General features: G+C 48.9%; 2 protein-coding genes across 2 annotated transcripts; both read left to right on the top strand.

Annotated features, from left to right (window-relative positions):
• The first annotated feature begins 19,763 nt into the window (after positions 1-19,763).
• LOC137541086 (glutamine-rich protein 2-like) lies at positions 19,764-20,756 on the top strand. Its single transcript, XM_068262225.1, has 2 exons — positions 19,764-20,262; positions 20,479-20,756. The coding sequence occupies exons 1-2, from the start codon at positions 19,764-19,766 to the stop codon at positions 20,754-20,756; spliced, it is 777 nt and encodes a 258-aa protein (XP_068118326.1).
• A 15,723-nt stretch (positions 20,757-36,479) lies between these two features.
• On the top strand, positions 36,480-69,051 carry LOC137540841 (urotensin-2 receptor-like). Its single transcript, XM_068262009.1, has 2 exons — positions 36,480-36,633; positions 67,128-69,051. The coding sequence occupies exon 2, from the start codon at positions 67,216-67,218 to the stop codon at positions 68,338-68,340; it is 1,125 nt and encodes a 374-aa protein (XP_068118110.1). The 5' UTR covers positions 36,480-36,633; positions 67,128-67,215; the 3' UTR covers positions 68,341-69,051.
• The last annotated feature ends 3,038 nt before the right edge of the window (positions 69,052-72,089 follow it).

Here is a 72,089-nt window from a genome sequence, read left to right as displayed (position 1 = left end):
TGCGGATAGCATGCTTTGTACCGCCATGCAGTCATAAATGTAATAAAGATAAGTGGTTCAATAAACAGGGACCACGCGGCAACGCTAACCCAGCAGCAGCAGACGTGATGGAACAGGAGCAGGCGCAGGAGGAGAAGGCCACGCTTTGTGAGACACAACAACCCAGGCCTTGCATGAGGGCAAGAAGCGTGCGGATAGCATGCTTTGTACCGCCATGCAGTCATAAATGTAATAAAGATAAGTGGTTCAATAAACAGGGACCACGCGGCAACGCTAACCCAGCAGCAGCAGACGTGATGGAACAGGAGCAGGCGCAGGAGGAGAAGGCCACGCTTTGTGAGACACAACAACCCAGGCCTTGCATGTGGACAAAAAGCGTGCGGATATAGCAGCAATGCTTTTTGCCGCCATGCAGTCATAAATGTAATACAGATGAGAGGTTCAATAAACAGGGCCCGGAAACGCAACACCATCCCAGATGTTCATTGGTCATGTTACTTGGTTGGGGTCCTGGAGTGTTGCGTAGTCATTTCCAATCCAGGATTGATTCATTTTAATTTGAGTCAGACGGTCTGCATTTTCTGTAGAGAGGCGGATACGCCGATCTGTGACGATGCCTCCGGCAGCACTGAAACAGCGTTCCGACATAACGCTGGCTGCCGGGCAAGCCAGCACCTCTATTGCGTACATTGCCAGTTCGTGCCAGGTGTCTAGCTTCGATACCCAATAGTTGAAGGGTGCAGATGGATGGTTCGACACAGCTACGCCATCTGACATGTAGTCCTTGACCATCTTCTCCAGGCGATCGGTGTTGGAGGTGGATCTGCACGCTTGCTGTTCAGTGGGCTGCGGCTGCATGGGTGTCAGAAAATTTTCCCACTCCAAGGACACTGCCGATACCATTCCCTTTTGGGTACTAGCTGCGGCTTGCGTTGTTTGCTGCCCTCCTGGTCGTCCTGGGTTTGCGGAAGTCAGTCTGTCTGCGTACAACTAGCTAGAGGAGGGGGAGGATGTCAATCTCCTCTCTAAAGTCTCCACAAGGGCCTGCTGGTATTCTTCCATTTTGACCTGTCTGACTCTTTCTTCAAGCAGTTTTGGAACATTGTGTTTGTACCGTGGATCCAGAAGGGTATAAACCCAGTAATTGGTGTTGTCCAGAATGCGCACAATGCGTGGGTCACGTTCAATGCAGTCTAGCATGAATTGAGCCATGTGTGCCAGAGTCCTACCAGAATCCTCATCATCCTCTTGTGAGCGTTGTGATAGTTGTTGTGATGCATCATAGTCGTCACCTTCCTCCTGGTCTGCTTCTGCTGACCATTCGCGTTGAATTGTGGAAGTCCAACGTGCACCGCTCTGGCCCTCGTCAGTGGTGGCATGAAATTCCTGCTCCAACTCCAGCTGTTCCTCCTCCTCTTCTTCGTCATAGCTGCTGGGGCCAGCGTTCCCTGAGGCGGATGGCCTGATGTTGGTACCATCACGCTGATCGTTTTCTCCTTCAGATTCCCCCAGTTGCATCATGACAGCTGTTTCCTTGATTTTTAACATCGACCTCTTCAGTAAACACAGCAGTGGTATGGTAATGCTGACTGAAGAGTTGTCACTGCTCACAAGCAACGTGGATTGCTCAAAATTTTGGAGGACTTGGCAGAGGTCCAACATGTTGGCCCAATCGGATCCACAGAAGCTTGGCAGCTGGCCGGATGCGCCTCGGTACTGCGCCGTCATGTACTGGACCACTGCACTCTTCTGCTCGCAAAAGCGGGCTAGCATGTGCAGCGTAGAATTCCAGCGCGTAGGGACATCACACAGCAAGCGATGGTGGGGGAGATTGAAGCGCTCCTGCATCTTGGCGAGTGCCCCCGAAGCAGTACTGGAATTTCTACAATGTTTGGACACTCGACGCACCTTCAACAGCAGATCGGGCACGCCTGGGTATGTCCTCAGGAACCGCTGAACTACTAGGTTCATCACGTGCGCCAGGCAAGGGATGTGTGTCAGCTTAGCCAACCTTAAAGCGCGAATGAGATTACTCCCATTATCACACACAACCATGCCCGGTTTCAGGTCCAGCGGTGCCAGCCACAAATCCGTCTGTTCCTTTATTCCCCTCCAAATTTCCTCCCCTGTGTGCTGCTTATCCCCAAGGCAGATTAGCTTCAGCAACGCTTGCTGACGCATGCCAACAGCTGTGCTGCACTGCTTCCACGATCCTACTGCTGCTGGGTTAGCGTTTCCGGATGAGGTACAGCTTTGAGATGCGTTGGAGGAGAAGGAGTCAGAGAGGTAGGTGCTGCTGTTATCCCTTTGGAGGGACGGCGGTGCAGCTGTTTGTGGCGTGGGCAACACCCGTGCCGTAGCAGGTGAGGAATCGCTGCCAGGCTCCACAAGGTTCACCCAGTGCGCGGTAAGGGAGATGTATCGACCCTGGCCGAACGCACTCGTCCAGGTGTCAGTGGTGAGGTGAACCTTGCAGGCAACGGCATTCTTCAAGCTTCGGGTTATTTTGCTGACCACGTGCTCATGCAACTCAGGCACTGCAGAGCGTGCAAAGTGGTAGCGGCTGGGAACCACGTAACGTGGGATGGCCACTGACATCATGCCCTTGAAGCTGTTTGTCTCCACCAATCGATATGGCAGCATTTCGCAGGCCAGAAGCTTGGCTATGCTGGCTGTTACTGCCACGGCCCGGGGGTCATTTGCTGGCAATTTCCTCTTGCGCTCAAACATCTCCGACACAGACAACTGAACCGTAGCGCTGCACACGGAAGGGCTGTTGGTTGTTGTGTTTGATGAACACTGGGAGACCTCAAGAGCACTACTCCGGAAAGTGACAGTGTCAGCGTCGTCTGATGTTTGTGAATGTTGTGAACCACGCAATGGCTGGGCTACTGCTGCTGCTGAGGCGGGTCTGGTGAACCCAAGGGAGGCAGTGTTGTTTCTGGTACCCTGTCCTGACGCGTTTGCCCAAAGAGTGGGATGTTTGGATAGCATGTGACGGCTCATGCTGGTGGTGGAGAGGTTGTTAATATTTTTCCCCCTGCTCAGGCGGGTCTTGCACACCTTGCAAATCGCCATGGTAACATCCTCAGTGCAGTCTTCAAAGAAAGCCCAGACTTTGGAGCACCTGCCTCCTTGCTGGCGATTTCTGTTTGCTCCTCTTTTGCCTCTCACTTGAACTTCCACGCTTGTGGTGCCTGAAATTGCGCGCCGCCTACCTTGTGGCACAAGGCGAACTCGTGCAGCAGTGTGTTCTTCAACAGACTCATCTGTGCTGCTGCTACGACGGCGATGTTCTCGTTCACAAACAAAATCTGGGTCTCTGTCCACATTGTCCATACCCTCCTCTTCCATCTCCTCAAACTCGTCATATGTCATTGTGGGCCACCGCCGTGGAGTAGAGCTCCCCACAACAACCTCTGCGCAGCACACTCCAACGTCGTCTTCCAGATCTTGTCGGCCGACCTCCTGCAATTGCAACCCCTCCTGCCCAAATTGCTCTGGGATTTGGGTTTCCGAGTCCTCTTCGGACTCGCCTTGTATTTCAGTGCGCGGTGCATTTCCCACAGTTAACGGTTGTGAATCCAGGCACAACATTTCTGGCTGTTCCTCCATTGACCTTTGAAAGGTGGAAGTTTGTTGGGCTGGGAATAGCTCCTGCGAATACCCCATTGTGTCCTGAGGTAATTCATCGGACTGGTTATCTGGCAGTTGTGTGCGTGGTGTCGCTGCCGGTTGTGTCAGCTTTGTGCCCACTGGCTCCTTGTAACTGGCTGAGGACTCGGACCTCGTGCGTGATGTGCTGGTGCTGCTTAACCCACTGCTGGACGCTTGAGAGGTCATCCAAGTAATTATCTGGTCCTGTTCTTTTGGATTTGTGAGGGTTGTTGTCCTGGACAACATGGGCGGTATTGAGTGGGTTTTCTTGGGTGCTCCCCTGTGGCCTGTACGTGAACCGTCAGGGGAAACACCTCTTCCCTTGCCCCTCCCTCTTTCACCGGATTTCTTCCTCATTTCACTTATCCTTACAGTACACGCTGACTGGCAGCAGTACAGTGGCAGTACAGAAATGCTATACAGTACCACTATTCCCAGCAGCGACACAGAGCACAATGCTATACAGTGACGGGTGAGCGGTGTACCACTATTCCCAGCAGACACAGAACAGTACACAGAATGCTATATAGTGTGGCTGAACGAGCGGTGTACCACTATTCCCAGCAGACACAGAACAGTACACAGAATGCTATATAGTGTGGCTGAACGAGCGGTGTACTACTGTTCCCAGCAGACACAGAACAGTACACAGAATGCTATATAGTGTGGCTGAACGAGCGGTGTACCACTGTTCCCAGCAGACACAGAACAGTACACAGAATGCTATATAGTGTGGCTGAACGAGCGGTGTACCACTATTCCCAGCAGACACAGAACAGTACACAGAATGCTATATAGTGTGGCTGAACGAGCGGTGTACTACTGTTCCCAGCAGACACAGAACAGTACACAGAATGCTATATAGTGTGGCTGAACGAGCGGTGTACTACTGTTCCCAGCAGACACAGAACAGTACACAGAATGCTATATAGTGTGGCTGAACGAGCGGTGTACTACTGTTCCCAGCAGACACAGAACAGTACACAGAATGCTATATAGTGTGGCTGAACGAGCGGTGTACTACTGTTCCCAGCAGACACAGAACAGTACACAGAATGCTATATAGTGTGGCTGAACGAGCGGTGTACCACTGTTCCCAGCAGACACAGAACAGTACACAGAATGCTATATAGTGTGGCTGAACGAGCGGTGTACTACTGTTCCCAGCAGACACAGAACAGTACACAGAATGCTATATAGTAGGGATGGGACGAATCCACAATTTCTTCGAATCCGAATCCGGATCCGAATCTAAAAAGGTTCTCGAATATCTCGAACCTTTCGAATCCCGAATCTAACGAATCCTGCACATACGACTTGTGCGATCCGTGGTATAGTTGCCCGCAGTATAGGTAGCGAGGTAAAGGTGCCTTCAGTATAGCTAGCTAGGTATGGGTGCCTTCAATATTGGTAGCTTTCAGTATAGGTAGCAAGGTATATGGGCCTTCAGTATAGGTAGAAAGGTATATGGGCCTTCAGTATAGGTAGCAGGGTATATAGGCCTTCAGTATAGGTAGCAGGGTATATGTGCCTTCAGTATAGGTAGCAGGGTATATGTGCCTTCAGTATAGGTAGCAGGGTATATGGGCCTTCAGTATAGGTAGCAGGGTATATGGGCCTTCAGTATAGGTAGCAGGGTATATGGGCCTTCAGTATAGGTAGCAGGGTATAGGGGCCTTCAGTATAGATAGCAGGGTATATGTGCCTTCAGTATAGGTAGCAGGGTATATAGGCCTTCAGTATAGGTAGCAAGGTATATGTGCCTTCAGTATAGGTAGCAGGGTATATGGGCCTTCAGTATAGGTAGCAGGGTATATGGGCCTTCAGTATAGGTAGCAGGGTATATGGGCCTTCAGTATAGGTAGCAGGGTATATGGGCCTTCAGTATAGGTAGCAGGGTATATAGGCCTTCAGTATAGGTAGCAGGGTATAGGGGCCTTCAGTATAGGTAGCAGGGTATATGGGCCTTCAGTATAGGTAGCAGGGTATATAGAGGCCTTAAGTATAGGTAGGTATGTAGGTAGGTATAGGGGCCTTTAGGTAGGTAAAGGGACCTTCAGTATAGGTAGCAGGGTATAGGGCCTTCAGTATAGGTAACAGGGTATATAGAGGCCTTAAGTATAGGTAGGTATGTAGGTAGGTATAGGGGCCTTTAGGTAGGTAAAGGGACCTTCAGTATAGGTAGCAGGGTATAGGGCCTTAAGTATAGGTAGGTATGTAGGTAGGTAGGTATAGGGGCCTTTAGGTAGGTAGGTATAGGGGCCTTTAGGTAGGTAGGTAGGTAGGTAAGTATAGGGGCCTTTAGGTAGGTAGGTAGGTATAGGGGCCTTTAGGTAGGTAGGTAGGTAGGTAGGTAGGTACGTATAGGGGGCCTTTAGGTAGGTATAGTGGCCTGTAGGTAGGTAGGTAGGTATAGTGGCCGGTAGGTAGGTAGGTATAGTGTCCTGTAGGTAGGTAGGTAGTTAAAGGGACCTTCAGTATAGGTAGCAGGGTATAAGGCCTTAAGTATAGGTAGGTATGTAGGTAGGTATAGGGGCCTTTAGGTAGGTAGGTACGTATAGGGGGCCTTTAGGTAGGTAGGTAGGTATAGAGGCCTTTAGGTAGGTATAGGGGCCTTTAGGTAGGTAGGTACATATAGGGGGCCTTTAGGTAGGTATAAGGGCCTGTAGGTAGGTAGGTATAGTGGTAGGTAGGTAGTATAGGGGGCCTTTAGGTAGGTATAGGGGCCTGTAGGTAGGTAGGTATAGTGCCCGGTAGGTAGGTAGGTACGTATAGGGGGCCTTTAGGTAGGTATAGTGGGAGGTAGGTAGGTAAAGTGGTAGGTAGGTAGGTGTCGCTCCCCCCGTGCCTCCTCCGCTCACCCCCATGGCCCCCTCCGTCCCCCGTGCCTCCTCGCTCACCCCTGCATAAGTATCAACTCACATGTCCAGTGGAGCGCAGAGCCGCAGACAGAGCGGCAGACCTCGTCCTTACTTCTCGGTTCCCTCTAGTGGCCGGACCGGCTTTTACTGATGACGTCATTGTAAAAGCCGTCACTAGAGGGAACCAGGAAGTCAGCGAGAGGTCTGCCGCTCTGTCTGCGCTCCACTGGACGGGTGAGTTGATACAAAGTATGCGGGCGGCCGGGCGGAGGAGGCGCGGGGCGGTCGGAGGAGGCGCGGGTCGGAGGAGGACGAGTGCGAGCGGCGGATGCGCGGCGATGCAGCGTCGGGATTCGGCGGATTCGTAAAGTGGAAAATGGCGTCGGGATTCGAATCCACGAATCTCGAATATTTCCCAATATTCGAGGGATTCGTGGATTCGCCGGATTCGTCGTCCCATCTCTACTATATAGTGTGGCTGAACGAGCGGTGTACCACTATTCCCAGCAGACACAGAACAGTACACAGAATGCTATATAGTGTGGCTGAACGAGCGGTGTACTACTGTTCCCAGCAGACACAGAACAGTACACAGAATGCTATATAGTGTGGCTGAACGAGCGGTGTACCACTATTCCCAGCAGACACAGAACAGTACACAGAATGCTATATAGTGTGGCTGAACGAGCGGTGTACCACTATTCCCAGCAGACACAGAACAGTACACAGAATGCTATATAGTGTGGCTGAACGAGCGGTGTACTACTGTTCCCAGCAGACACAGAACAGTACACAGAATGCTATATAGTGTGGCTGAACGAGCGGTGTACTACTGTTCCCAGCAGACACAGAACAGTACACAGAATGCTATATAGTGTGGCTGAACGAGCGGTGTACTACTGTTCCCAGCAGACACAGAACAGTACACAGAATGCTATATAGTGTGGCTGAACGAGCGGTGTACCACTGTTCCCAGCAGACACAGAACAGTACACAGAATGCTATATAGTGTGGCTGAACGAGCGGTGTACCACTGTTCCCAGCAGACACAGAACAGTACACAGAATGCTATATAGTGTGGCTGAACGAGCGGTGTACCACTATTCCCAGCAGACACAGAACAGTACACAGAATGCTATATAGTGTGGCTGAACGAGCGGTGTACTACTGTTCCCAGCAGACACAGAACAGTACACAGAATGCTATATAGTGTGGCTGAACGAGCGGTGTACCACTATTCCCAGCAGACACAGAACAGTACACAGAATGCTATATAGTGTGGCTGAACGAGCGGTGTACTACTGTTCCCAGCAGACACAGAACAGTACACAGAATGCTATATAGTGTGGCTGAACGAGCGGTGTACTACTGTTCCCAGCAGACACAGAACAGTACACAGAATGCTATATAGTGTGGCTGAACGAGCGGTGTACTACTGTTCCCAGCAGACACAGAACAGTACACAGAATGCTATATAGTGTGGCTGAACGAGCGGTGTACCACTGTTCCCAGCAGACACAGAACAGTACACAGAATGCTATATAGTGTGGCTGAACGAGCGGTGTACCACTATTCCCAGCAGACACAGAACAGTACACAGAATGCTATATAGTGTGGCTGAACGAGCGGTGTACTACTGTTCCCAGCAGACACAGAACAGTACACAGAATGCTATATAGTGTGGCTGAACGAGCGGTGTACTACTGTTCCCAGCAGACACAGAACAGTACACAGAATGCTATATAGTGTGGCTGAACGAGCGGTGTACTACTGTTCCCAGCAGACACAGAACAGTACACAGAATGCTATATAGTGTGGCTGAACGAGCGGTGTACTACTGTTCCCAGCAGACACAGAACAGTACACAGAATGCTATATAGTGTGGCTGAACGAGCGGTGTACTACTGTTCCCAGCAGACACAGAACAGTACACAGAATGCTATATAGTGTGGCTGAACGAGCGGTGTACTACTGTTCCCAGCAGACACAGAACAGTACACAGAATGCTATATAGTGTGGCTGAACGAGCGGTGTACCACTGTTCCCAGCAGACACAGAACAGTACACATAATGCTATATAGTGTGGCTGAACGAGCGGTGTACTACTGTTCCCAGCAGACACAGAACAGTACACAGAATGCTATATAGTGTGGCTGAACGAGCGGTGTACCACTATTCCCAGCAGACACAGAACAGTACACAGAATGCTATATAGTGTGGCTGAACGAGCGGTGTACTACTGTTCCCAGCAGACACAGAACAGTACACAGAATGCTATATAGTGTGGCTGAACGAGCGGTGTACTACTGTTCCCAGCAGACACAGAACAGTACACAGAATGCTATATAGTGTGGCTGAACGAGCGGTGTACTACTGTTCCCAGCAGACACAGAACAGTACACAGAATGCTATATAGTGTGGCTGAACGAGCGGTGTACCACTGTTCCCAGCAGACACAGAACAGTACACAGAATGCTATATAGTGTGGCTGAACGAGCGGTGTACCACTATTCCCAGCAGACACAGAACAGTACACAGAATGCTATATAGTGTGGCTGAACGAGCGGTGTACCACTGTTCCCAGCAGACACAGAACAGTACACAGAATGCTATATAGTGTGGCTGAACGAGCGGTGTACTACTGTTCCCAGCAGACACAGAACAGTACACAGAATGCTATATAGTGTGGCTGAACGAGCGGTGTACCACTGTTCCCAGCAGACACAGAACAGTACACAGAATGCTATATAGTGTGGCTGAACGAGCGGTGTACCACTATTCCCAGCAGACACAGAACAGTACACAGAATGCTATATAGTGTGGCTGAACGAGCGGTGTACTACTGTTCCCAGCAGACACAGAACAGTACACAGAATGCTATATAGTGTGGCTGAACGAGCGGTGTACCACTGTTCCCAGCAGACACAGAACAGTACACAGAATGCTATATAGTGTGGCTGAACGAGCGGTGTACCACTATTCCCAGCAGACACAGAACAGTACACAGAATGCTATATAGTGTGGCTGAACGAGCGGTGTACTACTGTTCCCAGCAGACACAGAACAGTACACAGAATGCTATATAGTGTGGCTGAACGAGCGGTGTACCACTGTTCCCAGCAGACACAGAAAAGTACACAGAATGCTATATAGTGTGGCTGAACGAGCGGTGTACCACTATTCCCAGCAGACACAGAACAGTACACAGAATGCTATATAGTGTGGCTGAACGAGCGGTGTACTACTGTTCCCAGCAGACACAGAACAGTACACAGAATGCTATATAGTGTGGCTGAACGAGCGGTGTACTACTGTTCCCAGCAGACACAGAACAGTACACAGAATGCTATATAGTGTGGCTGAACGAGCGGTGTACTACTGTTCCCAGCAGACACAGAACAGTACACAGAATGCTATATAGTGTGGCTGAACGAGCGGTGTACTACTGTTCCCAGCAGACACAGAACAGTACACAGAATGCTATATAGTGTGGCTGAACGAGCGGTGTACCACTGTTCCCAGCAGACACAGAACAGTACACAGAATGCTATATAGTGTGGCTGAACGAGCGGTGTACTACTGTTCCCAGCAGACACAGAACAGTACACAGAATGCTATATAGTGTGGCTGAACGAGCGGTGTACCACTATTCCCAGCAGACACAGAACAGTACACAGAATGCTATATAGTGTGGCTGAACGAGCGGTGTACTACTGTTCCCAGCAGACACAGAACAGTACACAGAATGCTATATAGTGTGGCTGAACGAGCGGTGTACCACTATTCCCAGCAGACACAGAACAGTACACAGAATGCTATATAGTGTGGCTGAACGAGCGGTGTACTACTGTTCCCAGCAGACACAGAACAGTACACAGAATGCTATATAGTGTGGCTGAACGAGCGGTGTACTACTGTTCCCAGCAGACACAGAACAGTACACAGAATGCTATATAGTGTGGCTGAACGAGCGGTGTACTACTGTTCCCAGCAGACACAGAACAGTACACAGAATGCTATATAGTGTGGCTGAACGAGCGGTGTACCACTATTCCCAGCAGACACAGAACAGTACACAGAATGCTATATAGTGTGGCTGAACGAGCGGTGTACTACTGTTCCCAGCAGACACAGAACAGTACACAGAATGCTATATAGTGTGGCTGAACGAGCGGTGTACCACTATTCCCAGCAGACACAGAACAGTACACAGAATGCTATATAGTGTGGCTGAACGAGCGGTGTACTACTGTTCCCAGCAGACACAGAACAGTACACAGAATGCTATATAGTGTGGCTGAACGAGCGGTGTACCACTATTCCCAGCAGACACAGAACAGTACACAGAATGCTATATAGTGTGGCTGAACGAGCGGTGTACTACTGTTCCCAGCAGACACAGAACAGTACACAGAATGCTATATAGTGTGGCTGAACGAGCGGTGTACTACTGTTCCCAGCAGACACAGAACAGTACACAGAATGCTATATAGTGTGGCTGAACGAGCGGTGTACCACTGTTCCCAGCAGACACAGAACAGTACACAGAATGCTATATAGTGTGGCTGAACGAGCGGTGTACCACTGTTCCCAGCAGACACAGAACAGTACACAGAATGCTATATAGTGTGGCTGAACGAGCGGTGTACTACTGTTCCCAGCAGACACAGAACAGTACACAGAATGCTATATAGTGTGGCTGAACGAGCGGTGTACTACTGTTCCCAGCAGACACAGAACAGTACACAGAATGCTATATAGTGTGGCTGAACGAGCGGTGTACTACTGTTCCCAGCAGACACAGAACAGTACACAGAATGCTATATAGTGTGGCTGAACGAGCGGTGTACTACTGTTCCCAGCAGACACAGAACAGTACACAGAATGCTATATAGTGTGGCTGAACGAGCGGTGTACTACTGTTCCCAGCAGACACAGAACAGTACACAGAATGCTATATAGTGTGGCTGAACGAGCGGTGTACTACTGTTCCCAGCAGACACAGAACAGTACACAGAATGCTATATAGTGTGGCTGAACGAGCGGTGTACTACTGTTCCCAGCAGACACAGAACAGTACACAGAATGCTATATAGTGTGGCTGAACGAGCGGTGTACTACTGTTCCCAGCAGACACAGAACAGTACACAGAATGCTATATAGTGTGGCTGAACGAGCGGTGTACTACTGTTCCCAGCAGACACAGAACAGTACACAGAATGCTATATAGTGTGGCTGAACGAGCGGTGTACTACTGTTCCCAGCAGACACAGAACAGTACACAGAATGCTATATAGTGTGGCTGAACGAGCGGTGTACTACTGTTCCCAGCAGCGACACACAATGACTGGGGGGGACCCTGGCTAGCGTGGCTGGAGCGCGAACTACCCTGCCTGCCTACCCAAAGCTAAACCCACAGACAAATGGCGGAGATATGACGTGGTTCGGGTATTTATTTACCCGAACCACGTGACAGTTCGGCCAATCAGAGCGCGTTCGGGTCCGAACCACGTGACCCGTTCGGCCAATCACAGCGCTAGCCGAACGTTCGGGGAACGTTCGGCCATGCGCTCTTAGTTCGGCCATATGGCCGAACGGTTTGGCCGAGCACCGTCAGGTGTTCGGCCGAACTCGAACATCACCCGAACAGGGTGATGTTCTGCAGAACCCGAACAGTGGCGAACACTGTTCGCCCAACACTACTTCTAGCCAATGACGCCACTCTTCAAAGGCCAATTTAATGGCTAGAAGTTCCCTGTTACCTATATCGTAGTTTTTCTCTGCTGGTGAAAACCTACGAGAGAAATAGGCGCACGGGTGCAATCTGCCCTGTAACCCAGAGCGCTGAGACAGCACAGCCCCTACTCAGAGCCGGATTAAGGCTAAATGGGGCCCTAAGCAAAGTAACTGATTTGGGCCCCCCCATCGTGTCGTAATAGAATCAGAAGATGCAGCTGCACAGCAACATGCCGCACACACCGGGGCAGCCGAGCTACTGGTTGCTATGGGCAACAACCTGCTTTCCTCTGTGGGTGCACAATGTAGGGAATAGCAGCGGCAAAATGCAGAGTGAGAGATGAATGGCTGGGACATTTGCACTCAGGGGCTGGGGCACCCCTATGAAAAGGGCGCCAGATATCACAGCAGCAGCACTTTCCCCCTGCATCTCCAGCCTGGCAATAGCAGAAAGCTCTGGACACCGCCAAACCGGAAGCCGTTCCCCAGACAGAATTACATAACCACCCCCACCACGGAACAACCAATTTCCTCCCAAACTAGACAGCCACCATGCAGCCTCCATCCCAGTGAATACGATAGTCCAGCAGAGAAGGCAGCCGCAGCGCGGGAGAATGACAGGGCCAGATGACTCACATTCACCTATTGCGATCCAAGCAATAGAGGTCCCGTCATCTGGAGCCCATCTGTCTCCTCTAGAGTGCTGCCGCTCTGTTACTACTGCTATTACTACTTACTACTTCCTGTCTGGGAAGGGAAGGGGGGGAGGAGTGGGCCGCGGCAGAGAGCACAGTAGCAGGAGGGGGACCTAGGAGGAGAGCCTGGCTCTGAAGACAATCAGCAGCGCACGGCATCATTTGACAAGACAAGACAAATAACATTTATATTGCGCTTTTCTCCAGGCGGACTCAAAGCACCAGAGCTGCAGCCACTATGACGCGCCCTATAGGCAGTAGCAGTGTTCGAGAGACTTGCCTAAGGTCTCCTACTGAATAGGTGCTGGCTTACTGAACAGGCAGAGCCGAGATTCGAACCCTGGTCTCCTGTGTCAGAGGCAGAGCCCTTAAAGGGACTCCGAGCATTGCCTGTGGGTATGCCTTTAAGCATACCCACAACTAATTAATTACATCCGTATCAGCATGATGTTTGTAATTGTATCCCCCTGGGTTCCTTATATTTCATTGCATTGTGCTGAATCGAGCTGCTGACTTTGGAGAAAAGTCGTCCTGTGTAATGTAACTATGGAAAGATGCATATCATTTTAACACTCTCTTTCTCCTCTTTCCAATGATAGATAAACTGCCACCCTACGCCTTTTAGTTTTTCGCTATTTTCGCGATCGAAATTGCCGTGGCCGCAAGTTCAATCGCGAAAATATTGAAAACTAAAAGACATAGGGCGGCGGTTTATATATCATTGGAAAGAGGAGAAAGAGAGCGTTAAAATGATATGCATCTTTCCATAGTTACTGCACTGTTCAGAGTCCCTTTAACCATTATACCATCCAGCCACCGCTGACAGGATGGCGAGGGCTGGTTTATGTGCTGATGGGGCCCCTTTGACTCTGGATGGGGCCCCAAGCGACTGCTTTTGTTGCCTGGTCGGTAATCCGGCCCTGCCAGAGCCGGATTAAGGCTAAATGGGGCCCTAAGCAAAGTAATTGATTTGGGCCCCCCATCATGTCGTAATAGAATCAGAAGATGCAGCTGCACAGCAACATGCCGCACACACCGGGGCAGCCAAGCTACTGGTTGCTACGGGCAACAGCCCGGTTTCCTCTGTGGGTGCACAATGCAGGGAATAGCAGCAGCAAAATGCAGAGTGAGAGATGAATGGCTGGGACATTTGCACTCAGGGGCTGGGGCACCCCTGTGAAGAGGGCGCCAGATATCACAGCAGCAGCACTTTCCCCCTGCATCTCCAGCCTGGCAATAGCAAAAAGCTCTGGACACCGCCAATCCGGAAGCCGTTCCCTAGACAGAAACATAACCACCCCCACCACGGAACAACCAATTTCCTCCCAAACTAGACAGCCACCATGCAGCCTCCATCCCAGTGAATACGATAGTCCAGCAGAGAAGGCAGCCGCAGCGGGGGAGAATGACAGCACCAGATGAATCACATTCACCTATTGCGATCCAAGCAATAGAGGTCTCGTCATCCGAAGCCCATCTGTCTCCTCTAGAGTGCTGCCGCTCTGTTACTACTACTATTACTACTTCCTACTTCCTGTCTGATCTGAGAACCAGGAAGTTCAGAGCGAGTGGCTGCACTGTAGAAGAGACAGATGGGTTTCAGATGACAGGATCTCTATCGCTTGGATCATGGATAGGTGAGTGAGCGTTTGCCATCTGCTGCTATCATTCTTGCTGCAGCTGTGGTTCTCTGTGGGAACGGAGGGAGGAGTGGGCAGCGGCAGAGCGCACAGTAGCAGGAGGGGGACCTAGGAGGAGAGCCTGGCTCTGAAGACAATCAGCAGCGCACGGCATCATTTGACAAGACAAGACAAGACAAATAACATTTATATCGCGCTTTTCTCCTGGCGGACCCAAAGCGCCAGAGCTGCAGCCACTAGGACGCGCCCTACAGGCAGTAGCAGTGTTAGAGAGACTTGCCTACGGTCTCCTACTGAATAGGTGCTGGCTTACTGAACAGGCAGAGCCGAGATTCAAACCCTGGTCTCCTGTGTCAGAGGCAGAGCCCTTAAAGGGACTCCGAGCATTGCCTGTGGGTATGCCTTTAAGCATACCCACAACTAATTAATTACATCCTCACACCTACCAGCATGATGTTTGTAATTATATCCCCCTGGGTTCCTTATATTTCATTGCATTGTGCTGAATCGAGCTGCCGAAAGTCATCCTGTGTAATACAATGTAACTATGGAAAGATGCATATCATTTTGAAGCTCTCTTTCTCCTCTTTCCAATGATAGATAAACTGCCACCCTGCGCCTTTTAGTTTTCGCTATTTTCGCGATCGAAATTGGGGTGGCCGTGATCGCGATCGTGAAAATAGTGGAAACTAAAAGGCATAGGGCGGTAGTTTATATATCATTGGAAAGAGGAGAAAGAGAGCTTTAAAATGATATGCATCTTTCCATAGTTACTGCACTGCTCAGAGTCCCTTTAACCATTATATCATCCAGCCACCGCTGACAGGATGGCGAGGGCTGGTTTATGTGCTGATGGGGCCCCTTTGACTCTGAATGGGGCCCCAAGCGACTGCTTTTGTTGCCTGGTCAGCGATCCGGCCCTGCCTCAGCCAGTAGGACTAAAATCTCTTCAGAGATTTTTAGGATTCGCCAATTACTATAGAAGGTTCATAAAAGGGTACTCCACAGTCATAGCACCCCTCACCAGTCTCACAAAGAAAGGGGCAGATACCAACCACTGGTCCCCCGAAGCCCTGGCTGCTTTCTCCACTTTGAAAGAATTGTTTTGCTCTGCACCCATTTTGAGACACCTTGACACCTCCTATCCCTTTATTGTGGAGGTGGACGCCTCGGAGGTCGGGGTAGGGGCTGTGCTGTCTCAGCGCTCTGGGTTGCAGGGAAGATTACACCCGTGTGCCTATTTCTCTCGTAGGTTTTCACCAGCAGAGAAAAACTACAATATAGGCAACAGGGAGCTCCTAGCCATTAAGCTGGCCTTTGAAGAATGGCGTCATTGGTTAGAAGGAGCAGAACATACGATTACAGTTTACACTGATCACAAAAATTTGGAATACATTGAGGGGGCTAAAAGATTAAGCCCCCGTCAGGCTCGGTGGTCATTGTTTTTCTCGAGATTTAGATTTATTATCACGTACACTCCATGTAGTAAATACATTAAAGCGGATGCCCTGTCCAGATGTTTTGAACCAGAGACAGCACAGTCCTCAGACCCAGAAACTATTATCCCACAGAAATTTGTGTTGGCAGCCACAGAGACTTGGAAAGACTGGACAAAGACTTTAGGTCCCTTCCAGCAGGATGTCCCTGAGGGAAAACCGGAAGGGGTTATGTTTGTACCACTGCCATTTCGTCTCCAAGTCTTACAGATGTTCCACTCACACAAAAATGCTGGACATCCGGGGGCCTCCAGAACATAGGACCTGGTTGCCAGATGTGCTTGGTGGCCTTCTCTGGCAACAGATTGCAAGGAATATGTTAGGGAGTGTGCAGTTTGTGCGAAAAGCATACCCTCCCGTCTGGCACCTGTGGGAGCGTTGCAGCCTTTGCCCACCCCGAATGAGCCGTGGACTCATTTGTCCATGGATTTTGTGGGTGAACTTCCCAGGTCTGAAGGCATGTCGGTCATTTGGGTGGTAGTCGACCGCTTCAGTAAAATGGCCCATTTTTTGCCCTTGAAAGGACTCCCCTTGGCCCAGGAGTTGGCCGATCTTTTTATCGTCCACGTTTTCCGACTTCATGGCATTCCGGAAAACATAGTGTCGGATCGGGGAGTCCAATTTGTTTCTAGATTCTGGAGGGCATTTTGTCATCAAATGGGCATGGAACTGTCATTCTCGTCGGGCTACCACCCACAGACCAATGGTCAGACTGAGAGAGTGAATCAGTCATTGGAACAGTTTTTGAGGTGTTATGTTGCAGATGCGCAAAATGATTAGGTCAAGTTCTTGCCATTCGCAGAATTTGCGCACAATAATTTGAAAAGCTCATCCTCTGGATTTTCACCGTTTCAGGTGGTAACTGGAAAGTTGCCTAAGTTCTCCCCACTGCCAGTAGCTTCCACTCCGTTTCCAGCTTTGGAGACGTGGCAAAAATCACTTAAGAACATTTGGGGGAGCGTGAAAAATAATTTGGAGAAGGCTTTTCAAAGTCAGAAAGGTCAAGCTGACAAGAGACGCTCCATAGAGTGGAAGTTCCGGCCAGGAGACTTGGTCTGGGTGTCCACGCGTCACTTGACTCTGAAACAGCCCTCGGCCAAGTTAGGACCCAGATTTGTGGGCCCTTTTCCAGTGACCAGGAAGATCAACAATGTTACTTATGCCATTGATCTCCCGGCTAGCATGCGTGGCGTAAGGTCGTTCCATGTATCCCTGCTTAAGCCAGCAGTTCATGTGGGTTCCACTCCTCCTCCTCCTGTGATGGTAGATGACCAACCTGAGTACGAAGTAGAAAAGATTTTAGACTCACGTGTTGTACAGAACTCAGTGCAGTATCTAGTTCACTGGAAAGGGTATGGTATTGAGGAGAGAACATGGGTACCTGAGTGTCGCATGCACGCGGATAAATTGAAGAAGGAGTGCCACGCCCTACATCCTGGGAAGCCGGGTTGGAGCTGTCCGGAGTCCACTCCTCAGGGGGGGGGAGGTACTGTGAGAAAACCCGGAAAAGCCGCCGTGAGTACTCAGAGCAAGGCGGCTGATTCCGCGTCCAACGCGGCAGGTTGCGCGAGTGGGTCTGCATCCACTGGCATGATGGAGTGCGAGGAAACCGCCGCATGCTTTGTGAACAGGGCGGCGGATTCCGCCTCAGACACGGATGTTGGCACGCATAGGCATAGTTCTGACAGTGCTGCTGAACGCGGAGGAACCGCCGCATGCTTGGACAGCGGTGCGGCTGGTTCCGCATCCAACACAGCAGAAACAGTACAACACATGCCTGGTGTGGCTGGGACTGATAGTCCACACAGGTTCAGGAGGACGCGCGCGCGGAGAGGCAGAGCTTTTATGACAGTCAGAAGGGCGTCAGCTGACCAAGTCGGTCAGCTGACAATTCCAGCAGTTTTCATTGGTCCAGCACTTAGGGGAGGCGCTGGAGAGCGCTGGGGTATATATACTGGGTGCTGGTCATTTCTCTGGTGTCTGGCGTTGCGATCACTACGTGGTAGCACTCAGACCCTCTGTCAGTTTCTGTGTTAATATCTAGATCAGTTTCCAAGGTGTTGATGACCAAGGAGCTCACACCTTAGTCTAGGAATCCTGTTATTATCTGTGTTATTATCTGAGTTATTATCTAGACCAGTTTCCAAGGTGTTGATGACCAAGGAGCTCACATCTTAGTCTAGGAATCCGGTTACCATCTGTGTTATTATCTAGACCAGTTCCGGGGTGTTGATGATCCAGGAGCTCACACCCAAGTCTAGGCATTGTTGATTATTTGTTATGACCTTCTGCTTTCCTGACCACTCTTCTGATCTCTGATTAGGTACTTCGCTATATCTGATACTCTGTTGCCAAACTCTGCTAGTCTTTGGATTCCGCATCTGTCTCCTGTCTCTGTACTTTATCTGTCTGTGTGTTAACGACCTGGCCTGTCCGACCTCGAGAACTATTTCCCCTGTTGGGAGATAGTTCACAGGCCTGTCAGTGACACTCCACCATTGGTGTCACTCACACTCTGGTCCTTCCCACTCTCAGCCTGACTCCGCCCCTTGGGGAGCCTCAGGCCATTGGGAGGAATCTGTTCTTTAGGCAGTACCTCATACTGCCTTGCACCCTCTGTACGGGTGCTCTCCTCAAAGTATTACTGTTGCACCCAAAACCTCTCATCTCAGGTGTCCAGAGGTTAGAGATATATCTGATTATCGGTGATACTGCAGATCATCAATAATCGTGTATATATCTGTATTCTCGGTGATACTGCAGATCACCAATAATCAGACCCTCTCTGTGTTACACCGATCGTTACAATGTGTTATTCAAGTTTATGTGCTTGTCATTTAAATTTTTTGTTGCCATGCATTTGACTTTTGTGTATTACTTACACAGCACAGTTCTTTAGGGAACAGCGATGATAATAGATGCGTGATCATACGCCATACAGTATATATTTTACGTTTCTATGGAATCTATATTACATTTCTTCCATGTTAAATGATGATCCTAATATAAGACTAAACTAGCACAGAATAAAGCAAACAAATACTTTGTCATCGTAGGTAATTTATTATTGCATTTTCTAGAATGGAAACATTTGCGCTGTTTGTCAGTTTACGCGCATAAAATATGTTTCCCATTCTACGGATTTCCGTGGGTCCATCTACAATCACCCGCCCCACTCTTACGGTGCCCAACGCCATAGGCCATCCCACCCATCACAACTCCCCTCCCTAGCGACTTCATTACCCCCACTTGAGTCGTTACTCGCAGCGACAGCTCGTCATCCTTCACGTTCAATCATCGTTAGATTTAAATCTCGAGAGCTCATTAATGAACCACCATCGGCGTCACACCTGCCAAGTGGAGCGCTTTTGTTTCCTACCAAGTGAGAACCGCTCACCTTTTCCCCGCTAACCCGCAACCTGCGCTGACTTAATTAAGTGGAGTTAAAAGGTCACCCTGACGTGAAAGCACCTGGGTTTCGCTTGCTGTTTTCCATATGCAGAAGCCAATGCAAATTATTATTGTTATTATTACCGCCCGTCAGCCGCAAAACTGTCTTCAATTCTTAAATCGTTATTTATGACGTTTTATTTACAATCTGTGTATGCAGCAATAGCGAATTCCATGCAGCTCTGCCAGCTGGAGAAATGATGCAGCAAATGAACAGCCAGCAAAACAATGGAGGGAACAGTAGAGAGAAATGGCCTTGTCCACTATGGTCTTGTTGTCCACTATAGCCTAATCCACTATGGCATTGTCCACTATGGCCTTGTTGTCCACTATAGCCTAGTCCACTATGGCCTTGTCCACTATGGCCTTGTCCACTATGGCCTTGACCGCTATGGCCTTGACCGCTATGGCCTTGACCGCTATGGCCTTGTCCGCTATGGCCTTGTCCGCTATGGCCTTGTTGTCCACTATGGTCTTGTCCACTATAGCCTTGTCCTCTATGGCCTTGTCCGCTATGGCCTTGTTCGCTATGGCCTTGTTTTTCACTATAGCCTAGTCCACTATGGCCTTGTCCACTATAGCCTTGACCACTATGGCCTTGTTCGCTATGGCCTTGTCCGCTATGGCCTTGTCCGCTATGGCCTTGTCCACTATGGCCTTGTTGTCCACTATAGCCTAGTCCACTATGGTCTTGTCCACTATGGCCTTGTCCTCTATGGCCTTGTCCGCTATGGCCTTGTTGTCCACTATAGCCTAGTCCACTATGGCCTTGTCCACTATAGCCTAGTCCACTATGGTCTTGTCCACTATAGCCCTGACCGCTATGGCCTTGTTCGCTATGGCCTTGTTGTTCACTATAGCCTAGTCCACTATAGTCTTGTCCACTATGGTCTTGTTCACTATGGCCTTGACCGCTATGGCCTTGTCCTCCACTATAGCCTAGTCCACTATGGCCTTGTCCGCTATGGCCTTGTCCGCTATGGCCTTGTCCGCTATGGCCTTGTCCGCTATGGCCTTGTCCACTATGGTCTTGTCCGCTATGGCCTTGTCCGCTATGGCCTTGTCCGCTATGGCCTTGTCCACTATGGTCTTGTCCGCTATGGCCTTGTCCGCTATGGCCTTGTCCACTATGGTCTTGTCCGCTATGGCCTTGTCCGCTATGGCCTTGTCCGCTATGGCCTTGTCCGCTATGGTCTTGTCCACTATAGCCTTGCAATCTAAAGGGAAAAGCAACACAAGGAAAACAGCACACTGGGGTTGATTCACAAAGTTTATTTTTAGGGATGGTCGGATACACTCATTTCTGATTCTGACAATATTTCGATTTCCGTCGTTGCCAATTTTCGTTTCTCCTATATTCCGATTTCCAAGGAGTATTTTATTAGTCAATTTTTGTATCAGTGAATGCAAAAAAAAAATGAAAAAAAAAAATTGGAAAAACGGAAATTGTAATAACGCAAAATCAATCTTGTGATTGGTCTCAAATAACTGCAGTGATCCGGTTTTTGCAGAAAAATCCTGCACTCTCTGATTGGTCCAATGATTCCAAGTTCTGTGATTGGGCTAAAATTAAAGTGTTGCGGTAAAGCGGATTTCCGTGGAATTCCAATTTCTGGTCGGAAAAGCGGACATTTCAATTCCCCAGAATGTGAACGATCCTCCTTACTTATTTCCATGATGCTGTAATGTGGGCTGAATCTGCAGTGTTTCCCCACATATCAGAGAAACGCTGCCTATCTATCTAGCCGCTTGTAGTACAGATTGCGCTTGGGTGCGAATCCGGGCGGCACATTGCAGATTTATGCAGTGCGCAGCCCAACCCCTTAGTAGAGATGGGCCGAACTTCCGATTTTCAGTTCGCGAACCCCGTTCGCGAACTTCCGCGGAAGGTTCGGTTCGCGTAAAAGTTCGCGAACCGCAATAGACTTCAATGGGGAGGCAAACTTTGAAAAATAGAAAAAATTATGCTGGCCACAAAAGTGATAGAAAAGATGTTTCAAGGGGTCTAACACCTAGATGGGGGCATGGCGGAGTGGGATACACGCCAAAAGTCCCGGGGAAAAATCTGGATGTGACGCAAAGCAGCGTTTTAAGGGCAGAAATCACATTGAACGCAAAATTGCAGGCCTAAAGTGCTTTCAAACAACTTGCATGGGTATACATCAATCAGGGAGTGTAATTAGAGTTCTGCTTCACACTGACACACCAAACTCACTGTGTAACACACCGCAAACAGCTGTTTGCGTAGTGACGGCCGTGCTGGACTGGTGCGCACCGTGGCGAGAGTGCAGGCCGTGGCGGTTTTCAAGCCCATATGGTCGCCGGGCTGTGGTAGCTCAATGATAGAACAACAGTGACTGTCCAGCTGATCAAATTTGGTCTGTCCACAATGAAGCAACGACCTTATTATGTTCTTGTATGTAGGTAGGCATAGGTAGGAGTCCCAGTATAGGTAGGTAGGTGTCCCAGTATAGGTAGATAGGCATAGGTAGGAGTCCCAGTATAGGTAGGTAGGCATAGGTAGGTGTCCTAATATAGGTAGATAAGTAGGCATAGGTAGGTATTCCCGTATAGGTAAGTAGGTGCCCCAGTAGTTAGGTAGGCATAGGTAGGTGTCCCAGTATAGATAATTAGGCAGGGCCTGGCTGGCTCAGTAATAACAATTATCAAGGTCCAGCTGCAACAGATAGGGCTGTATAATGTCAGTGAGCAACACACACAAAAAAAACCACATCTGGAACATTAGCTCTCAAAAGAGCTGTTGAGGGGTGCTATTTTAGCAATAAGAATCAGCCAGGAGCAAGCCAAGAGCCTAACTAATCTTTCCCTAGGAGAACAAGTCTACAGCAGCTGTCCCTAGTCTGTCTCTAGCAGGCACATGAGTGATTGTAATGGCCAGCGACCCTGCCTTATATAAGGGGGGGTGGAGCTCCAGAGCTTAGTGTAGCCTGAATGGCTACAATGTGCCTGCTGACTGTGATGCAGAGGGTCAAAGTTGACCCTCATAGAGCATTATGGGGCGAATCGAACTTCCGCAAAAATTCATCTGGTGCAGCCGACCGCGAACCCCCGAAGTTCGCCTGGAACCGTTCGGCCCATCTCTACCCCTTAGTCAAGCATAGGCTCAGCGATTAAGGCTGCAGCTGCGCAGCTAACTGGGAGCCGAAAGCCCTAAGTGTAAGGAGAGTTAATGCATGAGATAAACAAATAACAAGAGATACATCATGAGCTAAGTCAAATAAGGAGAGATAAACCATGATTTAAAGAGTGGTTGACAGCCATAAAATCAAAGTCCATTTACCCACAGTTCTGCATTTATTATACAGTCTACAACCTGCCCCTGCATTGCAAGCATTCCAATATAATCATAAATATGTCTGCTGTAATAAGTCTTATCTCACTAAGCTGGCTTTTTTCTCGTACGTTGCCGGGGAGAAGGAAGCTGTAAAATAAAAGCCTTGCTATCTTCCTTTCTTCCACTCCCACATTCCTGCTTCTCGCTGATTGGCTGAGGGCAGTTCAGTGTGACAAGAGGCTGAGGAAGGAAGATACATCACCTCCAATATATGTCTGCTCACACGTGTTTACAAAAGCAAACTAGATATGACAGTGCAGTTCTGCATACACCATTTCAGGCAGAGAGGGGAAAAAAAGAGTAGGGGAGGAAATGACATTAGGATTGGCTTCAGTCAGAGTCAGTAAAGATGGGAAATTCCTGGAACAGTTTTCTGTCTATTTGCTATATAAAATTCCCTGAAATCAAAATGTGTACAGTACAACATACATGTTATGCAAGTAGAACAAGTATTTATTTACAAATATATGTGGTTTTGTTTCCTGGGATAGTTTGGCTGACCTGCTGCTTTAACCAGTTCACCACTGAGGGTTTTTTCCCCTTGTGGACCAGAGCAATTTTCACCTCTCAGCGCTCCTCCCTTTCATTGGCCAAAAACTTTATCACTACTAATCACAACGAAATGATCTATGTCTTGTTTTTTTCACCACCAATTAGGCTTTCTTTTGGTGGTACATATTGCTAAGAATGATTTTATGCTAAATGCACTTTAACAGGAATAATAGAAAAAAAATAGAAAATGTATATTTTTCAGTTTTTGGCCATTATAGTTTTAAAATAATATGTGCTGCCATAATTAAAACCCACATATTGTATTTGCCCATTTGTCCCGGTTATTACACCATTTAAATTATGTCTCTATCACAATGGATGGCGACAATATTGTATTTGGACATAAAGGTGTATTTTTTCAGTTTTACATCAGTCGCCAATTATAAGCCCATTTTTTTTTGCAAATCTAAAAGTAATATACCCTCATGACATACATATTTAAAAAGTTGAGTACCTAAAATAACTATATATATATATGTGTGTTTTTATTATTTTGGTAACTATTGGAGGGGAGGTAAGGTGTTAATCAATGGGAATTTTATTTCATGAGATGTGTATGGGATGTGTATGTAGGTGTAATTTTACAATTTGGCCACTTCATGTCCCCCCCAGTTTATTTTGATCATGTGTGTTTTACTGCATACACGTGCTACAGGAAGCAACACTTGTATGCTTTACCTTTCACTTCTAGTCAATGAAAACGACATCTCTTTGATGCCGGTTTCATTGATCATGGGCAGTCAGAGTAATTCACTGATCTCCGGGTTAACAAGCGGTGACGTAGGAGGGTGTGCAGGGCCAAGCGGTGACGTGGGAGGGTGTGCAGGGCCAAGCGGTGACGTGGGAGGGTGTGCAGGGCCAAGCGGTGACGTGGGAGGGTGTGCAGGGCCAAGCGGTGACGTAGGAGGGTGTGCAGGGCCAAGCGGTGACGTGGGAGGGTGTGCAGGGCCAAGCGGTGACGTGGGAGGGTGTGCAGGGCTGAGCGGCGACGTGGGAGGGTGTGCAGGGCCAAGCGGTTATGTGGGAGGGTGTGCAGGGCCAAGCGGTGACGTGGGAGGGTGTGCAGGGCCAAGCGGTGACGTGGGAGGGTGTGCAGGGCTGAGCGGCGACGTGGGAGGGTGTGCAGGGCCAAGCGGTTATGTGGGAGGGTGTGCAGGGCCAAGCGGTGACGTGGGAGGGTGTGCAGGGCCAAGCGGTGACGTGGGAGGGTGTGCAGGGCCAAGCGGTGACATGGGAGGGTGTGCAGGGCCAAGTGGCGATGTGGGAGGGTGTGCAGGGCCAAGTGGCGACGTGGGAGGGTGTGCAGGGCCAAGCGGTGACATGGGAGGGTGTGCAGGGCCAAGCGGCGACGTGGGAGGGTGTGCAGGGCCAAGCGGTGGCGTGGGAGGATGTGCAGGGCCAAGCAACGTTGTGGGAGGGTGTGCAGGGCCAAGCGGTGACGTGGGAGGGTGTGCAGGGCCAAGCGGTGACGTGGGAGGGTGTGCAGGGCCAAGCGGTGACGTGGGAGGGTGTGCAGGGCCAAGCGGTGACGTGGGAGGGTGTGCAGGGCCAAGCGGTGACGTGGGAGGGTGTGCAGGGCCAAGCGGTGACGTGGGAGGGTGTGCAGGGCCAAGCAGTGACGTGGGAGGGTGTGCAGGGCCAAGCGGTGATGTGGGAGGGTGTGCAGGGTCAAGCGGTGACGTGGGAGGGTGTGCAGGGCCAAGCAGTGACGTGGGAGGGTGTGTAGGGCCAAGCGGTGGCGTGGGAGGGTGTGCAGGGCCAAGCGGTGACGTGGGAGGGTGTGCAGGGCCGAGCGGCGACGTAGGAGGGCGTGCAGGGCCAAGCGGTGACGTAGGAGGGTGTGCAGGGCCAAGCGGTGATGTGGGAGGGTGTGCAGGGCCAAGTGGTGACGTGGGAGGGTGTGCAGGGCCAAGCGGTGACGTGGGAGGGTGTGCAGGGCCAAGTGGTGATGTGGGAGGGTGTGCAGGGCCAAGCGGCGACGTGGGAGGGTGTGCAGGGCCAAGTGGCATTGTGGGAGGGTGTGCAGGGCCAAGCGGCGACGTGGGAGGGTGTGCAGGGCCAAGAGGCGTTGTGGGAGGGTGTGCAGGGCCAAGCGGTGACGTGGGAGGGTGTGCAGGGCCAAGTGGCGATGTGGGAGGGTGTGTAGGGCCAAGCGGCGACGTGGGAGGGTGTGCAGGGCCAAGCGGTGACGTGGGAGGGTGTGCAGGGCCAAGCGGTGGCGTGGGAGGGTGTGCAGGGCCAAGCAGGAGTGCGCGCAGTCCCAGACGCGGCAGAGATACATATATCTACGCCCCTGGAGCTAAGATGAAGTCTCTGGGGGCGTTGATATACAGTAGTGTATAAAAAGCAGCAATTGGTCAGTTAAGGAGAGATAAATTGTGAGGGTTAAGGAAAGTGAGATAAATCAACAGAAAAGCTTTGTGAATCAGCCCCACTGAGACAGAATAAAAGTGGTGATACAAATCAATCGATTTTGCTATTAACAGAATAGACAATAACTATATACAATAGATTGTATATGATTTTTTTTTCTTTTGATCAAGAAAAAACTTGATTTTTCGAATGGGAAAATATTTTGCTGTACAGACACGTTACTCCACCTCAGCTGTACTGTTCAATAGAGAGGGGAGGAGGGACAATGAGCAGCAATTAAGCGAATGCCGACCGGTGGGGCAGAGAAGGCATTCATTCATCACAAGCAGTTTGGAAAATCAGCAGGATGGAGCACTGCGCCTGTGCTGAACGCCCCCAGGCATATGGAAGCATGACCGCGAGTGTCGGCAGCAATTACCACAGAGGATGATGGCGGAGCTGTGGCAAGGCACACAGAGGCCTCTAGGGGATGGAGGACGATACAAGTGCTTTTCAGCGCTGTTAGATTTGGGCGCAGCCGGCGCCACCATAGACTAGAATAGGAATTACTTCTATAGCGGCGCTCAGTGAGTAACGTCGGCGTCATCAGAAGATGGAGCTGAAGTTTCTTATAAAACGCAATAATTCGGCCACCGGCAATCGCTGGAAGCTGAATTATATCATTCCCCACCATGCCAGCCTGGAGGGGGAATAGTAATTAACACGGCCGGGACTTGTGCAGCAGCAGGGGGAGCCGTATATCGGCTGTATCCTGCACCCAAGTCTCCTGCACCGATTTCATATGTACGCCTGGAGGAAGCCCCAGGGAAGTAAATCAGCAATACATTTTTTCAACTCCTGTATCCTTTAAAGCCTGCTCCACACTTTCAATGATGATTGGTCAATCAGCGACCAATTGCACCACCTCCATGTTGTATGAGCCAGTTGATCCTCATTCTACATGGAGGCAGTAAAATTGATCAGTGATTGGCCAATCAGAATTGATAGTGTGTACTAGGCTTTAGATCATCAGCCCAGACAGTCCAGGCCAGAAGAATAGAGTAGACTTGTTCTCTCCATCTCCTGTACAAGGCTCCTTATTCCTGGGTAGAGAAGGGCATAACCTTATCTTTATCACACCAGTAGTGTCTGAAGATAGAGCTCTCACAGCTGTGGCACCTCTTCTGCTTCTAGCGGCCCCAGCAACTCATAGCCTACCACTAGGTGGCGGCGTATACTGCCTAAAAACAGGCCGTGGTAGTTAAAGTGTAACTGTCAGGCATAAAAACAAAAATCAATGATTTGTATCTGGTAAACACGTCATAAGGATGCTAACCAGGAAATCCAAAAGTTTTTCTTCTCCATAAAACATTCCCCAGTTTCTGTGGCTCTGATTTGGTACATTTGCGGCACAAAGGAAGCTGCAGAGCATGCTGGGTTCTCTTTTTTTCTTCCTTTCCTCCCCTTTTCCCCTCAGACATAACTAATGCAGCCTGATTGGCTGAAGCCTCTTTCCCTCCTGTTTTCCCCTCCCACACCTCTGTTCCTCTCTGATGATTTCTTATGTTGAGAAGCTGAGAAAATCGCTCAGAGCTGGGTGGGAGTGTCTGAAGACTGGGAGGAGGGCGGTTGTATTGGATTGTATACACAATCAGACAGAGGAGAGTGAGGGAGGAAATGACATCAGGATTGGCTTAAAAATAGCCACAGTTAAGATGAAGAATCCTAAGAAAGGTTTTCTCTTTTTTTTACTATAGAACAATCACTAAAATGAAAATGTGGACAGTGCAATACATGTGCTATGTAAATCGAGCAAGTATTTATCTACTTATATATGTGCCATTTTTCCTGAGATAGTATGGCTGACAGCTCCTCTTTAACCACCGCAATGTTAAACTCCTCTATTGACCAGGCCATTATTTGTTAAATGGGCCACTGCCGCTTTAAGGCCAAGCTGCAGGGCCGCACAACAGCACACAAGTGATCCGCCCCCTCTTTTCTCCCCACCAACAGAGCTCTCTGCTGGTGGGGTCTGATCACTCTCCCAATGTTTTTTTTTTTTTTAATAAATATTTCTTTTATTTTTAAATAAATTGCTGTGTTTTTTCTTTTATTTTTACAACCCTCCCTCCCCCTGCCAGGCCTCAGCCTATGACCGCCGATCACTTCCGCAGTAATGGAGGGGACAGCTGTGTCACACGGCTGTCCCCAGTACAGCGCTGCCTTACATCACAGCGCTGTGCATGTATATTAGAGCTGCGATCATTGCTGGGCGGAGTGTAGCTCCGCCTTCCAAGCAGGAGATGCGTGTGCAGCCTGCGCGCGATCTCCTGCTAGCCCCATAGAGAGCTGTTCTCGCCAATTGGCACGGAGCGGTCCTGGGGCAGCCGCCGCGTTCATGCCAATTGGCGTGGAGTGGTCAGCTAGTAGTTAAGGACTACAGGAAACAGAAACAGCTGTACTTCCAAAACCTCCAACAAAGATCTGGACCTGGCTTTTGAAACCCCTTGGCACTTTATTTGGCCTGAGGAAGTGGGCAGAGCCGCACGAAACGTGTTGTCTAGTGCTTCTTAAAAAATAATTATATTTATATATATGAATTTGTCATTGAGGCACATGTGAAAGAGAAGCTGGCAATAAAGAGAACCTCTCCTTACAGCAATGTGACCTACACTCCAGGGAGGTAACTGGACAATGTGCAGGCACAATACTCGACCTGAGGAAGCGGCTTATGTCGTGAAACGCGTTATCTAAATATAGTGCCCAATAAAAGTTTTTTTGCTCATCACGAACTACCTCTCAGCAGAAAACGACTTATTTATCCACTTCAGCCTTCAGTGTTTTTTAACTTTATGCATCCGAGCAATGTTCACCTCCTATTCATTCGCCAATAACTTTATCACTAATTATCACAATGAATTGATCTATATCTTGTTTTTTCCGCCACCAATTAAGCTTTCTTTCGGTGGTACATTTTACTAAGAATTATTTTTTTCTAAATGAATTTTAACGGAAATATTAAGAAACAAAAATGGAAAAAAATCATTATTTCTCAGTTTTCGGCCATTATAGCTTTAAAATAATACATGCTACCATAATTAAAACCCACACATTTTATTTGCCCATTTGTCCCGGTTATTACACCATTTAAATTATGTCCCTATCACAATGTATGGCGCCAATATTTTATTTGGAAATAAAGGTGCATTTTTTCAGTTGTGTGTCTATCACTATTTACAAGCTTATAATAATAAAAAAAAAATAATAGTAATATACCTTCTTGACATGCATATTAAAAAAGTTCAGACCCTTAGGTAACTATTTATGTTTAGTTTTTTGTTTTTTTAATTGTAATTTATTTTTATTTTTTTAATTAAACATTTTATTTGGGTATTTTTTGGATTGTAGGAGGTAAAATGTTAATTTTAAATGTAATTGATAGTGTGTTTATAAAAAAAAAAAAAAATGTATGTAGATGTAGTTTTACCATTAGGCCACAAGATGGCCTCAGTCATTTTTTTATTTCGTCCTGTAAGCGAGCAAACAGGGAGGACGTGAAACTTCTTTTTCTTTAGAAAGATCACAGCTTCTCATAGAAGCCGTCGGTCTATCTAACGGGGACTTAAATCAATGAACAGGAACTGCTTTCCCATTCATTGATCTCTGGGTTAACAGCGGCGGCACGGGAGCATGCACACGCGCGTGATCGGCCATGGGAACGCGCAGCAGCCTTTTAGATGTAGCAGCGATGTCCAAAAGGCTTAACTAGTTAAGGTAGGTGCAGCATACAATATTGTTTTTGTTACTTCCTAAACTCCATACCTGTTTTGATGCTCCCGGGCGCCTCCTACCTTACCTCTATATGTATAAAATGTGCATTTGTCCCAGAATAAAATGCACCACAAATTGTTTTTTTCCTATATTGCTGTCGCTAACAGTACACAGTAAAAATCACAAAGTAATCATCGGTAAAAATTAGCGACAAATTAAAAGAGTAATTTGTGGTGCATTTTACTCTGGAAAAAGAATACAGAATAAATATGAGTGTTCCTTTAAATCCATAGTAGAATGCATGAAGCAGGAGCGAGTACAGGATGTGTAGGAGACTCATGGGCCTCGATTCACAAAGCGGTGATAACCCAGTTATCACGCCTAAAAGACTTTAGGCGTGATGACCTTTTCACCACTGAGTTATCACCGATTTTTCCTGCTCTTCGCGCGAAGTTACCGCGCGTAAGCGCGTTCGCGCGTACGCGCGTAAGAGCGCGCGCAAAGTCCCATAGGGTTTAATGGGAGCTTCGCGCGAAGCGTTCTTCGCACGAGTTTCTTCTTATCATGCCTAAAGTGACTTTAGGCGTGATAAGGGCCTTTTCACCATGGTGCTAACACTTTGCACCGCTTTGTGAATCGAGCCCCATGGAGGGAGGAAGTGGTCAGCGAGTCAATGTGTAGCTTCAATGACAATCCAATATTAACCTCCCTGGCGGTAAGCCCGTGCTGAGCACGGGCTATGCCGCCGGGAGGCACCGCTCAGGCCCCGCTGGGCCGATTTGCATAATTTTTTTTTTGCTGCACGCAGCTAGCACTTTGCTAGCTGCGTGCAGTGCCCGATCGCCGCCGCTACCCGCCGATCCGCCGCTATACACGTCGCCGCAGCCGCCCCCCCCCTAGACCCCGTGCGCTGCCTTGCCAATCAGTGCCAGGCAGCGTCGTGGGGTGGATCGGAGTCCCCTTTGACGTCACGACGTCGATGACGTCGGTGACGTCATCCCGCCCCATCGCCATGGCGACGGGGGAAGCCCTCCAGGAGATCCTGTTCTTTGAACGGTTTCTCCTGATCTCCAATCGCCGGCGGCGATCGGAGGGGCTGGGGGGATGCCGCTGAGCAGCGGCTATCATGTAGCGAGACCTCGTCTCGCTACATGAAAAAAAAAAAACAATTAAAAAAAAACTTATTTGCTGCCCCCTGGCGGATTTTGCCAAACCGCCAGGAGGGTTAAGCCCTGTGCAGAATGAGGAACTTAAAGGGACCCCGAACAGCTCGTAAAAATGAAAATCTGCACTTACCTGGGGCTTCCTCCAGCCCCCATAGCCCGCGAGGTCCCTTGTCATCCTCTGGGTCCCTTCCATGGTCATCTGGCGGCTCTGTTAATCATAGTCATGAGCACGTCCTGTCTGCCCACCCAACACTATCGCTGTAACCCTGCTGCACATGCTCGGTTCAGTCTTTAGGGAACCTGTGCATACACAGCAGGCTTACAGCGACGGGTGCGGGATAGTGTTGGGTGGGCAGACAGGCCATGCTCATGACTTCAGCCAAAGTCGCTGAGTTAACAGAGCCGCCAGATGACCATGAAGGGGACCCAGAGGGTGACAAGGGACCTCGCGGGCTATGGGGGCTGGAGGAAGCCCCAGGTAAGTGCAGGTTTTCATTTTTACGAGCTGCTCAGGGACTCAGAGCTCATGCAAATAAAATGATTTATACATAGCCCGCTTCCTCCAGCCATATACGCTCTGATCGCTCCCGCGCCGCCGTCCTCAGTCTTCTGCAGTTCCGGTACCGGGTCCCAGCACTTCTGTCAGTCGGCTCTAGTCTATGCAGGAGAAGTGCGCTCTTTGTATATCTCTCCTGCAGCTGCTGGAGAGATATGCAGAGGGCGCACTTCTCTTACGCCAGACTAACTCCCACTGACAGAAGTGCGGGGACCCGGTACCGGAGCTGCAGAAGACTGAGGACAGCGGCGTGGGAGCGATCAGAGCGTATGGGGTGGGGGAAGCTCCAGGTATGTATAAATCTCTTTATTTGAACGAGCTCCGGTACACTTTAAGCATCGATTTTCACTGGCAGCTTTGATCACTTTGATCGAATCTGCCTAAAAATTATAACACAACAGACAATCATTAATTTGATCGATTTGCAGCAAAACTCGATCAAAATTAGGATTGGACCGGATGGAAAATTTTGGTTGGTGAGCAGATGTAGACCGACAGCCCACAGTAGGGATTCTCATTCCGATTGTGCAGAATTGAAATTTCCACATTTTACAATTGAAAATCGGAAAACGGATTTCTGAGTGAATACGGTATTACCGGAACTCTGTAATTTTACCCCAGAACTCGGAAGCATTGGACTGGAACATCAGAGAATGCAAACAATAACCCAAAAAACACTACTTGGAAATCTGAACTCGGAAATCGGTAACCAACCGTAAATCCGCAGATAGGTCATCGGTATTGGCGGAAATCACAATGTCTGCAGATTTGGAAATCTGCATTTCTGACCATCCGTAGCCCTAGCTGTACAGAACAGTGCAACACTGCAGATTGATAGATTTTCAATGGATTTCATGGTCAAATCTACTGAAAATCTGTGTGCAGTGTATGGGGGGGATTCGATCCTTGTCTGACCAGATTCATATCAGAGAGGCAATGATCTGAACGTGTATGGCCACCTTTAGATTATTAGGGTGTTATTGGCTTTGGTGATAATTTTAAGTCAATGAAAACCAACGTCTGATTAACGTTAACGAAACATGGAAGTGATTGATGACTGAAAAAGACAATGATAAACAATGGTTTTCGGTCCCTTTGGCTGATCTGCCCGATGTATCATTTGAGCTGACAACTTTCATAATCAGGAATCTGTACAGCAATCGGTAAATCATGAACGGCGCGTCTGCGAAGTGCGGCTGCGTGAAAATAATAAATGTTAAAAAAAAACACAAACTGTGATCGCTCATAAATCACTAAATTGACCACTAAAAAACATGCAAAAAGCACAAAACAATCCCTGTCACAAAATGCTAGCGTTTTGCGATCCCCAGTGTGAACCTGTGTGGGTCTCAGGCAGAGGTGGTGGAGAAATAATCAGCCCCGCATTGCTTAATCCATTGATGGAAGATCAAGTAATCGAGTTTATCAGCAACAGTGCAGTTGATGGAAAGTCGCTTGACTAGTGTCCCACACACTCCGAGCGAGATCCTGGCAATTCTCCTTCAACTGATCGAGCTGAGCAATGTTGTGCCTCCATGCTCTGACACCAAACTCCATTCTATGTGAGCTCTAGCTGATTACAATCGACCGAAATTTTCCATCCAGCTACATTGAGTAAATGAATCGATTTGACCAGTTGGCCAAATTGGCCAATTTCAATCGGGCGAACATAACAGAACATAATTGATTGTGCCTCAATCCGATACAATGAACTTATCAAATGGTCGATTGAGCTGGAAAACCAAGTAATGGTTGGGCACCTTTAAGGTGGCTATACATCTCTCGACTTGGCGACCGATCGACCATCCAATTCAATTATTATAATCGGATGGTAATCGGTGCCCCCTAGAGCATGCACGATCGACAATGCGACCAATTTCTGGCCGAGGTCAAATGTATCGATCGGACATGCTGCAAGATGTCGGGCCGTTGTGGTCGATCGGGTGCGCGGTGGTGGTAACTGTGAGCAATAGGGACGAGCACTGAAACCCCTGGTGCAGTTCCCCCTGGTGTATAACTGTGCACTCCATGTGTGCCCCCCATACATTGCCAGTCCTCTGTCGCCCACCGCATGGTGCCCGTCCATCTTCCACTTCTTCCTCTTCCATTTGTGCCTCACATGCTGCAGACATATAGCGTGTGACACATGTGTGATGTCACACGCGCCGCAAGCTGAACGCCAGTGTAATGAAAAATATTGCAACCTATAATATATTGCAACTTCAATGGACTGTGCTTTGCTGCACATGCCCCGCCTTTTTTCACATTTCCCAGCTGTCATTATTTGCAACTGTCGATGTTTAGTTCCCTCCAGGGGGGTTACTAGTTGTCCACCAAGGTGGGGGGGGGGTTACTTCCCTCTGGGGGGCGGGGGTTATTAGTTGCCCAACAGGGGGGTTATTTATTCCCTTCGGGGGGTTATTAGTTGCCCAGTAGAGGAGGGTTCTGTGTGAGAATAGGGTTAGGTTGGGTTGCATTTTCTGATAAAAACACATTGGCCTCGATTCACAAAGCGGTGATAACCCAGTTATCACGCCTAAAAGACTTTGGGCTCGATTCACCAAGCGGTGCAAAGTGTTAGCACCGTGGTGAAAAGGCCCTTATCACGCCTAAAGTCACTTTAGGCATGATAAGAAGAAACTCGCGCGAAGTTGCCGCGCGTACGCGCGTAAGTGCGCGCGCAATACCCGACGCTTCGCGCGAAGCTCCCATTAAGCCCTATGGGACTTTGCGTGCGCGCTCACGCGCGAACGCGCTTACGCGCGGTAACTTCGCGCGAAGAGCAGGAAAAATCGGTGATAACTCAGTGGTGAAAAGGTCATCACGCCTAAAGTCTTTTAGGCGTGATAACTGGGTTATCACCGCTTTGTGAATCGAGGCCTTTAGGCGTGATGACCTTTTCACCACTGAGTTATCACCGATTTTTCCTGCTCTTCGCGCGAAGTTACCGCGCGTAAGCGCGTTCGCGCGTGAGCGCGCACGCAAAGTCCCATAGGGCTTAATGGGAGCTTCGCGCGAAGCGTCGGGTATTGCGCGCGCGCGTACGCGCGTACGCGCGGCAACTTCGCGCGAGTTTCTTCTTATCATGCCTAAAGTGACTTTAGGCGTGATAAGGGCCTTTTCACCACGGTGCTAACACTTTGCACCGCTTGGTGAATCGAGCCCATTGAAATCAATGGTTAAGTTGCACTTTCTGATAGCTATAAGTATAAATTATTGCAACCAATTGCAAGATATTATAAAGTTGCAAACATTTTCACCACACCGGCAGTGTATATACCGCTAACGGAAGAGTGGGGGATCCTGAAGACAGATGGGCATTGCGCAGTGGGCAACACAGGACAGTTAATGTATAAATGTACACATGGGGGGCACATTATACACTGGGGGGGGCAGCGCCGCGCCGGCGGATGCGGCGGATACTGCCCATTCCCGAGAACTTTTATGCTGAAATCGATGGGTGTATGGGTCGGATCAGTGAATAATGGCGCACAGCGCCTATGCATAAAAATGGCGCCGCATTAAAAAGATACGCTTATCGCTATTTATCGTTAGTACTGCATAATAATGGCGCACAGGGAAAAAAGAAGAAAAATGGCACACACTAACGTTATTTATCAATAGCGCCGTTAATTTGCGAAACAGCAGACGTTATTGCCCACAGTAACGTTATTTATCAATAGCGCCCTACATAAGCCAAACTGCAGACGTTATTTAACTTCAAAACAGTGAATGGATTTAATGTAACACTGTCACGGTTAGGGTTAGGCACCACCAGGGGAGTGGTTAGGGTTAGGCACCACCAGAGGGGTGGTTAGGGTTAGGCACCACCAGGGGGTGGTTAGGGTTAGGCACCACCAGGGGAGTGGTTAGGGTTAGGCACCACCAGTGGGGTGGTTAGGGTTAGGCACCACCAGGGGTTGGTTAGGGTTAGGCACCACCAGGGAGTGGTTAGGGTTAGGCACCACCAGGGGGGTGGTTAGGGTTAGGCACCACCAGGGAAGTGGTTAGGGTTAGGCACCACCAGGGGGGTGGTTAGGGTTAGGCACCACCAGGGGGTGGTTAGGGTTAGGCACCACCAGGGGAGTGGTTAGGGTTAGGCACCACCAGGGGGTGGTTAGGGTTAGGCACCACCAGGGGAGTGGTTAGGGTTAGGCACCACCAGGGGGTGGTTAGGGTTAGGCACCACCAGGGGAGTGGTTAGGGTTAGGCACCACCAGGGGAGTGGTTAGGGTTAGGCACCACCAGGGGGTGGTTAGGGTTAGGCACCACCAGGGGGTGGTTAGGGTTAGGCACCACCAGGGGGTGGTTAGGGTTAGGCACCACCAGGAGAGTGGTTAGGGTTAGGCACCACCAGGGGGTGGTTAGGGTTAGGCACCACCAGGGGTGTGGTTAGGGTTAGGCACCACCAGGGGGTTGGTTAGGGTTAGGCACCACGAGGGGGGTGGTTAGGGTTAGGCACCACCGGGGGGGTTTAGGGGTTAGGGATAGGTACAGAGAGGGTTCTGTGTGTTTACGCTAAATAACAATAAGGTTTTAACGTTAAATAGCGATAAGCAGCAACGGATTAGCGGCAACACCGTGCGCCATTATTCGCAGGCGCCATGTTCAGATGGATCCGTATGGGTAGCCGTCAGATCCCTCTCTAATCAGATTGGATGAGAGAGAGATCTGTCTCTTGGTGGAATCTGCCCATCATCGCTAGACGTATGGCCAGTTGGCCAGCTTCCCTCATGGTAAGTTTACCTAGATAGATAGACAGAGATAAGAACTTGAATCTATTTATACTGGAGACAAATTCTAGGCATGATTGATTTGACCTGACAGGTGTTATTCCCATCCCCGGAACGCTGATCCCGCAATCACCGGGCTACAATGCAGCGAGAGCGGCAGCGGAATCGCCTCATCTGGGATCAACACAACACGGAAAATCCAGACAATACAATTGTCGTTGACAGAGGAGGGGGGGGGGGGGATTCTCAAGAAGCATTAACCCCTTGGTCCCCACTCAGTCTGTGCTTCTTAAATTAGAAGGGAAAGGAGGTGGAGGAGGAGGAGGAGAGAGGCAGGAATGGGAGGAGGGCTCTTAGAAGGTGTAATAATAAAAAGTACTGGGAGAGGATCTATCAGTTTATAACTGCCTGGCTGACAAGTGGCAGCCCGGACCAAGCTGGCCGGAGAGAGAGGCTGGCTGAGGAGGGATGAGACATTCCATCATCTCCACTGACATCACTGGGGTATCACAGAGCTCACAACACAACATGCTTCTTCCAGCAGCTGCCAGCCCAGAGGAGACCAGCAGGCTGAGGACAACTTCCTCCCACACTGGGACCTCTCAGGACTCAGGTGAGCTGGGGGGATTGGGGGCACATCTGTTGCACTGACAGTTGCTGAGGGTCTGACAGTTGCTGAGGGTCTGACAGTTGCTGAGAGTCTGACAGTTGCTGAGGGTCTTTACAGCTGTGAGGGTTAATCCTCCCTCCTCAAATCCCAAAGCTGCAGTGGAGTGATTATAGATCCCCATGGTCCTACGTTCATTCATGCTTTCTCAGTGCAGCTGTATCATGAGGCAGAGGGAGACTTGTCAGACTCTGGGGCAGCGGTTAAGTCATTCAGCGGAGCTTGGTGGAGGTCAGAGCCCCACGTTTAATTGGAGATAATTCAGAGAGGGTGAGGAGCATCAGTCGGGTTGGTGGGCAGTGAGGAGTAAGAGGTTCTGGAGGGCTACATGAGGTTTTTCTGTAGGGTGAAAGCAGTGAGAAGTGCCATCATCTGCTCTCAGGAGCTGTAGATGTTCGTAAATAGAAGCAGGTCGTCTGCAACCCCACTGTTCCCTGGGGTCATCTGCAGCCACACTATTCCCTGAGGTGATCTGTAACCTCACCATTCCCTGAAGTCATCTACAACCTAATCGTTCCCTGGAGTAAGCTGCAACACCATATAACACTGGGGTCATCTGCAAACTCACCATTCTGTGGGGTCACCTACAACCCCATCATTCCCTGGAGTCATCTACAACCTCATTGTTCCCTGGAGTCAGCTGCAACCACACTATAAATTGGGGTCATCTGCAACTCCACCATACACTGGGGTCATCTGCAATCCCACTGTTCCCTCGAGTCACCTGCAACATCACCATTCCCTGGGGTCATCTCCAACTTCACTATTCCCTGGACTCATCTGTAACCCCATTGTCCTCTGGGGTCATCTGTAACCCCATTGTTCCCTGGGGTCACCTGTAAACCCACTGTCCTCTGGGATCATCTGCAACCACATGCTCCTCTGGGGTCATCTGCAACCCCACTGTTCTTTGGGGTCATCTGCAACCGCACCATTCTTTGGAGTAATCTGAATCCTCATCATTGCCTGGGTTCACCTGAAACCTCACCATTCCCTGGGGTCTTCTGCAGACCCACCATTTCCTGTAACCAGAGGCGTATCTAGAGGGGTGCAGGCATGGCTTAAGCCATGGGCACCATAGCACCATGGGCGCCATACCTGCCCCAGTGCTGCAACGCCATGCCTGTCCCTGTGCTGCACCACTCTGTGCTGCTCCCCCATGCCTGCTCCTATTCTGCGCCCCATGCCCCTCCCTCACTCAGACCTCAGATCAGATTAATACTGTTATCTGGGGAACATGGCTACTTAATTTATGTATGTAAGGTGCACTTGGATTAGTGTTAAAAAATAGGAGAGAGAGGCAATAAGAAGAGATATTTCTAAAAAAGTAATTTCAGTCATATCCCAAGCCAAAAACCACAGGCAACCATAAAACATGTACATGAGAAAGGATGCTGTTTAAGAGGTGAAGGGCTCTATAAGGGGGAGTGGGGGGGGGGGGGGGGGCACAATTTCAATGTCTGCCACGGGCTCTATATTACCCAGATACGCCCCACTGTCCTCTGGACTCATCTGTAACCCCACTGTCCTCTGGGGTCATCTGCAACCCTTCCATTCCCTGGGGTCATCTGCAACCCCACCATTCCCTGGGGTCATCTGCAACCCCACCATTCCCTGGGGTCATCTGTAACTCCACTGTCCTCTGGGGTCATCTGCAACCCTACCATTCCCTGGGGTCATCTGCAACCCCACCATTCCCTGGGGTCATCTGCAACCCCACCATTCCCTGGGGTCATCTGCAACCCCACCATTCCCTGGGGTCATCTGTAACTCCACTGTCCTCTGGGGTCATCTGCAACCCTACCATTCCCTGGGGTCATCTGCAACCCCACCATTCCCTGGGGTCATCTGTAGCCCCACCATTCCCTGGGGTCATCTGTAACCCCACTGTCCTCTGGGGTCATCTGCAACCCTACCATTCCCTGGGGTCATCTGTAGCCCCACCATTCCCTGGGGTCATCTGTAACCCCACTGTCCTCTGGGGTCATCTGCAACCCTACCATTCCCTGGGGTCATCTGTAGCCCCACCATTCCCTGGGGTCATCTGTAGCCCCACCATTCCCTGGGGTCATCTGTAGCCCCACCATTCCCTGGGGTCATCTGTAGCCCCACCATTCCCTGGGGTCATCTGTAGCCCCACCATTCCCTGGGGTCATCTGTAGCCCCACCATTCCCTGGGGTCATCTGTAGCCCCACCATTCCCTGGGGTCATCTGTAGCCCCACCATTCCCTGGGGTCATCTGTAGCCCCACCATTCCCTGGGGTCATCTGTAGCCCCACCATTCCCTGGGGTCATCTGTAGCCCCACCATTCCCTGGGGTCATCTGTAACCCCACCATTCCCTGGGGTCATCTGTAGCCCCACCATTCCCTGGGGTCATCTGTAGCCCCACCATTCCCTGGGGTCATCTGTAGCCCCACCATTCCCTGGGGTCATCTGCAACCCCACCATTCCCTGGGGTCATCTGTAGCCCCACCATTCCCTGGGGTCAGCTGCAAACCCGCTGTTCTGGGGTCAGATGCAGCCTCACTTTTCTTCTGGGGTCAGATGCAGCTGTGGGGTAGGTTGGGACCCATTATTCTCTGGGGTCAGCCCCACTTTCTTCTGCGGTCAGCTCCAGCCTCCTCATCACTTGAATATGGTTTTGATGCGGTCTCCTTGGAGCTCGTTGGGTCAGTTATGGGTGGGCTACAGACATATGAAAACAGTGCTGCATGTTTTCTGTACTGAGACCATAAAACTACTTGTGTTCTTTCTATGGAGATGGTGTGACATCTCTTATCTGTGCAGCCCGGGGGCAGGAATATGTATAGATACCTCCAGAGGTGACACTAAGCTGCATTTGTGACATCATGATCCCAAGAACACGCTGTATGTAGTGAATACGGAGGTAGTGCAATCCATGAGGGAAAGTGCTGCATTGTGAATGCACAGGAATGTTAATGGCTGGTTCTGTTCCGTCAGAGTTTTAGTCCCTGTATGGAAGGACTTGTCAGTGCTGATCACTGTCACAGTGTCGTCACTACGGTCTCTAAGGCATCCATCTGAAAATGGCGCCTGCGAATAATGGTGCACGGTGTTGCCGCTAATCCGTTTGCCGCTTATCGCTATTTAACGTTAAAGCCTTATCGTTATTTAGCATTAACACACAGAACCCTCTCTGTACCTATTCCTAACCCCTAAACCCACCTGGTGGTGCCTAACCCTAACCACCCCCCTGGTGGTGCCTAACCCTAACCACCCCCCTGGTGGTGTATATTGTACTGTAACTATACCTAACCCTACTCTCACACAAAACCCTCCCTGTACCCATCCCTAACCCCTAGACCCCCCCCTGGTGGTGCCTAACCCTAACCACCCCCCTGGTGGTGCCTAACCCTAACCAACCCCCTGGTGGTGCCTAACCCTAACCACACCCCTGGTGGTGCCTAACCCTAACCACCCCCCTGGTGGTGACAAACCCTAAGACCCCCTGGTGATGCCTAACCCTAAGACCCCCCTGGTGGTGCCTAACCCTAACCACCCCCCTGGTGGTGTATATTGTACTGTAACTATACCTAACCCTACTCTCACACAGAACCCTCCCTGTACCTAACCCTAACCACCCCTTTGGTGGTGCCTAACCCTAAGAACCCCCCCAGTGGTTCCTAACCCTAAGACCCCCCAGTGGTACCTAACCCTAAGTCCCCCCCCCCAGTGGTGCCTAACCCTAACCACCCCCCTGGTGGTGTATATTGTACTGTAACTATACCTAATCCTACTCTCACACAGAACCCTCCCTGTACCTAACCCTAACCACCCCTGGTAGTGCCTAACCCTAAGAACCCCCCCAGTGGTGCCTAACCCTAACCTTGACAGTGTTACATTAAATCAATTCACCGTTTTGCAGTTAAATAACGTCTGCAGTTTGGCTTATGTAGGGCGCTATTCATAAATAACGTTAGTGTGTGCCACTATTGATAAATAACGTTAGTGTGCGCCACTATTGATAAATAACGTTAGTGTGCGCCACTATTGATAAATAACGTTAGTGTGCGCCACTATTGATAAATAACGTTAGTGTGCGCCACTATTGATAAATAACGTTAGTGTGTGCCACGATTGATAAATAACGTTAGTGTGTGCCACTATTGATAAATAACGTTAGTGTGCGCCACTATTGATAAATAACGTTAGTGTGTGCCACTATTGATAAATAACATTAGTGTGTGCCACTATTGATAAATAACGTTAGTGTGTGCCGTTTCTCTTCTTTTTTCCCTGTGCGCAATTATTATGTGGTACTAACGATAAATAGCGATAAACTTATCTTTTTAATGCGGCGCCATTTTTATGCATAGGCGCTTTGCACCATTATTCACTTATCCCTCTCTAAGATATCGCTATGCGGTGAGCAGTGCACCCAATCAGTGGAGATCGCAGTCAGTAGATTTCCAGCATGCTGGGAAATCTTTTAAGAGCCCCATTACAAACGAGCCTTGATCTATGAGCAACCTTTCCAACAATCAAGATGCATACACACATGCAATTTTGATTGGCCAGTTACTGACCAATTTTTCCACCTCCACGAAGTAGGAGGGCCAACAGATCTTGAATACTATAGATAGGTTGTGTAGGTAAGGTAACCTCTAATACTACATGGAGGTGGTAGATTGGCCAATCATTGGTCAATCGTGTCTCACTCAATTACAAATCGGTGGACAATTGGCCAGGAAAGCGAAAGCACGGTGACACATGACCCTTTACTCCGAGCAAGTCCCTGCGGGTTCTGGTATACATCGCTTGGTCGGCTGCACATGTACACAGCACAGCATGCAGGGACAGTCAGTTATTACAAGTCCCTGCGGGTTCTGGTATACATCGCTTGGTCGGCTGTACATGTACACAGCACAGCATGCAGGGACAGTCAGTTATTACAAGTCCCTGCGGGTTCTGGTATACATCGCTTGGTCGGCTGCACATGTACACAGCACAGCATGCAGGGACAGTCAGTTATTACAAGTCCCTGCGGGTTCTGGTATACATCGCTTGGTCGGCTGCACATGTACACAGCACAGCATGCAGGGACAGTCAGTTATTACAAGTCCCTGCAGGTTCTGGTATACATCGCTTGGTCGGCTGCACATGTACACAGCACAGCATGCAGGGACAGTCAGTTATTACAAGTCCCTGCAGGTTCTGGTATACATCGCTTGGTCGGCTGCACATGTACACAGCACAGCATGCAGGGACAGTCAGTTATTACAAGTCCCTGCAGGTTCTGGTATACATCGCTTGGTCGGCTGCACATGTACACAGCACAGCATGCAGGGACAGTCAGTTATTACAAGTCCCTGCGGGTTCTGGTATACATCGCTTGGTCGGCTGCACATGTACACAGCACAGCATGCAGGGACAGTCAGTTATTACAAGTCCCTGCGGGTTCTGGTATACATCGCTTGGTCGGCTGCACATGTACACAGCACAGCATGCAGGGACAGTCAGTTATTACAAGTCCCTGCGGGTTCTGGTATACATCGCTTGGTCGGCTGCACATGTACACAGCACAGCATGCAGGGACAGTCAGTTATTACAAGTCCCTGCGGGTTCTGGTATACATCGCTTAGTTGGCTGCACATGTACACAGCACAGCATGCAGGGACAGTCAGTTATTACAAGTCCCTGCGGGTTCTAGTATACATCGCTTAGTTGGCTGCACATGTACACAGCACAGCATGCAGGGACAGTCAGTTATTACAAGTCCCTGCGGGTTCTGGTATACATCGCTTGGTCGGCTGCACATGTACACAGCACAGCATGCAGGAACAGTCGGTTATTACAAGTCCCTGCGGGTTCTGGTATACATCGCTTGGTCAGCTGCACATGTACACAGCACAGCATGCAGGGACAGTCAGTTATTACAAGTCCCCGCGGGTTCTGGTATACATCGCTTGGTCAGCTGCACATGTACACAGCACAGCATGCAGGGACAGTCGGTTATTACAAGTCCCTGCGGGTTCTGGTATACATCGCTTGGTCGGCTGCACATGTACACAGCACAGCATGCAGGGACAGTCAGTTATTACAAGTCCCTGCGGGTTCTGGTATACATCGCTTGGTCGGCTGCACATGTACACAGCACAGCATGCAGGGACAGTCGGTTATTACAAGTCCCTGCGGGTTCTGGTATACATCGCTTGGTCAGCTGCACATGTACACAGCACAGCATGCAGGGACAGTCAGTTATTACAAGTCCCCGCGGGTTCTGGTATACATCGCTTGGTCAGCTGCACATGTACACAGCACAGCATGCAGGGACAGTCGGTTATTACAAGTCCCTGCGGGTTCTGGTATACATCGCTTGGTCAGCTGCACATGTACACAGCACAGCATGCAGGGACAGTCAGTTATTACAAGTCCCCGCGGGTTCTGGTATACATCGCTTAGTTGGCTGCACATGTACACAGCACAACATGCAGGGACAGTCAGTTATTACAAGTCCCTGCAGGTTCTGGTATACATCGCTTGGTCGGCTGCACATGTACACAGCACAGCATGCAGGAACAGTCAGTTATTACAAGTCCCTGCAGGTTCTGGTATACATCGCTTGGTCGGCTGCACATGTACACAGCACAGCATGCAGGAACAGTCAGTTATTACAAGTCCCTGCGGGTTCTGATATACATCGCTTGGTCGGCTGCACATGTACACAGCACAGCATGCAGGGACAGTCAGTTATTACAAGTCCCTGCAGGTTCTGGTATACATCGCTTAGTTGGCTGCACATGTACACAGCACAGCATGCAGGAACAGTCAGTTATTACAAGTCCCTGCGGGTTCTGGTATACATCGCTTGGTCAGCTGCACATGTACACAGCACAGCATGCAGGGACAGTCAGTTATTACAAGTCCCCGCGGGTTCTGGTATACATCGCTTGGTCAGCTGCACATGTACACAGCACAGCATGCAGGGACAGTCGGTTATTACAAGTCCCTGCGGGTTCTGGTATACATCGCTTGGTCAGCTGCACATGTACACAGCACAGCATGCAGGGACAGTCAGTTATTACAAGTCCCCGCGGGTTCTGGTATACATCGCTTAGTTGGCTGCACATGTACACAGCACAACATGCAGGGACAGTCAGTTATTACAAGTCCCTGCAGGTTCTGGTATACATCGCTTGGTCGGCTGCACATGTACACAGCACAGCATGCAGGAACAGTCAGTTATTACAAGTCCCTGCGGGTTCTGATATACATCGCTTGGTCGGCTGCACATGTACACAGCACAGCATGCAGGGACAGTCAGTTATTACCAGCATGTCTCATTGCAAATCACCCAGGGGAATAATCATCAATCAAATGTTTCGGATTGGTTTACAGAAGAATTCAATTCTAATCAGCCAATGATCTGTTCATTTTAATTGAAACATTGATCGAGAGTAAATACTGGTTTGTGTGTGCAAAACTTAAACTCGACCGAAGCAGACGATAGGTGGGGCCAGGTGCTTTCATAGGGGCATGCTAGGCAATTGCCTAGGCCCCAAGCTGGCTGCAAGCAGGGCTGGATTTAAGCCAAGGCCACATAGGCCATGGCCTAGGGCACCACAGGATGAAGGGCGGGTGGGCAGCAGGCTATACTGGGGGGAAGGGTCACCTGACTGCCTATACTGAAGAGGGGGGGGGATCATCAGGCTATCTATACAGAAGTGGAGAGAGTCATCTAGATTCTTATACTAGAGGGAAGGGTGGGGAGAGGGTCATCAGGCTGCTAATACTGAAGGGAAGGGGGGGACATGAGGAGTCATCAGGCTATCTAAACTGGAGGGGTAGGGAGGGTTATGTGGCTACCTATACTGGATTTTGGGGGGAAGGGTCATTTGGCTGCATATACTAGAGGGAAGGGTCATCTGGATACCTATACCAGGGGGGTCAACTGGCTAGGCTACCTATACTGAAGGGGGGTGGCTGCTGACAGTGGCCTTGGGCAGAGAAGAGTACAAATCCGGCCCTGGCTGCAAGGCTCACCTTACTACCAGGTATCCCCCCTCCCCCCCAATTTTATTGTTGTCCCCGGTGCTCCTGCAGAGTATTGGTAGAGGAGAGACTCCCCTCTCCAGCCAGCGCGCGCCTCCATCAGTCTGCGCGCTCCTGTCCTCATCCCCGTTGGCCGCCTTGTGGAGAGGCACCCCTGTGAGGATAGAGATAGGAGCACACGGACTGGTGGAGGAGTATGCTGGCCCAGAGAGGTGAGTCCCTCTGCTGCCAATACTCTGCAGGCATGGGGAGGGGGGAGACCTGGTAGTAAGGGGGGGGCATGACAGCTAGATCAGGAGCCCTAGGCAACTGCCCACTTTGTCCCTACGAATAAAGTAAGGGTAGACCGGATGGGGGGTACATGTCCAAGAAACAAAGGGCCCCTTACTGTCACCTGTGGAGAGGAGGTGTGAGGGAGGGTCCCGTGTAGCTAGAACAGACACTGCCGATAACAGCTACCTCTAGAGGATAAATTCGGCTGGACGAGTGCATTGTTCTTCCCGCCCACCGATCACTTGATGACATTAGTGTATCACTAAATCAGCCCCTCCCCCATGTATAGGTAAAGCAGGCTAGCCATGCATCAGTACAGCCTCAGCACTGCAAAGTGTCGCCTAAGGGATCGGGTCCCTTGGAACAACAGCATGCTTGTTCCAGGTGTGACTGTGCAGGCTGCATGCTTGTTCCAGGTGCCACTCCGCTGGCTGCATGCTTGTTCCAGGTGTGACTCCGCTGGCTGCATGCTTGTTCCAGGTGCCACTCCGCTGGCTGCATGCTTGTTCCAGGTGTGACTCCGCTGGCTGCATGCTTGTTCCAGGTGTGACTCCGCTGGCTGCATGCTTGTTCCAGGTGTGACTCCGCTGCCTGCCTGCTTGTTCCAGGTGTGACTCCACTGGCTGCATGCTTGTTCCAGGTGTGACTCCACTGGCTGCATGATTGTTCCAGGTGTGACTCTGCTGCCTGCCTGCTTGATCCAGGTGTGACTCCGCTGGCTGCCTGCTTGTTCCAGGTGTGACTCCGCTGCCTGCCTGCTTGTTCCAGGTGTGACTCCACTGGCTGCCTGCTTGTTCCAGGGGTGACTCCGCTGCCTGCCTGCTTGTTCCAGGTGTGACTCCGCTGCCTGCCTGCTTGTTCCAGGTGTGACTCCGCTGGCTGCCTGCTTGTTCCAGGTGCGACTCCGCTGGCTGCCTGCTTGTTCCAGGGGTGACTCTGCTGGCTGCATGCTTGTTCCAGGGGTGACTCTGCAGGCTACATGCTTGTTCCAGGTGTGACTCCACTGGCTGAATGGCTGTTTCCAGGTGTGACTGCACTGGCTGCATGCTTGTTCCAGGTGTGACTCTGCAGGCTGCACGCTTGTTCCAGGTGTGACTCTGCTGGCTGCATGCTTGTTCCAGGTGTGACTCTGCTGGCTGCATACTTGTTCCAGGTGTGACTCTGCTGGCTGCATGCTTGTTCCAGGTGTGATTTAGCAGGCTGCATGCTTGTTCCAGGTGTGACTCTGCTGGCTGCATGCTTGTTCCAGGTGTGACTCCACTGGTTGCATGCTTGTTCCAGGGGTGACTCTGCAGGCTGCAGGCTTGTTCCAGGGGTGACTCTGCTGGCTGCATGCTTGTTCCAGGTGTGACCACACTGGCTGCATGCTTGTTCCAGGTGTGACTCTGCAGGCTGCATGCTTGTTCTAGGTGTGACTCTGCTGGCTGCATGCTTGTTCCAGGTGTGACTCTGCAGGCTGCATGCTTGTTCCAGGTGTGACTCTGCTGGCTGCATGCTTGTTCCAGGTGTGACTCTGCAGGCTGCATGCTTGTTCCAGGTGTGACTCTGCTGGCTGCATGCTTGTTCCAGGTGTGACTCTGCAGGCTGCATGCTTGTTCCAGGTGTGACTCCGCTGCCTTCATGCTTGTTCCAGGTGTGACTGCGCTGGTTGCATGCCTGTCCCAGGTGTGACTCTGCAGGCTGCATGCTTGTTCCAGGTGTGACTCCGCTGACTGCATGCTTGTTCCAGGTGTGACTCAGCTGGCTGGATGCTTGTTCCAGGTGTGATTTAGCAGGCTGCATGCTTGTTCCAGGTGTGACTCTGCTGGCTGCATGCTTGTTCCAGGTGTGACTCCACTGGTTGCATGCTTGTTCCAGGGGTGACTCTGCAGGCTGCAGGCTTGTTCCAGGGGTGACTCTGCAGGCTGCATGCTTGTTCCAGGTGTGACTCTGCAGGCTGCATGCTTGTTACAGGGGTGACTCTGCTGTGCGCATGCTTGTTTTAGGGGTGACTCTTCTGGCTGCATGCTTGTTCCAGGGGTGACTCTGCTGGCTGCATGCTTGTTCCAGGTGTGACTCTGCTGGCTGCATGCTTGTTCCAGGTGTGACTCTGCTGGCTGCATGCTTGTTCCAGGTGTGACTCTGCTGGCTGCATGCTTGTTCCAGGTGTGACTCTGACTTGTTCCAGTCATCTAGATTCTTATACTAGAGGGAAGGGTGGGGAGAGGGTCATCAGGCTGCTAATACTGAAGGGAAGGGGGGGACATGAGGAGTCATCAGGCTATCTAAACTGGAGGGGTAGGGAGGGTTATGTGGCTACCTATACTGGATTTTGGGGGGAAGGGTCATTTGGCTGCATATACTAGAGGGAAGGGTCATCTGGATACCTATACCAGGGGGGTCAACTGGCTAGGCTACCTATACTGAAGGGGGGTGGCTGCTGACAGTGGCCTTGGGCAGAGAAGAGTACAAATCCGGCCCTGGCTGCAAGGCTCACCTTACTACCAGGTATCCCCCCTCCCCCCCAATTTTATTGTTGTCCCCGGTGCTCCTGCAGAGTATTGGTAGAGGAGAGACTCCCCTCTCCAGCCAGCGCGCGCCTCCATCAGTCTGCGCGCTCCTGTCCTCATCCCCGTTGGCCGCCTTGTGGAGAGGCACCCCTGTGAGGATAGAGATAGGAGCACACGGACTGGTGGAGGAGTATGCTGGCCCAGAGAGGTGAGTCCCTCTGCTGCCAATACTCTGCAGGCATGGGGAGGGGGGAGACCTGGTAGTAAGGGGGGGGCATGACAGCTAGATCAGGAGCCCTAGGCAACTGCCCACTTTGTCCCTACGAATAAAGTAAGGGTAGACCGGATGGGGGGTACATGTCCAAGAAACAAAGGGCCCCTTACTGTCACCTGTGGAGAGGAGGTGTGAGGGAGGGTCCCGTGTAGCTAGAACAGACACTGCCGATAACAGCTACCTCTAGAGGATAAATTCGGCTGGACGAGTGCATTGTTCTTCCCGCCCACCGATCACTTGATGACATTAGTGTATCACTAAATCAGCCCCTCCCCCATGTATAGGTAAAGCAGGCTAGCCATGCATCAGTACAGCCTCAGCACTGCAAAGTGTCGCCTAAGGGATCGGGTCCCTTGGAACAACAGCATGCTTGTTCCAGGTGTGACTGTGCAGGCTGCATGCTTGTTCCAGGTGCCACTCCGCTGGCTGCATGCTTGTTCCAGGTGTGACTCCGCTGGCTGCATGCTTGTTCCAGGTGCCACTCCGCTGGCTGCATGCTTGTTCCAGGTGTGACTCCGCTGGCTGCATGCTTGTTCCAGGTGTGACTCCGCTGGCTGCATGCTTGTTCCAGGTGTGACTCCGCTGCCTGCCTGCTTGTTCCAGGTGTGACTCCACTGGCTGCATGCTTGTTCCAGGTGTGACTCCACTGGCTGCATGATTGTTCCAGGTGTGACTCTGCTGCCTGCCTGCTTGATCCAGGTGTGACTCCGCTGGCTGCCTGCTTGTTCCAGGTGTGACTCCGCTGCCTGCCTGCTTGTTCCAGGTGTGACTCCACTGGCTGCCTGCTTGTTCCAGGGGTGACTCCGCTGCCTGCCTGCTTGTTCCAGGTGTGACTCCGCTGCCTGCCTGCTTGTTCCAGGTGTGACTCCGCTGGCTGCCTGCTTGTTCCAGGTGCGACTCCGCTGGCTGCCTGCTTGTTCCAGGGGTGACTCTGCTGGCTGCATGCTTGTTCCAGGGGTGACTCTGCAGGCTACATGCTTGTTCCAGGTGTGACTCCACTGGCTGAATGGCTGTTTCCAGGTGTGACTGCACTGGCTGCATGCTTGTTCCAGGTGTGACTCTGCAGGCTGCACGCTTGTTCCAGGTGTGACTCTGCTGGCTGCATGCTTGTTCCAGGTGTGACTCTGCTGGCTGCATACTTGTTCCAGGTGTGACTCTGCTGGCTGCATGCTTGTTCCAGGTGTGATTTAGCAGGCTGCATGCTTGTTCCAGGTGTGACTCTGCTGGCTGCATGCTTGTTCCAGGTGTGACTCCACTGGTTGCATGCTTGTTCCAGGGGTGACTCTGCAGGCTGCAGGCTTGTTCCAGGGGTGACTCTGCTGGCTGCATGCTTGTTCCAGGTGTGACCACACTGGCTGCATGCTTGTTCCAGGTGTGACTCTGCAGGCTGCATGCTTGTTCTAGGTGTGACTCTGCTGGCTGCATGCTTGTTCCAGGTGTGACTCTGCAGGCTGCATGCTTGTTCCAGGTGTGACTCTGCTGGCTGCATGCTTGTTCCAGGTGTGACTCTGCAGGCTGCATGCTTGTTCCAGGTGTGACTCTGCTGGCTGCATGCTTGTTCCAGGTGTGACTCTGCAGGCTGCATGCTTGTTCCAGGTGTGACTCCGCTGCCTTCATGCTTGTTCCAGGTGTGACTGCGCTGGTTGCATGCCTGTCCCAGGTGTGACTCTGCAGGCTGCATGCTTGTTCCAGGTGTGACTCCGCTGACTGCATGCTTGTTCCAGGTGTGACTCAGCTGGCTGGATGCTTGTTCCAGGTGTGATTTAGCAGGCTGCATGCTTGTTCCAGGTGTGACTCTGCTGGCTGCATGCTTGTTCCAGGTGTGACTCCACTGGTTGCATGCTTGTTCCAGGGGTGACTCTGCAGGCTGCAGGCTTGTTCCAGGGGTGACTCTGCAGGCTGCATGCTTGTTCCAGGTGTGACTCTGCAGGCTGCATGCTTGTTACAGGGGTGACTCTGCTGTGCGCATGCTTGTTTTAGGGGTGACTCTTCTGGCTGCATGCTTGTTCCAGGGGTGACTCTGCTGGCTGCATGCTTGTTCCAGGTGTGACTCTGCTGGCTGCATGCTTGTTCCAGGTGTGACTCTGCTGGCTGCATGCTTGTTCCAGGTGTGACTCTGCTGGCTGCATGCTTGTTCCAGGTGTGACTCTGCTGGCTGTATGCTTGTTCCAGGTGTGACTCTGCTGGCTGCATGCTTGTTCCAGGTGTGAGTCCGCTGGCTGCATGCTTGTTCCAGGTGTGACTCCACCGGTTGCATACGTGTTCCAGGTTTGACTCCGCTGGCTGCATGCTTGTTCCAGGGGTGACTCTGCAGGCTGCAGGCTTGTTCCAGGGGTGACTATGCAGCCTGCATGCTTGTTCCAGGTTTGACTCTGCTGGCTGCATGCTTGTTCCAGGTGTGACTATGCAGGCTGCATGCTTGTCCCAGGTGTGACTCCGCTGGCTGCATGCTTGTTCCAGGTGTGACTCCACCGGTTGCATACGTGTTCCAGGTTTGACTCCGCTGGCTGCATGCTTGTTCCAGGTGTGACTCTGCTGCCTTCATGCTTGTTCCAGGTGTGACTGCGCTGGTTGCATGCCTGTCCCAGGTGTGACTCTGCTGGCTGCATGCTTGTTCCAGGTGTGACTCTGCAGGCTGCAGGCTTGTTCCAGGTGTAACTCCGCTGACTGCATGCTTGTTCCAGGTGTGACTCCACTGGTTGCATGCTTGTTCCAGGGGTGACTCTGCGGGCTGCAGGCTTGTTCCAGGGGTGACTCTGCAGGCTACATGCTTGTTCCAGGTGTGACTCTGCAGGCTGCATGCTTGTTCCAGGTGTGACTCTGCAGGCTGCATGCTTGTTACAGGGGTGACTCTGCTGTGCGCATGCTTGTTTTAGGGGTGACTCTGCTGGCTGCATGCTTGTTCCAGGTGTGACTCTGCTGGCTGCATGCTTGTTCCAGGTGTGACTCTGCTGGCTGCATGCTTGTTCCAGGTGTGACTCTGCTGGCTGCATGCTTGTTCCAGGTGTGACTCTGCTGGCTGCATGCTTGTTCCAGGTGTGACTCTGCTGGCTGCATGCTTGTTCCAGGTGTGACTCCGCTGGCTGCATGCTTGTTCCAGTGGTGACCCTGCTGGCTGCATGCTTGCTCCAGGTGTGACTCTGCTGGCTGCATGCTTGTTCCACGGGTGACTCTCCTGGCTGCATGCTTGTTCCACGGATGACTCTGCTGGCTGCATGCTTGTTCCAGGTGTGACTATGCTGGCTGCATGCTTGTTACAGGTGTGACTCCACTGCCTTCATGCTTGTTCCAGGTGTGACTGCGCTGGCTGCATGCTTGTTCCAGGTGTGACTCCGCTGGCTGCATGCTTGTTCCAGGTGTTACTCCGCTGGCTGCATGCTTGTTCCAGGTGTGACCCCACTGGCTGCATGCTTGTTCCAGGTGTGGCACAGCTGGCTGCATGCTTGTTCCAGCTATGATTTCGATTTGGCGGGGGAGTGAGGGATTTTTAACAACCATGCAACCAGACAGAATTGAAAGGACATTTATTGATTGGACTTTTTTCGGTCTTTATATTGCTGATTGATTTTGTCAAAAGATTCAGACACGGCAGAAGTATTGCTAAGCAGGCGATTTCAGCGTACGCTGTTCCCCGCGCTGCGCCTGACATGGGCGCCACCATAGACATAACGTTATTATATGTCTGGATACAGGAGGAATAGAATCCGCACACCCGCAGGTAGAGTCCAAGGGTTTTTATTTAATCCAATTCACAAAGGCAGTAAAATGGCTGACATGTTTTGGATCATATCCTTACTCATAGCCTAAACAAACTGACATCTAGGTTGTTTATATATACTCCCCCGGCTCCGCCCCTGGGTGTGTACACACATGTTTCCGCCCCCCTCTCCGTGTCTTCCTCCCTGTCCTCCCCCTGGAGTCTGCCGGGACCTGTGCCATCTCCGTTTGGACCTCTTGGGTTGTCTGGGACGGGGATCCTGGTCCAAAGGGGATAGATTAGGGTGTGACCTGGAAAACTCGTCATGATTAGGACCTATCTGTCCCGACACATCGGACAGATCCGACTGTTCGTCAGAGTTATCCGGGGAGCTAAAACTGACACGCTTAGTGGGGGTTCTAGGGGAGCGTTTCAAGATCGGTTTGGGGTTACGGGGTCCAATTGGACGTCCCCTTCCTGAAGAGTTCCACCTATCCCATTCATAGACAAGACTATCTCGGTAATCTCCCACATCCCTGAAATATTTGGACCTCTTCAGATTCATAATACTGGCCTCCAATTTAGCCACATTCTCTTTTAACTTATTATTTAGGTCATCATATAAATCTGCATCGTAAAACTTGTCGATCTCGGTCCGCGTATGCGAAATTTCAAGGTTGAGATCGACAAGTCTACGCTCCTCATACACTACTATAAGTTTCATCAATCTTAATGAGCAGTCAGATAAAATCTCATTCCATTCTATCAGAAATCTGTCACAATACACATTAGTGGGAATTTTTTTGATCCTAAGACCTTGTGGCATTAGAGAACTTGAAGTCAAGATCTGACATCGTCATTAGAAATGCTGACAAGGGGGGGGGGGGGGGGGGGGCGGTCGTTGTGCTCAATGCCACCGACTACAAGGCGGAAGCCATGCGCCAGCTCCAGGATTTAAACACCTACATACATCTCCCCGGGGACCCCACTTTTGACTATAAGTTAGAATTTGACCAATTGATTTCTATAGGGGAATCCATGGGGTTACTGAAAAGGAACATGGCTGAATTCCTCAAGGTTCGGAATCCTGTCATCCCCATTTTTCATCACCTCCCCAAGGTGCACAAACCTGCCATCCCACCTGAGGGTAGGCCCATCGTTTCTGGGATTGGGTCCCTTGGGGAGAGATTGGGGGAATGGCTTGATTCCCACCTACAGCCATTGGTTTTGAGACTTCCTGGCCTCATTAAAGACACTAAGCATGTTCTGGCTAGTCTAGAGGATGTGCAATGGAGACCACATTATAAATGGGTGACCCTCGATGTGAGGGCATTGTATTCCTCTATCCCACATGGTTTAGCAGGCGAGGCCCTTGAGTTCCACTTGTCCAGTTATAGCTCCTTTTCAGCTTCACTCCAAGCTTATATTCTGGTAGTAACAGAGTTTCTTCTTTCACACAATTACTTTTCATTTGATGGGGGGTTCTATCTCCAGAAGTGCGGAGCTTCCATGGGGGCAAAATTCTCGCCCTCCCTCGCTAACCTCTTTATGGGGTGGTGGGAGGAGCTCCGCATTTTGGGTGATTCGAACCCCTTTTTGGATTCTATTATTTGGTATGGTCGTTTCATTGACGACCTTCTGCTAATCTGGCAAGGCACAGAGGAAACTTTGCAACAGTTTCTGTCATACCTTAATTCCAATGATTTTAATCTGTCCTTTACCTGTATGTCCAATGATATGCAAATAGACTTTCTTGACATCACCCTTCTTGGTTCTGGCGAATCTGGTAGAATAGAGACTAGAACATATAGGAAGCCTTGTGCTGGGAACTCTTTATTACAGGCCACCAGCTGCCACCCGAGACACACCCTTAGAGGGGTCCCCGTTGGGGAATATATCAGGGCAAGGAGGAATTGTTCCACAGATGAATTTACTATTCAGGAATTCTCCGTCCTTAGATCACGGTTTAGGTCTAGGGGTTATTCTGATTCTGATCTAGATAGGGCCCAGAGAATTGCTATCTCCAGAGACAGGGATAAGCTTCTGAGAAGTAGCCCACTTACTGTACAGAATTCCAATGCTGCCCCTTTACATTTTACAACCACCTATAGTCAACAATATAACCAAGTTATAGGGGTGATCAAGAAATCTATCCCTGTACTGTATGCTGATGACAAGTTACAAGAAATTCTAGAGCCGGGATGCAGATTTGTCTATAAAAGGGCCCCCTCCTTGTCGTCCACCCTCTCTCCCAGTCTGTTCCAATCCAATGCTGCACCCCAGCGGCCCACATGGCTGTCTCTTTTGGGGTCACATAGATGTGGACTCTCCTCCTGTAATTATTGCATTCACCATCATTCTTCACGTGGTGTTTCCTCGGTTGCTAACCAAAAAACTTTCCCTATACGCCAATTTATTAACTGCAGTACAAAATCTGTTGTCTATGTGGTCACATGCACTATTTGCAGCCTACAATATGTGGGCTGCACTACGCGCTGCTTGAGACAAAGGATCTCCGAGCACTTTAATGGGGCCTCCTGGAAAACAGATAACATTAGCAATGTTGCGAGACACTACAGGGAGAAACATGGCTGCAATATGGAGGGTTTTTCATTTCAGGGGATTGAGAGGGTCACTGCCCCTTTTAGACGGTGTGATCTATATAAGAAATTACGTACACGGGAGGCATTTTGGATCCTACAGATGGGCACCAGGGAACCAAATGGCCTCAATGCTAGGTGGGATATTAATTTTATATACTGATATCGTTTTAACCTCTTACTTTTTGTACTTTTGTATTTTTGTATTTTGTATTCTTATTATTGTTTTCTGTGTACATAGGAATACTGTGATGGTGGCTTTTCCATATATATATACATTTCTGCAGGTTTTCAGTCCTGCTTCTTTAAGTTCCCCTGGTCCCATGTGTGTACACACCCATGGGCGGAGCCGGGGGAGTATATATGGACCACCTAGATGTCAGTTTGTTTAGGCTATGAGTAAGGATATGATCCGAAACATGTCAGCCATTTTACTGCCTTTGTGAATTGGATTCAATAAAAACCCTTGGACTCTACCTGCGGGTGTGCGGATTCTATTCCTGTTGTATCCTGATTTGCCGCACTGGCTTCCAGCACCTTACTCTGGGTAGTAGAGGTTGAGCGATCTTATCTACTACAGTTATTATATGTCTATAGCCACGCAGCAGTGTAATTCAGGAGCCAGCGATCGCCAGACCGGAATCACTTCTCCCTTCAAGTTCCTACAACTCGGAAGGGGAATAGTTTAACGCCGCCTGGACTTTGTGTGGCCGCTGGGTGAGCGATCATTCAGCAAAATGGCGGGCGGTGAATATCGAGGTACGTGAAATATTGACCCTTGTATGGCCTTCCCAGCTTGGTAATAATTGGATGGTCGTGAATCCAGCATCCCCATCACCCAACCAGATTCCACCTATACACAAGATCTCTGCTCTGTCTGGGGTGCCCCTTTAATGCAGCGTTAAAGTGAACCTCCGGACTAAAAATGTACTCAGCAGCACTGAAAAGGCTTGGTGTTTCTTTAACAGTTTCACAGCATCAGAACTTTGTTTTTCTTACCAAAGCATCTTTTTTAGCTGCATTTTTAGCTAAGCCCCACCCACCCAAAAAAACTGCCTGGGCTTTTTTCCCCTGGTGCTGTGCAGAGCATGATGGGATTTCCTATGTTGTTATTCACATTGCCTAGTGACTGGGAGAGGTAATGAGGACACAGGGCAGTTGGAACTGTGTCTCACGCTCCCTGTCACCTCCTTTCAACCAAAAAGATGGCTGCCCTCATCAAATCAAACATTTGCCTGTTCATTTAAAACAGGGCGGGTGAGAGATTATATTACCTATCTATTTTAATTAACATAACTAATGTAACTTAATGACAGTATGTTTGTTTAGGCTGGAGTTCCTCTTTTATTAACCTCCCTGGCGGTAAGCCCGAGCTGAGCTCGGGCTATGCCGCGCAGGGGGAGATCTCAGCCCCTGGTGGGGCGATTTACATGCTGTAAATTGCTGTGCGCGCAGCCAGCACTTTGCTAGCCGCGCGCACAGCTTGATCGCCGCCGCTCTGCGGCGATCGGCCACACGCAGCGGCTGAAGAGGCCCCCCCCCGCCAGAGCCCTGCGCTGCCCGGATCAATGAGTTCCGGGCAGCGCTATGGGCTGGATCGGGTGTGCCTGACGTCAGGACGTCGGCTGACGTCCATGACGTCATCCCGATCGTCGCCATGGCGACAGGAGAAGCCAAACAGGGGAACGCGTTATATACGCGTTCCCCTGTTTGCTATAGATGCCGGCGACGATCGGACTAGAGGGCCACATGCGCCCTCTAGTGGTGTTTCATGTAGCTACCACTCTGGTAGCTTTACATGAAACAAAAACAAAAATTAAAAAAAAAAAGGATTTTTTCCATTTGGAAAAAAAATTAACCGCCAGGGAGGTTAAGCAGAGCTGATGTGAGTTGAGCAGAGGTGTAATTGTCACCTGACGTGCTCTCTTAGTGTTGTCAGACACAAAGTCTACTGTCCGTGTACTGCAGGGTAACATTCCCAGGGAGCTTCCACGGAAGCCTCCCGCTTGGCAGGTCAGGGGGAAACGCCGAGACTGGCAACCATGTGGCCTGAAAATTCAGCCACCAGTGAGGGGGGTCAGACAGCTAGCCATGTGGCCTAAAAATTCAGCCACCGGGGAGGGGGGGGGGATCATTGGCAGACAGCCAGCCATGTGACCCCCGGTTAGGCTGTGGTTACATATAGGCCTAGTACAGCCTTGATAAGCCTTGTACACACACCAAATAATCTTTAAACAAGATGATCGTTTTGTGCCATCTTGTTTGGGAATCTATGGCTCTGCCGTGGTGGATTGCGATGTGATGAACCCAATGCCAGGACAAGTTCTGCCAGCAGCACTCGTGGCAAAGATTCCAAAGTGCACCTGTTACAGTATTAGATACCTTAGTAACTTGCATACTACGCAGGTAATGGGAGTTGTGCTAACTGCATAACACATGCCGACTTACACAAGCAGCGTACTGCGTTACACTAAAGCAACTCACATGTTACTCTGATAGGGCAAAATGCAGTAATAGTACACACTTCACCCCAGACATTAAAGAGAACCTGAACTGAAAATAAAAAGTCAAAATAACCATACACAGGTCATACTTACATCCTGTGTAATCTACTTCCCAATCTCTTTCTCCTCTCCTGCGTCCCATTTGTCCTCTGTGATCAATGGAATTCTCTGTCCTTCATTCTGAAAATGGCCATTACCCCCTAACAGCTTCCTGGTCAGCACACTGTTACACTGTAATATCACCCACCTGAGCCATAGGGAAACATGGATATTACCTTGCACATTCAGTTGTAACTGACAGCTGCTGATATATAACTGACAGCAACTGGTATATTTCAGTTCTGACTAAATATTATCAGAACTGAATGTAATGTATGTAATATTCATTTGCAGCTACGTCCTGTGTTTATTTTAAATAATTTTATTAGCTTCAGGTTCCCTTTAATAAGATTGCCATTTACTGCCTTGGCATGGCAAATGTACCGAAAGTTAGTCCATGGTGCCGGAAGCTGCTTATTTTGTTTATATGTCCCTCCTCCTCTCTCCATAGAACAGCGCGCCCCGCTCAACGTCTGTACAGCGCTCACCCCCAAAACCGTTCGCCCTCATGATCGATTGAAGATCTAGCACGTGTTGGGCTCACCGCACACATGACAGCCAGTCTCAGCGCGAGTGAGTCATTAATGCAGAACATCTGGTTACCAGGGGTGACAAAATGATGCCATTTAACTCTTGATTGCCTGGTTTGTTTTAGCGCTGTCAGTCTATTACTTTACGCATTGCTGTCAGAACTGAAGTCAGTGACTCCGCCGCCGCTGCCGCTGAACCGTCTCCTGCTGTTTGTGTCATTTCTGCCGTAGTGGATAGGCGTACTGGGCTGGCTGTAATGGATTTCAGCAGACCTAGCAGCAGATTGCAGCCTCCCTATTGTCAGTTTCAGGAAAGGCAGCGTATAGAGGCAGACAGATCGGACCGGTCACGTTCTGGCGGCCGCTCGGGGCACGCCATCTGTGGCAGGTGCATAAACAGGAACGCCTCGCTTGGCTGAGCGTTACTGCTTATCAGAAAGAGATGGGAGATGACATCAAACACTGGTTCCTCTAGCGAGGGGTCGGCTGGCTTTGGGGACATTAGCGATCAGAGAAGGCAGTCGGATCTGTCACACAACGCCTGATACATTCACTCACACAGGGGTACGCGGGAGGGGGCCGGTGGATGGATGAATAGTATTCCTGATGCAGCACAGTGGCGCAGTGGTTAGTACTCTCGCCTTGCAGCGCTGGGTCCGCGGTTTGAATCTGCGTGTGTTCTGCAGAGTCAGTGCTTGATAAATACATGGTAGGGGATTATAGTGTGAGCTCCTCTGAGGACAGTCAGTGACATGACTATGTACTCTGTAATGTGCTGCAGGAGATATCAGTGCTATATAAATACATAATAATAATATGGTAGGACATTAGACTATGACTATGGTAGGATTAGAGTGTGAGCTCCTCTGAGGACAGTCAGTGACATGACTATGTACTCTGTACAGTGCTGCAGGAGATGTCAGTGCTATATAAATACATAAATAATATGGTAGGACATTAGACTATGACTATGGTAGGATTAGAGTGTGAGCTCCTCTGAGGACAGTCAGTGACATGACTATGTACTCTGTACAGTGCTGCAGGAGATGTCAGTGCTATATAAATACATAATAATAATATGGTAGGACATTAGACTATGACTATGGTAGGATTAGAGTGTGAGCTCCTCTGGGGACAGTCAGTGACATGACTATGTACTCTGTAATGTGCTGCAGAAGATAGCAGTGCTATATAAATACATAATAATAATATGGTAGGACATTAGACTATGACTATGGTAGGATTAGAGTGTGAGCTCCTCTGAGGACAGTCAGTGACATGACTATGTACCCTGTAATGTGCTGCAGAAGATGTCAGTGCTATATAAATACATAATAATAATATGGTAGGACATTAGACTATGACTATGGTAGGATTAGAGTGTGAGCTCCTCTGGGGACAGTCAGTAACATGACTATGTACTCTGTAATGTGCTGCAGGAGATGTCAGTGCTATATAAATACATAATAATAATATGGTAGGACATTAGACTATGACTATGGTAGGATTAGAGTGTGAGCTCCTCTGAGGACAGTCAGTGACATGACTATGTACTCTGTAATGTGCTGCAGAAGATAGCAGTGCTATATAAATACATAATAATAATATGGTAGGACATTAGACTATGACTATGGTAGGATTAGAGTGTGAGCTCCTCTGGGGACAGTCAGTGACATGACTATGTACTCTGTAATGTGCTGCAGAAGATAGCAGTGCTATATAAATACATAATAATAATATGGTAGGACATTAGACTATGACTATGGAAGGATTAGATTGTGAGCTCCTCTGAGGACAGTCAGTGACATGACTATGTACTCTGTAATGTGCTGCAGAAGATGTCAGTGCTATATAAATACATAATAATAATATGGTAGGACATTAGACTATGACTATGGTAGGATTAGATTGTGAGCTCCTCTGAGGACAGTCAGTGACATGACTATGTACTCTGTAATGTGCTGCAGAAGATGTCAGTGCTATATAAATACATAATAATAATATGGTAGGACATTAGACTATGACTATGGTAGGATTAGAGTGTGGGCTCCTCTAAGGACAGTCAGTGACATGACTATGTACTCTGTAATGTGCTGCAGGAGATGTCAGTGCTATATAAATACATAATAATAATATGGTAGGACATTTGACTATGACTATGGTAGGATTAGAGTGTGAGCTCCTCTAAGGACAGTCAGTGACATGACTATGTACTCTGTAATGTGCTGCAGAAGATGTCAGTGCTATATAAATACATAATAATATGGTAGGACATTAGACTATGACTATGGTAGGATTAGAGTGTGAGCTCCTCTGAGGACAGTCAGTGACATGACTATGTACTCTGTAATGTGCTGCAGAAGATGTCAGTGCTATATAAATACATAATAATAATAATATGGTAGGACATTAGGCTATGACTATGGTAGAATTAGACTGTGAGCTCCTCTGAGGACAGTCAGTGACATGACTTGTACTCTGTAATGTGCTGCAGAAGATGTCAGTGCTATATAAATACATAATAATAATATGGTAGGACATTAGACTATGACTATGGTAGGATTAGATTGTGAGCTCCTCTGAGGACAGTCAGTGGCATGACTATGTACTCTGTAAAGTGCTGCAGGAGATGTCAGTGCTATATAAATACATAATAATAATATGGTAGGACATTAGGCTATGACTATGGTAGGATTAGAGTGTAAGCTCCTCTGAGGACAGTCAGTGACATGCCTATGTACTCTGTAATGTGCTGCAGAATGTGTCAGTGCTATATAAACAGATAATAATAATATGGTAGAACATTATACTATGACTATGGTAGGATTAGAGTGTGAGCTCCTCTGAGGACAGTCAGTGACATGACTATGTACTCTGTAATGTGCTGCAGGAGATGTCAGTGTTATATAAATACATAATAATATGGTAGGACATTAGACTATGACTATGGTAGGATTAGATTGTGAGCTCCTCTGAGGACAGTCAGTGGCATGACTATGTACTCTGTAAAGTGCTGCAGGAGATGTCAGTGCTATATAAATACATAATAATAATAATATGGCATGACATTACACTATGACTATGACAGGATTAGAGTGCGAGCTCCTCTGAGGACAGTCAGTGACAGGACTATGCACTCTGTAAAGTGCTGCAGAAGATGTCAGTGCTATATAATTACATAATAATAATATGGTAGGACATTAGACTATGACTATGGTAGGATTAGAGTGTGAGCTCCTCTGAGGACAGTCAGTGACATGACTATGTACTCTGTAATGTGCTGCAGAAGAGGTCAGGGCTATATTAATACATAATAATAATATGGTAGGACATTACACTATGACTATGGTAGGATTAGAGTGTGAGCTCCTCTGAGGACAGTCAGTGACATGACTATGTACTCTGTAATGTGCTGCAGAAGAGGTCAGGGCTATATTAATACATAATAATAATATGGTAGGACATTAGACTATGACTATGGTAGGATTAGAGTGTGAGCTCCTCTGAGGACAGTCAGTGACATGACTATGTACTCTGTGATGTGCTGCAGAAGATGTCAGTGCTATATAAATACATAATAATATGGTAGGACATTACACTATGACTATGGTAGGATTAGACTGTGAGCTCCTCTGAGGACAGTCAGTGACATGACCATGTACTCTGTAATGTGCTGCAGAAGATGTCAGTGCTATATAAATACATAATAATAATACGGTAGGACATTACACTATGACTATGGTAGGGATCAGACTGTGAGCTCCTCTGAGGACAGTCAGTGACATGACTATGTACTCTGTAATGTGCTGCAGGAGATGTCAGTGCTATATAAATACATAATAATAATATGGTAGGACATTACACTATGACTATGGTAGGATTAGAGTGTGAGCTCCTCTGAGGACAGCTAGTGACATGACTATGTACTCTGTACAGTGCTGCAGAAGATGTCACTGCTATATAAATACATAATAATAATATGGTAGGACATTAGACTATGACTATGGTAGGATTAGAGTGTGAGCTCCTCTGAGGACAGTCAGTGACATGACTATGTACTCTGTAATGTGCTGCAGGAGATGTCAGTGCTATATAAATACATAATAATAATATGGTAGGACATTAGACTATGACTATGGTAGGATTAGAGTGTGAGCTCCTCTGTGGACAGTCAGTGACATGACTATGTACTCTGTACAGTGCTGCAGAAGATGTCACTGCTATATAAATACATAATAATATAATATGGTAGGGCATTAGACTATGACTATGGTAGGATTAGCGTGTGAGCTCCTCTGAGGACAGTCAGTGACATGACTATGTATTCTGTAATGTGCTGCAGGAGATGTCAGTGCTATATAAATACATAATAATAATATGGTAGGACATTAGACTATGGCTATGGTAGGATTAGAGTGTGAGCTCCTCTGAGGACAGTCAGTGACATGGCTATGTATTCTGTAATGTGCTGCAGAAGATGTCACTGCTATATAAATACATAATAATAATAATAATATGGTAGGACATTAGACTATGACTATGGTAGGATTAGAGTGTGAGCTCCTCTGAGGACAGTTAGTGACATGACTATGTACTCTGTAATGTGCTGCAGAAGATGTCAGTGCTATATAAATACAAAATAATGTGGTAGGACATTAGACTATGACTATGGTAGGATTAGAGTGTGAGCCCCTCTGAGGACAGTCAGTGACATGACTATGTACTCTGTAAAGTGCTGCAGGAGATGTCAGTGCTATATAAATACAAAATAATGTGGTAGGACATTAGACTATGACTATGGTAGGATTAGAGTGTGAGCTCCTCTGAGGACAGTCAGTGACATGGCTATGTACTCTGTAATGTGCTGCAGAAGATGTCAGTGCTATATAAATACATAATAATAATATGGTAGGACATTAGACTATGACTATGGTAGGATTAGCTTGTGAGCTCCTCTGAGGACAGTCAGTGACATGACTATGTACTCTGTAATGTGCTGCAGAAGATGTCAGTGCTATATAAATACATAGTAATAATATGGTAGGACATTAGACTATGACTATGGTAGGATTAGAGTGCGAGCTCCTCTGAGGACAGTCAGTGACATGACTATGTACTCTGTAATATACTGCAGGAGATGTCAGTGCTATATAAATACATACTAATAATATGGTAGGACATTAGACTATGACTATGGTAGGATTAGAGTGTGAGCTCCGCTGAGGACAGTCAGTGACATGGCTATGTACTCTGTACAGTGCTGCAGGAGATGTCAGTGCTATATAAATACATAATAATAATAATATGGTAGGACATTAGACTATGACTATGGTAGGATTAGAGTGTGAGCTCCTCTGAGGACAGTTAGTGACATGACTATGTACTCTGTAATGTGCTGCAGAAGATGTCAGTGCTATATAAATACAAAATAATGTGGTAGGACATTAGACTATGACTATCGTAGGATTAGAGTGTGAGCCCCTCTGAGGACAGTCAGTGACATGACTATGTACTCTGTAAAGTGCTGCAGGAGATGTCAGTGCTATATAAATACAAAATAATGTGGTAGGACATTAGACTATGACTATGGTAGGATTAGAGTGTGATCTCCTCTGAGGACAGTCAGTGACAAGGCTATGTACTCTGTAATGTGCTGCAGAAGATGTCAGTGCTATATAAATACATAATAATAATATGGTAGGACATTAGACTATGACTATGGTAGGATTAGATTGTGAGCTCCTCTGAGGACAGTCAGTGACATGACTATGTACTCTGTAATGTGCTGCAGAAGATGTCAGTGCTATATAAATACACAATAATAATATGGCAGGACATTACATTGTGACTATGGTAGGTATCAGAGTGTGAGCTCCTCTGAGGAGCAGTTATTGCAGAACGTGTCAGTGCTATAGTCAGGCATAGTAATAGAAGTGGTGTTAGCTGGTATGCTGTCAGTGCAGCAGGCAGCCACTGCTCTGCGGTGTCTGTAGTACCCTTTAGGTTCCCGCCAGTCTTCACTTGTCATAGTCATTGGAAGGTGACAGCTCCATCTCTGGTGTATCAGTCTTGTGCGGCGGGATAAAGGGAAGCCACAGATAGGTGATGATGGGTTTATGCTCTCCAGTGATCTCTCCGGTGTCCGGCAGCAGCAGCAGGAGAGTCCTGTGGCATTGAGCAATCACTCCCTCATTAGCATCGCATGGCTCCTGTTAGCAGAGAGCTCTATGACCGCAATTATACGGCCGGGAGAATGACACGCTATGATGGTTCCTTCACAAGATTTTACAGCGTGAAAATGTCCTTCGGCTGATTCCGTTCCTAGATCCGCATATAGATCCACATAGTGATCCTTCAGCAATGTCTTTATTGTAAGGAGAACAGAGGCGCCGACAGAATAAAATATATCTAAAAACTTCAAAATTCCTCCTCCTGAGGTGGTGGTCTCATCTCCCCGAAGCAGACATGATACTGCCGGTTTTAGTACAAACAAATGTATTTATATACTCCAACATACAGTGCCAGTATCATAATAATCCAAACATTTGTATAGCACTTTTCTCCTGTCGGACTCAAAGCGCTCAAGAGCTGCAGCCACTGGGACGCGCTCAAGAGGCCACCCTGCAGTGTTAGGGAGTCTTGCCTTGAACTCCTTACTGAATTTTGAGTACTTGACCTAGCCAGGATTCGAACCCTGGTCTCCCATGTCAAAGGCAGAGCCCTTAACCAGTACTCTATTCAGCCACTATGTCTGCTTCGGGGAGATGAGTCCACCACCGCCGCCCGAGGAATTTTAAACTTTTTAGATATATTTTATTCTGCCGGCACCTCTGTTCTCCTTACAATATCAGCATCCACCCCTGGTGGAGGGGATGAATTCCCTTTCTTCTCCTAATCTACAGAGAGCGACATCTTAATTCTGAGTGAGGACAGGCCCAATCTGTTCAGTAAGCGAGCACCTATTCAGTAAGGAGACCTTAGGCAAGTCCCCTAACACTGCTACTGCCTATAGAGCGCCCCCTAGTGGCTGCAGCTCTGGTGCTTTGAGTCTGCCAGGAGAAAAGCGTGATATAAATGTTATTTGTCTTGTCTAATCTCCTAACCTGCCTACACAGCGGTTGCCTAATTGGTAACCCTGACCTGTGAGTATATCTATCATATACTTTTCCATTTACCCATCACCCAACTTACTACACTATATTTAGCTCTCTGTGTCCCTTCTTTTTCTCCAGCAATGTCTGCTTGCAGCACCGGAGTCCTGAGCTCATATACAAGCAGGGGGATAACCAGGGCTGGTTCACACTCTAATGGGGCCCTGGGACAAAGGTAACCAGGGCCCCCCTCCCCTCTCTCAGCTAAATCAGTCCCCCTGTGACACCTCTGTCTCTTGGTCTTAGGGTTAGGCACCACCAGGGAAGAGCTTAGGGTTAGGCACACCCAGGGGGGTGGTTAGGTTTAGGCACCACCAGGGAAGTGGTTAGGGTTAGGCACCACCAGAGGAGATTTAGGGTTAGGCACCACCAGGGGGATCTTAGGGTTAGGCACCACCAGGGGGGTGGTTAGGGTTAGGCACCACCAGGGGGGTGGTTAGGGTTAGGCACCACCAGGGAAGTGGTTAGGGTTAGGCACTACCAGAGGAGATTTAGGGTTAGGCTCCACCAGGGGGATCTTAGGGTTAGGCACCACCAGGGAAGAGCTTAGAGTTAGGCACCACCAGGGGGGTGCTTAGGGTTAGGCACTACCAGGGAAGTGGTTAGGGTTAGGCACCACCAGAGGAGATTTAGGGTTAGGCACCACCAGGGGGATCTTAGGGTTAGGCACCACCAGGGGGGTGGTTAGGGTTAGGCACCACCAGGGAAGTGGTTAGGGTTAGGCACCACCAGAGGAGATTTAGGGTTAGGCACCACCAGGGGGATCTTAGGGTTAGGCACCACCAGAGAAGTGGTTAGGGTTAGGCACCACCAGAGGAGATTTAGGGTTTGGCACCACCAGGGGGATCTTAGGGTTATGCACCACCAGGGGGTGGTTAGGGTTAGGCAACACTAGGGGGTCTAGGAGTTAGTGATAGGTACAAAGAGAGTTCTGTGTGAGAGTAGGGTTAGGTATACCTTTTATATCACCGCTTTTTACAACGATAAATAACGATACAACGTTAACGCTAATTTTCAATAACTAACGATAAGGCTATAACGTTAAATATCGATAAGCGACAAACGGATTAGCGGCAACACCGTGTGCCATTATCCGCAGGCGCCATTTTCAGATGGATCCTGCAGCAGATCAAGTGCTCTGACTCAAGCGATTCAGACACTACTAATGCCAGAAGATTAGCAGGACTGCCAGGCAACTGGTATTGTTTAAAAGGATATAAATATGGCAACCTCCATATATCTCTTACCCGGGGTTCCTTTTAACATTAATAACTGATGTAAAAAACATTGTGTGATTTATGTTATCATTAGTGGTCAGCTCGAGATTTGCATAGTAGAGTTTTGCATCAATTTAATACAAAATCATAATGAGAAATGTCAATTATGAAATTATTTTTGCACGTAATCATGATTTATAACTTAAAACATACCGTATAAATTTCTCACGCCCGTAGATGTCGCTGGCTCCAGGAACATCAGCTGTAATCGGTTGTCTGGTGCCCACACATTAGTGGATTGCTTTCACGTAATTCTGTGTAAATAACAAAAAAAAACGAGGTTATCCACAAAGTTCTGATTACAATGAAGATCATAACTGAGATAATGATGTGTACGTTCACTAAAGTGAAATTGCGCGTTACGCTCAACACTAGTCACTCATCAAGGTCAGGTACGATTTTTTTTTTTAAATGGTCAAAATTTACATGCTGCATGGTCACATGAGGCGCCGCTGTAGTCAGAGAGGAAAGGGGGGGGGGATTTCATCTTCACAATGTGTTGCTCAGGCGGCAAAATGCCTAGAGCCCGTCCTGCATGGGTGATGCCTACGCCTTACGGTGCTTCTGTTTTTATAACATTGAGACAAACTGTAATTAAAGCAGACAGATCCTTCCTGTTAGGAGTGTGAGATGGCTAGCAGGGGTTTGGAACGTTCCAAGAAAGAGTAAAAAAAAACACATAGGGAAATGGAAAGCCTGATACGGTGCAGTAATTAAAGACCACATATGTAACAGAATAGCACAAACAATCGTTGCCAATCAAGCAATCGCTTTCAGCTTGTGTGTGGATAGCCACCCCACTCAGACATTCAAAGCATCCCCCCTTAGGCATGCAAATACCTTCTCTAGTTCAGGTGGTGGCCAAAAAAAGGAAAGGAAATATCTGCCACCCTACAGAGGTGGGTATAGTTATAGAAGACTAAGAGCACTAGGAGGGGCCCATCTAAATAAATAAATGAATAATTAAAAACCGTATTTAAAGGCATGGCAAGTGTAGGCTTACCTCAGCTGAAGTTATACGTGGCAAATAGGAACCATCAATGAGATGCAAAATGTAAATTATGTGTAGCTTGAAATTGGACCAATCAGAATAACTTCTTGTCAATTTGTATTGGTCCAAGTTCAAGCAATGATTTGCATGTCATTGATTATCCTTATTAGCAATCACAAGACCTTTATTCAACATGTAAGTGGACAATGCATTTCGTGAGCTTAGTCTTACTTCCTCAGGTCAATACACTGTGCCTTATAGCCGCCCTGGTAGAGTAGGAGCACCTCCTAGTGTTCTTAGTCTACTTCCTGTTAGGAACTCTCTAGAAAGGTTTGTTTCTCTTGATGCAGAACAGATGTAGGTTCAGAGTCCACCATATATGTTGGTTTGTTTTTGTGTAGACTATTTCCATTGTGTAACTAGAATAGATTCTGAGGTTGCTAGGAGACAGTATTCATGAAGGAAATATATAAAATAGCAGCAGGCCGTGTACATCTGAGTGATCATTAACTCAACATTCTTTTGATGTTTGTCCACAGGAAATGGCCTCAGGAACGTCAGCTGATGTGCCTTCAAGGTGTCCAGGTGTCCTCCAGCAAAAGCAACCATCTACCTTGATGCAGCAGCATGTCCTTTCATGAAGAACCTCAAGGGAGGTCATTCATGGCCACTGAGATGCCCTTGAAGTCCAACGTCACCAGCCCCATGAACACTACCTGGGATGTTCCAACCTCTTCAGGTCAAGTGGAGGACATGATAGCCACTTTCACCATAGGAGTGATATTATCGCTCATGTGCATAGTGGGAGTGGCAGGGAATGTGTACACTTTAGTGGTTATGTGCCAATCCATGCGTACAGCGGCTTCCATGTACATTTACATCATCAACTTAGCCTTGGCTGACCTCCTGTATCTGCTCACTATCCCTTTTATTGTGGGCACTTACTTCATCCAGGAGTGGTACTTCGGAGACATTGGCTGCCGCATCCTTTTCAGTCTGGACTTCTTGACCATGCATGCCAGCATCTTCACCCTCACCATCATGAGCACTGAACGGTACTTTGCTGTTCTGAAGCCCTTGGATACGGTCAAAAGGTCTAAGAGCTACCGGAAGTGCATTGTTGTCATCGTCTGGATGGTGTCAGTACTCATAACGTTGCCCATGCTGATCATGATAAAACTGGTCCGCAAGGAGAACAAAAGTATCTGCCTGCCCATGTGGAGTGCAGTATCCTATAGGATCTACTTAACGGTTCTTTTCTGTACAAGCATAGTAGGGCCCGGGGTAATTATTGGCTACTTGTACATTAGACTGGCTAGGACGTACTGGATGTCCCAAACGGCCTCCTTCAAGCAGACCAAAAGACTGCCCAACCAAAAGGTTCTGTACCTAATTTTTACCATTGTTCTGGTATTTTGGGCTTGTTTTCTCCCTTTTTGGATCTGGCAGCTCCTCATCCAGTACTATGAAGCCGTTCCCATCTCTGACAAAGCCAAAAGGAACATCAACTATCTAACTACGTGTCTGACCTACAGCAACAGTTGCATCAACCCGTTCTTGTACACCCTCCTCACCAAGAACTACAAGGAATACCTGAGGAATAGGCAGAGATCGTGGAGCAACAGTGGCTACTTCAGGAACCGCTTTCAAAGGATCTCTGGAAGGTCGATGTCCACCAGCAGTCAGCAGTGTACTGAGAGCTTTGTACTGGCTCAGTGCCCTACTGGAAACAACAATGCTTCTGGTCCTTGAAATTTGACATCATGACTTGGACCAGAGAGAATCACAGTGTGCCAAAAGGTCCAACAATATACCAATACTTGTATCACATAAATGTGTGCTTGTGCTTTTATCGGTGTTCAAAATAAATGACATTCATGCATGGAGTTGCTGGTGGGACACTAATTGTCCTTGTTCCATATCAAAGCCAAGCAAGACACTTTAGCTTGATTTCATCTATCAGACACAAGTACTATCTGAATTGTAAAAAAAATTGGTTGATAATCTCTGGTGATACAGCACTGTGTCCTCTATATCTGTTCTGTAATTTAAAGATGTCAATATGGCCATGTTTTTGATGATGGCTTTGATCTCATGCTGCTTTGAGGTTGTCCTCACCCCCTAGTGAGTGTTGGTGTCCCCTTTTACCTTCTGCAGTGTCAATGTTGCTCTTCAAGGTGGTGCTGATATAAATCCTTCACATTTTTGGTCAATGTTTACTGATCCTCATCCAGGAGATGGATTTGGCTTCCAGACTTCAAGGAACTTATCTACCAACAACACCTCAACAACCTCTTCTTTCTAGTACAAGATATTGTCACATGACCTCAGTGTTTCACCTGTGAGAAAGGACTTGATGGAATATTTAGCCAGAGACAGCTACGGCATGTAACTCTTGCACGGAGGTCCACATGCCAGATCAGATAGTTTTAGACGAGTTTTGCTTTTGTTGGGGCTGACCATTGGAGCTTATGTAATTGTTCCCCATTGTACTGGGAATTATTTTTCAAGTCAACATTTTCTGTGGCAATACAAACAAAACTTTTTTTTTTTCTTTCACCACAATGGAAAAAATTAAAGCTCACCTGCCCAAAGGTAAAATGACGTAAAGTAACCACAGAGGTATGCTCTTGCTGGATCCACACACCACTGTGAGTTGTCCGTTTCTCTCCCTATTCCCCCCGGTCCCCCCGTAAATTCAACTTTTTCCGCAGTCAAATTTTCACGCAGGAATAGGCAGTCTTGCCACGATGTTCCCTCCCATCTCCCTCATCTTCTCTCTCCAATTCACCCCCCCCCCCCCAGGAGGAAATGTGAGGGTGACAGGAGGGAACACTGCAGCAAGCCCGCCTCTTCCTGTCTCAACAATGTGACTTTAGCCAAAAGTTATTATGGGGACCAGGGAATAAGGACAGGAACGAACAACACATAGAGACTTGAAGATCCAAAATGAACACTTCCCTGTGCTTAAAGTAGGGAGCTTCGCATCAGGACAGGTATCCTTTAAAGCCCATGACTAGTCCTAATTTATCTTTATCTTGTCAGGAAGTTTTACACGCTTAATTTTCCTGAAAAAAGTGCCCAACAAGAACATAGGCAAGGCATACAACGATCAGAGGTTCTAAAGCCTGTTTTGACAGTTGACAGAAAGTATCCTTATTTCTGTCTGTGTCTCAAGCAGAGGCGGGAGAAGGTCCTCCAACACCCAAGGCTGAGACACCAAAGTGCGCCCCTCCATCCCTCCCACCCCAACTGTCACACACTGATTGCCCCAGGGCCCCCAACACCTTAATCTCTAGTTATCTGGCTTGCAGTCACTGCCATGTATCCCCTTTTCTTATTTCTCTCTGCTTCAAACACAATAGGGGAATGATAGCTGAGTGAGTTGTGTGCTCCCTCCTACACTGCGCCCCTAAGCTGGAGCCTCTCTCACCTCTGCCTCAGCCCAGCCCTGTGCCCCCTCCTACACTGCGCCCTGAGGCTGGAGCCTCTCTCGCCTCTGCCTCAGCCCAGCCCTGTGCCCCCTCCTATACTGCGCCCTGAGGCTGGAGCCTCTCTCGCCTCTGCCCGGCCCTGCGCCCCCTCCTACACTGCGCCCTGACGCTGGAGCCTCTCTCTCCTCTGCCTCAGCCCAACCCTGCCCCCTCCTACACTGTGCCCTGGGGCTGAAACCTCTCTCACCTCTGACTTGGCCTGGCCCTGGTCTCAAGTGCCGTTGTTCCTCCATGTCTTGTCGGAGATAACAATAGAGGTGTAACATCTAGCCAACAGGGACACAGACATCATTAAAAAGCCATACAGAATTTCTAGGTCTTCAAAACCCTCTCTACCAAATCCAAAACAAACTGAGCTTTGTTTGGACTTCTTTTTTTGAAGGATAATTCCATGAGGTCTCATTGGATAAATACGTATTTGGTCCTTCAAATCTTATCACCAGCAGAACTTTTGATATTTTAGCTGCCATTACAGCTAATGTCAGGAAATTAAGGAGACAAGTACAGGAACTGATTGCTTAAGGGACAGATGCAAACATGATAGCTTCACCTTGAATAACAACAGCATGGGTGGGCTCTGGCTGAGACAGGACTGTCCAACTCCAGTCTTAGAGGTCCTCATAATTTTGGCACAGCTCAAATGAATTGATGGGACGGAACCAGGAAAGGTGCGGTTCATCAATTAGAAGACATTTCTCATTCTGAGTTGAACTCTCAGCAGTGGTGTATCTAGAAGGGTACAGACATGGCTTGCGCCATGGGCACCACAGCACCATGCCTGCCCTTTCATGCTGCACCACCATACTGGGGGAGCTATTTATACTGAGGGACACCTCTCATAACATTTACTGGGAACACAAGTAACTTCTGCAATATCCCACGCAAAAAACACAGACTACTACGAATATACAGTATGTGAGAAAAGAAGCTATTATTATGGGGCAAGGAGGTCTTACTGGGGGGCACAATTTCAGTGTTTGGCATAGGCACTATACTATAGGCACTATACTACCCAGATACGCCCCTGACTCTTAAGGTGCGTACACGCGCACTACGGCCGCCAACGACGGGTCCGTCAGACCCTCCCGCTGGGCGAACTTTCAGGCGACAGTAGCACGTGTGTACACACACTGTCGGCGGACTGATAAGGCTGTTTCTGAATGATCCGCTCGGTGGATCGTTCAGAAACAGCCTTATCAGTCCGCCGACAGCGTGTACACACGTGCAACTGTCGCCTGAAAGTCCGCCCAGCGGGAGGGTCTGACGGACCTGTCCTTGGCGGCCGTAGTGATTGTGTACGCACCTTTAGAGTGGAGTTGGGCAGCCCTGGCCTAAATGAACCTACTTATCTTTGATAGCACAGCAGGGGCTATAGAAACACCTACCGAAAGTACATTTAAACTCAGGCCACGACACTGCACAATCCTTTCAGTGACAAAAATGCTGTTTTTTAGTGCTTTGAATGAATGTCAATAACTGACATTGGCCTCAATTCACTAAGCATTCCGCGTTCGGTAATGCAGAAAACGGCTGATTTTACAGCTCACGTTGCCAAATGCCAATTCACTAAACCTATAACTGCACTGAAAAGTAAATCTGGGGCAGTTTCCTGCTACCGTCACTGCTCCCAAACTCCTGTCAACTGTTCTGCAAACATTTCGCATGACGCTCAGAAGATGATCCTCAGACGCTGTGGCAGATTAGACAAGTGACTGCCTGTAACATGTTGTAAAAAAGAGGGGAGAGAGGAGCACTCCGATAGTGTGATACTGTTTAATGCAGATCAAGGGCACAAGTTCACATAAGCCTACATAATACAAATGATTAAAAGCTTCTCTCCACCATGGAAGGTTTTGAACAACGGTGACCTCTTGCCACAGACAATCTGTGAGTCGACGTAGGCAGCGAGATCTGAAAGCCGTCAGCCGTGGTATAGACGTGTTTCGAAGCAGTGCGGCTTCGTCAGATCATGTCTGAGGAAGCAACGTGGCATTGAAACGTGTTGTC

The sequence above is a fragment of the Hyperolius riggenbachi genome, chromosome 12, assembly GCF_040937935.1.
Source record: "Hyperolius riggenbachi isolate aHypRig1 chromosome 12, aHypRig1.pri, whole genome shotgun sequence".
Lineage (NCBI taxonomy): Eukaryota > Metazoa > Chordata > Amphibia > Anura > Hyperoliidae > Hyperolius > Hyperolius riggenbachi.
This window is presented reverse-complemented; position numbering and strand designations above follow the sequence as displayed.

Coding starts and splice junctions, on each gene's coding strand:
- LOC137541086 (XM_068262225.1), top strand. CDS start 19,764: ATGGAGGGAACAGTAGAGAGAAATGGCCTTGTCCACTATGGTCTTGTT. Junction 20,263..20,478: donor TGTCCTCTATGGCCTTGTCC/GCTATGGCCTTG, acceptor ACTATAGCCTAG/TCCACTATGGCCTTGTCCGC.
- LOC137540841 (XM_068262009.1), top strand. CDS start 67,216: ATGTCCTTTCATGAAGAACCTCAAGGGAGGTCATTCATGGCCACTGAG.